This window comes from Cetorhinus maximus, chromosome 1 (genome assembly GCF_964194155.1).
Source record: "Cetorhinus maximus chromosome 1, sCetMax3.hap1.1, whole genome shotgun sequence".
Classification (NCBI taxonomy): Eukaryota; Metazoa; Chordata; class Chondrichthyes; order Lamniformes; family Cetorhinidae; genus Cetorhinus; species Cetorhinus maximus.
The window spans coordinates 28,576,475-28,648,563 of record NC_135879.1 but is presented as its reverse complement, the minus strand read 5'-3'; the positions used below and the strand labels follow the sequence as shown (position 1 = coordinate 28,648,563).

The 72,089-nt window shown below is 42.0% G+C and overlaps 2 protein-coding genes across 2 annotated transcripts; one reads left to right on the top strand and one right to left on the bottom strand.

The window, feature by feature from the left end:
* The first annotated feature begins 20,273 nt into the window (after positions 1-20,273).
* On the top strand, positions 20,274-27,874 carry ucp1 (uncoupling protein 1). The gene is made up of 7 exons (XM_078539110.1): positions 20,274-20,528; positions 21,336-21,485; positions 21,703-21,919; positions 22,251-22,448; positions 22,537-22,638; positions 24,589-24,769; positions 27,141-27,874. The coding sequence occupies exons 2-7, from the start codon at positions 21,360-21,362 to the stop codon at positions 27,253-27,255; spliced, it is 939 nt and encodes a 312-aa protein (XP_078395236.1). The 5' UTR covers positions 20,274-20,528; positions 21,336-21,359; the 3' UTR covers positions 27,256-27,874.
* An 8,632-nt stretch (positions 27,875-36,506) lies between these two features.
* elmod2 (ELMO/CED-12 domain containing 2) lies at positions 36,507-59,576 on the bottom strand. The gene is made up of 9 exons (XM_078539098.1): positions 59,464-59,576; positions 55,217-55,364; positions 53,759-53,787; positions 52,605-52,702; positions 46,824-46,953; positions 45,885-46,018; positions 44,218-44,286; positions 42,102-42,235; positions 36,507-38,675 (listed from the first exon to the last, which is right to left on the bottom strand). The coding sequence occupies exons 2-9, from the start codon at positions 55,359-55,361 to the stop codon at positions 38,524-38,526; spliced, it is 891 nt and encodes a 296-aa protein (XP_078395224.1). The 5' UTR covers positions 55,362-55,364; positions 59,464-59,576; the 3' UTR covers positions 36,507-38,523.
* Between the last annotated feature and the right edge of the window lie 12,513 nt (positions 59,577-72,089).

Sequence of the window (72,089 nt, the reverse complement as noted above, 5' to 3'; positions counted from 1 at the left end):
GCAACAACACTTCCCTATTTTTATTCTCTATTCCTTTAGCAATTAATGCCAAAATTCCATTTGCCTTCCTTATTACCTGCTGTACCTGCATTCTAGCTTTCAGCGATTCACGCACGAGGACACCCAGATCACTCTGCACTGAAGCATTCTGAAGTTTCCCTCCATTTAAATAATAAGCTGCCTTTTTATTCTTCTGACCAAAATGAATAACCTCACACTTATCCACGTTAAACTCCATCTGCCAAATTTTGGCCCGTTCACCTAACCTGTCCATATCCATTTGTACATTTCTTATTTCTTCATTGCAACTTACTTTCCCACCCATTTTGGTGTCATCTGCAAATTTAGCTATAGTACCTTCTATCCCTGAATCCAAATCATTAATATAGATTGTAAATAGTTGGGGCCCAAGGACTGAACCTTGCGGCACCCCACTAGTTACAGCTTGCCATCCAGAAAAAGACTCATTTATCCCGACTCTCTGCTTTCTGTCGGTTAGCCAATCCTGTATCCAAGCTAATATATTACCCCTAACTCCATGTGATCCTATCTTGTGTATTAATCTTTTGTGCGGCACCTTACCAAGGGCCTTCTGGAAGTCCAGATATACTACAGCTACAGGATCCTCATTATCCACTTTGTTTGTCACATCTCCAAAGAGCTCTAGCAAATTAGTCAAGCACGATTTACTCTTCATAAAACCATGCTGACTCTGATGGATTGCATCTTGACTTTCCAAATGCCCCATTACTACTTCCTTAACAATGGATTCCAACAATTTCCCAACGACAGAAGTTAAAATAACTGGTCTATAGTTTCCTACTTTCTGCCTCCCCGCCTTTTTGAATAAGGGTGTTATATTAGCATTTTTCCAATCCACTGGAACCTTTCCAGAATCCAGGGAATTTTGGAATATTATAGCCAATGCATCCACTATCTCCGCTGCCACTTCCTTTAAGATCCTGGGATGTAGGCCATCAGGTCCTGGGGACTCATCACCCTTTAATCCCAATAGTTTGCTCAGTGCTTTTCCTCTAGTGATGGTGATTGTTCTAAGTTCCTCCTTCTCTATATTCTCTGCACTACCTGTTACTACTGGGGTGGTACTAGTGTCCTCCACTGTGAAAACTGAGGCAAAATATTGATTAAGCGTCTCTGCCATTTCTGTGTTCCCCACTATTAACTCCCCAGTCTTGTTCTCCAAGGGACCAAAATTCACTTTAGTTATTCTCTTTCTTTTTATATACTTGTAGAAGCTTTTGCTATCAGTTCTTACATTTTGCGCTAGTTTTCTTTCATAATTTATCTTTGCTCTTTTTATTATTTTCTTAGTAACCCTTTGTTGATCTTTAAAAGTTTCCCAATCTTCCAGCCTGCCACTGACCTTTGCAATTTGGTGTGCCTTAGTTTTTGCCTTTAGGTTATCTTTAACTTCCTTGCCTAGCCATGGATGCTTTTTCCCCCTCTTACCATCTTTCTTCCTCATTGGGATATATTTTACTTGGGAGGAGTTGAATATCTCCTGAAATATCTGCCACTGTTCATCAACTGACCTACCTTGTAGTCTTCCTGCCCAGTCCACTAGGGCCAAATCTGACCTCATACCTATTTAGTTACCTTTATTTAACTCCAGAACGCTAGTATGGGACTCAAGTTTCTCACTCTCAAACTGAACTTGAAATTCCATCATGCTATGATCACTCTTCCCTAGAGGATCCTTTACTATGAGATCATTAATTAATCCCATCTCATTACACAAAAACAAATCCAGAATAGCCTGCTCCCTGGTTGGTTCCACAACATATTGCTCCAAGAAACAATCTCTAATACACTCTATGAACTCTCCCTCAAGGCTACCCTTGCCAATTTGATTAGTCCAGTCTATATGCATATTAAAATCACCCATAATTATTGCCATGCCTTTCTTACATGCTCCCGATATTTCCTGGCTTATACTGTGCCCTACTGCTGAACTACTGTTTGGGGACCTATAGATTACTCCCATCAGGGACTTCTTTCCCTTGCTATTTCTTATTTTTACCCAGACTGATTCCATGTCTTGCTCTCCAGTGCCTATATCATTCCTCACTATAGCACTGATCCCTTCCTTTACTAACAAAACTACACCACCTCCTTTTCTTTTCTGCCTATCCTTCCGAAACACTGAGTACCCTTGGATATTAAATTCCTAAACCTGTTCTCCCTGTAACCACGTCTCAGTAATCACCACAAAATCATACCTATTTATCTCTATTTGCGCTGTTAACTCATTAGTTTTATTCAGAATGCTACATGCATTCAGATACAAAGCCTTTAAGTTTGCCCTATTGTCAATTTTCCCTACACTTATATGATTCTTTGGTGCAATATGGCATTCACACACTCTGTCCCTTCCTTTCACTTTTTGATAACAATCAGCCTCGTCACTAACCTGCACTCTTACCCTCTCCTTAAACTTTGATTTTTTACATTTCCATGCAACTGAACCCTCCCCCCACTATTTATTTAAAGCCCTATCTACAACCCTAGTTATGTGATTCGCCAGGACACTGGTCCCAGCATGATTCAAGTGGAGCCCGTCCGAATGGAATAGCTCCCTCTTTCCCCAGTACTGGTGCCATGAATTCAAACCCATTTCTTCCACACCAACCTTTGAGCCATGCATTTACCTCTTTAATCTTATTGACCCTGTGCCAATTAGCTCATGGCTCAGGTAGTAATCCAGAGATTATTACCTTTTCACCTTTTATCTTTGGCTTCACTGATGACTTCACAATGTTCAGCACCATCTGTGACTCCTCAGATACTGAAGCAGTCCATGTCAATATGCAGCAAGACCTGGGAAACATTCAGGCTTGGGCTGATAAGTAGTAAGCAACATTCATGCCACACAAGTGCCAGGCAATGATGATCTCTAACATGAGAGAGATTTACCATTGCCCCTTGACATTCAATGGCATTACCATCACTGAATCCCCCACTATTAACATGCTGGGAGTTACCACTGACCAGAAACTGAACTGGGCCAGCCATATAAACATTGTGGCTACAAGAAAAGGCCAGAGGCCAGGAATTCTGCAGCAAGTAACTCACCTGACTCCCCAAAGCCTGTCCACCATCTACCAGAAACAAGTAGGTAATGTGATGGAATACTCTCCACCTGCCTGGATGAGTGCAGCTCCAACAACATTCAAGAAGCTCAACACTATCAAAGACAAATCAGCCTGCTTGACTGACATCCCATCCAGTACCTTAAACATTCACTCGCTCCACCACCCATGTACAGTGGCAGCAGTGTGTACCATCTACAAGATGCATTGCAGCAGTTCACCAAGGCTCCTTCGACCTCTCCTTCCCAGCTGGCGACCTCTACAACCTAGAAGGACAAGGACAGCAGATGTATGGGAACACTACAAGCTGCAAGTTCCCCTTCAAGCCGCACACCATTCTGTGGAACTATATCACAGTTCCTCCACTGTCTCTGGATCAAAATCCTGGAACTCCCTTCCTCATAGCATTGTGGGTATAGCTACACCATATGGGCTGCAGCTGTTCAAGAACGCAGCTCACGACCATCTTCTCAAGGACAACAAATGCTGACCTAGCCAGCGGCAGCCACATCCTGTGAAAAAAATTTAAAGACCTGTTTTTCCTGTGTGCTTCTGACCTGAAGCTGAAATTGGCCAGCACTTTCTAATTTGCATTGTTACATTACCAAATAACAATTAAACTTTGAGTGAACCAAGTCTGAGCTTACTCAACAAAATTTATGAATTTTTGGAGAGAGGAACCAGAATTCATTGTACTAGTAGTTAAATGAGGCATTTTGAATTCATGTACATGATTAATTAGTGAGCAGTTAATGTTCATGGTAGCTTTACATTGACTGGACACTTTCAGAAAACAGTCAACAATCCTACACAAATGTTCCCTCCTTTCAACCTTCCAACTGAATCTCACTTGTTGCTCATGTTGGGTCCCTATGACATGAAAAGAAATCCAAAACTTTATTCTTTTGCCATTTTGAAAAAATGGACTTTCTGCTGGACCAAGGAAAAGATGATGGCTGCTACAAGTCACCGGATTGGCCCTTTGTTCTGGGAGCTACCACCAGCAGTTACAAGAGCAAAATAATTCCTCTCTCAGCATGTGGAATCTCACACCTCATTCTACAGACCCCTTGTAATCAATGAAAGCAGGGGAAGGGCAGGCGAACTGGCTCCCCAACCTGAACTATCACAGAAAAGAGAGATTGACACTCATTACACTAGAAGAGATGCTAATGGCCACCTCTCCTCCCAAGCGGGGAGCAATGGAATTCTGGTCAGAAGCACAGAAAATGATTGTTAAGCTACAATTAACCATTAATGGGCCATGTCACATGATCAAAGCCTCTGGCCTTTTGGACAGTTTTAACATTACAATTTTGGCCTCACAGGAAGACTGCTGTTTTAACCTCTACTGGCAAGAACTCCAGCAGCCCGACTGAGCAAGCAGCCGATTACCATCTCTCAACTCCACAAAGCCTGCCTGATTTTAAACGTCTCTGATCGATGCCTGCCAAGCGGTCTAAGCACAGAAAGCCCAATGTGTTGTAGCGTCATTTGTTTCAAAGATTTTTGTGCTGTCATCCACAACCAGATAGCTCATCCACATGATTCAATGAACGTTTAATTTGAGCTGATTTTAGAATGGGGATTTTCTTAAAAAGCACTCCTACTCAACAATCAGTACAATACGATTTTATTTAAATCCAATTACATACTTATATTTTACCCAGTAACTGAAACCAATATAACACCATCCTCTGGTATCAAAGTGTTCTTGGTAAGTGGAAAATATCTATTCTGAAGTTTTATTTTTATTATATACATTGAATGATTAAAAAATACAGAACTGGTAACTAGGTATTAATAGATTGTTGCGTGCGTTAAGCAGCAGCTGTTTTGGAATCAGAGTTTTTAATTGTTTTCACAACATCAAAGTTCTTACAGGATATTTCCACTCCAACTATAGTTGAGACCAATCTTTGATAATGGCCAACTGGAGAAACCGTTTAGAACTAAAAACTACAATCAGTGGTCAGTCCTCCTGCATATTTGGTGTCAATAATGAATTCCCAGCCTCTGAACAGCTCTTGTTGCCATAGTATTTATATGGTTAGTCCTATTACCTTTCTGGTCAATGATAGCCACCAGGGTGTCGCTGGTGGGGATTGAGTGATGGTAATGTTGTTGAATGTCATGGGAGGAGATGGTTAGATTCTCTCTTAATGGAGACAGTCATTGCCTGACATTTGTGTGGTGCAAATGTTACTTGCCTCTAATCAGCCCAAGCCTGAATACTCTCCAGGTCTTGCTACATGCGGACATGGGCCGCTTCAGTATCTGAGGACTTGCTGTGCATTCATCAGCGAACACCCCTACTTCTGATCTGTTAATGGAAGGAAGGTCATTGATGAAGCAGCTGAAGATGGTTGGGCCTAGGATACTGCTCTGGGGGACTCCTGCAGCAATATCCTAGGGCTGAGAAGATTAGCTTCCAACAAACACAACCATTTTCTTTTGCAGTACATTTTTTCCATAATTCCCACTGTCTTCAAATTTACTAGGGCTCCTTAATGCCACACTCAGTCAAATGTTGTCTCGATATCAAGGTTAGTCATTTTCATTTCACCTCTGGAATTCAGCTCTTATGTCCACGTTGAACCAAAGCTGTAATCTGAGTGGATCTGAGTGATCCTGACGAAATATGAACTGTGCATTGGTGAGCAGGTTATTGTTGGTTAAGTGGCACTTGATATCATTGTTGACGACACATTCCATTACTTTGCTGGTGATTGAGAGTAGACTGAGGGGTAATAATTGGCCAAATTAAATTTGTCTTGCTTTTTGAGAACAGGACATACCTGGGCAATTTTTAAGACTTTTGGGTAAATACCAACGTTGTAGCTGTACTGGGACAGCATGGCTAGGCACAAGGTTAGTCCTGGAGCACAGATCTTTTGCACTACAGCCAGGTTGTTATAAGGCCCATAGCCTTTGCTGTGTCCAATGGGCTCAGCCATTTCTTGATATCACATAGAGTGAATGGAATTGGCTGAAGACTGGAATCTGAGGTAGGGACCTCAGGAAGAAGCCAAGATTGATCATTGACAAAGCACTTCTGGCTGAAGATGGTTGCAAATGCTTCAGCCTTGTGTTACAAAACAATGCTTTATAAAAATGACTTTATGAATTTACTGGCTGGAAACCACTGATTGTACTTCAAAAAGACTGAAGCCACATTCTAATGACTTGAAATCACAGCTTCTAAGATGGCTGAAAATTTGCATTACTGTACACAATAAATTCCAAAGCCATTAAGTGGAGCCAACCTGCCTGTAAGAGCCTAACAAAGCCAATTCCTTAGGAGAATGTGAGTGAACTACATCTCCTGTCACCATTCATTGGCTAACCAGACTCAACTGGGTGGGGAACCAGCACTGGTTCAGACAAAGGTCTCTGTCTGAGATAAGAATTCCCTGCCAAATTTTAATCAAGTTACAACTGGAATCCACTAGCCTTGACCATATTTGGGTCACTGGTGAGTTGGAGAAAGAGGATCATGTGTCAAGTTAGCTAACTTTTTTTGCTTTTAAGAAGCTGTTTTCTCCAGACCATAGACAGAAAGCAGAAAAGACGCCAAAGTGGCAAGGTCCCTGTGTGGATCTCGTTCTCTTTTTCCACCCATCCTGCAAGCTAAAACCCCATCTGCTTTTTGATTATCTATTTGTCACAGATAGAGATTTTAAAGAACTCAATCCAGCAGCTTCTGTCTTCAAAAGAACAAATAAATAATCCACCTGCATCTTTAACCCACCTCAACACTGAAACTAGAAGAACCACCGAGCCCAGTGTAGATCCTTTCAATTCAACTCACGATAACCATATCATTTTAATCTTTATCAGACTTTAAACTATCACTTAATCTATCCTCCCACTCTGTAACTTCTTGTTGTGCGTGTGAACTATGAGTGCGTATACGTAGGAAAGTTGAAGCATTTTATTGTTTTTACTTAGGCTGGGCTAAGTACAATAAATATAACCTTCTGTTCTTTTTAAACAATTCAAGGAAACATAACTATTTGTGTCTTTTACAGTTGCAGCACTTAAACAGTTATGCCTGAATTGACAAGCACATTCTTTTTAAAAAAACACGCTGCAGTCAAATGAGGTGTGGGGAAAGAGGGGAGCCATTTGACCCCTCGTTACTTGATCATAACACTTGCCTTTAACACTGATGCTGAGATCTGGCATCATTCAGGTTGGGGATGCTTGAGGATCCTCCTCCTCTCATTCATTCTTTAATTGTCCACCACCATTCACAACTAGATTTGGCAGGATGGCAGAGTTTTGATTTGATCTATTGGTGTGGGATGGCTTAGCTCAGCCTGTAACATGGTGTTTCCAATGTTTAGCATTATTCTTTTACGGGATGTGAGAATCACAGGCAAAGTCAGCATTTATTGCCCATCTCGAATTGCCCTTGAGAAGGTGGTGGTGAGCTGTCTTCTTGAACCACCGCACTCCATCTGGTGTACGTACACCCACAGTGCTGTTAGGGAGGGAGTTTCAGGTTTTTTGACCTCGCAACATAGACATTGCTATATAGTTCCAAATCGGGGTGTGTGTGGCTTGGCGAAGAACTTGCAGGTGGTCGTGCTCATATGTGCCTGCTGTCATTTTCCCCAGCATCACAGATGTCCATCTTCAATCAATTCAATTCACTCTGCATGATAACAAGAAATGGCTGAAGGCACTGGATACAACAAAGGTTATGGGGCTGACAGCATCCCAGCTGGGGCACTGGAAACTCGCGCTCTAGAACTAACCATGCCCCTAGCCAGGTTACTGCAGTACAGCTGCAACATTGTCATCTACCCAACAATGTGAAAAATTGCCTAAGTATATCCTGTCCATGAAAAGCAGAACAATTCAATCCAACTAATTACAGCCCCATCAGTCTATTTTCAATTATCAGCAAAGTAATGGAAAGTGTCTTGACAGTTCTATCAAGCATCACTTACTCAACCTGCTCACCAATGCTCAGTTTGGGTTCCACCAGGGCCACTCAGCTTCAGAACTCATTACAGCCTTGGTCCAAACATGGATAAAAGAACTGAATTCCAGAAGCAAGTTGAGAGTGACTGTTTTTTAGATGTTGGTGCAGTGAGTGAATGTTTAAGGAACTGGATGGGGTGCCAGTCAAGCTGGCTGCTTTGTCCTAGACGGTGTCAAGCTGCTTGAGTGTTATTGGAGCTGCACTCATCCAGGCAAGTGGAGAGTATTCCATCACACTCCTGAATTGTGCCTTGTAAAAGGTGGTCAGGGTTTGGGGAGTCAAGAGGTCAGTTCCTCATGCAGAATTCCCAAATTCTGAACTGATCTTGTAGCCACAATATTTATGTGGTTGGTTCAGTTAAGTTTCTGCTCAATGATAATTCCCAGGATGGGATGATGGATGATTCACTGATGGCAAGGCTGCTGAACCTCAAGGGGAGATGGCTAGATTCTCTCTTGTTGGAGATGGTCTTTGCCTGTCACTTGTGTGATGTGAATGTTACCTACCACTTAGCAAACAGACCTTTAGTGTTGTCCCGCCATTGCTGCATGTGGGCACGGACTGCTTCAGTATCTGAGGGTTCTCGAATGGTATGAACACTGTGTAATCTTCAGCAAACATCCCTGCTTCTGACCTTAGGATGTAAGAAAGGTCACTGATGGAGCAGCTGTACGTAGTTAGGCCTAGGGCACTAGCCTGAGGAACTCCTGCAGCGATAGGGATGATTGACCTTCAACAAGCACAACCATCTTTCTTTGTGCTGGGTATATCTCCAACCAGTGAAGAGTTTTCCCCAGATTCCCATTGGCTACTACAGCTGGGATGTTGTCAGACCCATGGCCTTTGTCGTATCCACTGCCTTTAGCCAGCCTGGTAATCATGTGGAGTGAATCAAATTGACTGAAGGCTAGAATCTGTGATGCTGGAGGCCTTAGGAGGAACTGAGATGTATCATCCATTGGATAGCCCCAGCTGAAGATGTAACAAAACAAAAGTTTTTTGAAGTCGGCACCCCCTCCACCACCGTGCCAAGCTGTCAAGGGAAATCACTCGCACCTCAACTCTGGAATTCAGCTCTTTCAAGGTTGGAATGAAGGCAGGAGCCGAGTTCCCCACCGAGAGTTCATTCTGTGCCCTTGCTCCTACCATGCTCTCCTACACTCTTCTTTGAACCAGTGTTGATCCCTTAGTTTGATGGTAATGGTAGAGTGAGGGTTATGCTAGTCCATGAGGTTAGAGATTTTGGTGGGATACAATTATGCTGCTACTGATGGCCCACAGCGCTTTATGGATGTGCAGTTTTGATCTGCTAGATCTGATCTGAATCTATCCCATTTAGTATGGTGGCAGTGTCACACAACACGATAGAGGGTGTCCTTAGTGTGAAGATGGGTCTTTGTTTCCACAAGGACTGTGTGGTGGTCATTTCTACTAATATGGTCATGGATAGATGCATCTGTGACATAGATGGATACAGCTAACCTCAAGTGGCAGCTGTGGCTCAGCTGGTAGCATACTTGCCTCTGAATCACAAGGCTCTGGGTTTAAGTCCCACTCCAGTGCTTTAGTACAAAAATCAGGGCTGATGCTCCAGTGCAATACTGAGGGTGCATTGTACTGTTGGTGGTTCCATCTTGCAGACGAGGTGTTGAATTGAGGCCCCATCTGCCTGCTTGGGTGGATGTAAACAATCACAGAATTGTTATAGTGCAGAAGGAGGCCATTTGGCCCATTGTATCTGCACCAATTCACCTAGAGCTATTCCCCTGCCTTATCCCTGTAATCCTGCACATTCTTCCTTCTCAGATAAGAGCCTAATTCCCTTTTGAATGTTTCAGTTGAAGCTGCCTCCACCACAATCTCAGTCAGTGCGTTCCAGGCCCAAACCACTTGCTGCGTAAAAATAAGTTTCTCCTTATATCACTTTTTTTAACTAATTATTTTAAATCTGTGCCCCCTCATTCTCAATCATTTCACGAGTGGGAACAGTGGGGAGGCAGTGGCATAGTGGTATTGTCACCATAGCGGTATTGTCACTATAGTGGTATTGTCACCATAGCGGTATTGTCACTGGACTGGTATTCCAGCTCTGGGGACCTGGGTTTGAATCCCACCATGGCAGATGGTGAAATTTGAATTCGATAAAAAAAATCTGGAATTAAAAGTCTGATGATGGCCATTGTCGATTGTCATAAAAACCCATCTGGTTCACTAATGCCCTTTAGGGAAGGAAATCTGCTCTCCTCACCTAGTCTACTCTGCACGTGACTCCAGACCCATAGCAGTGTGGTTGACTCTTAAATGCCCTCTGAACAAGGGTATTTAGGAATGAGTAATAAATGCTGACTTAGCCAGTGATGCCCACATCCTATGAACAAATAAATTTTTAAAAACCCTATCTACTCTGTCCAGAGCCCTCCTAACTTCTCCAATCTATCTTCATAACTGAAGTTCCTCATCCCTGGAATGATTCTCATGATTCTGAAACGCAAACTGGGCGACCGCTTTGCAGAACACCTGCGGTCTGTCCGCAAGAAAGACCCAAACCTCCCTGTCGCTTGCCATTTTAACACTCCACCCTGCTCTCTTGCCCACATGTCTGTCCTTGGCTTGCTGCATTGTTCCAGTGAAGCCCAACGCAAACTGGAGGAACAGCACCTCACCTTCCGACTAGGCACTTTACAGGGCTGAATATTGAATTCAACAACTTTAGATCTTAAACTCCCTCTCCAATCCCCACCTCCTTCCTGTTTCTTCCCCCTCCCTTTTGTATTTTCCAATAATTTATATAGATTTTTCTTTTCCCACCTATTTCCATTATTTTTAAATCTATAACTGTGATACCCTGTCAGTCTTTCCACCCCACCCCCACTAGAGCTGTACCTTGAGTGTCCTGCCATCCATTCTTAATTAGCACATTTTCTTAGATAATATCACCACCTTCAACACCTCTTTGATCCTTTTGTCTGTGACATCTTTTGATTATCTGCTCCTATCACTGCGTGCTTGTCCCTACAATCCCCCCCACCCCCCGCCCACAACTTCTCTCCCCCCACCCCCCCCAACCTTAAATCAGCTTATATTTCACCCCTCTCCTAACTTCACTCAGTTCTGCTGAGGGGTCATGAGGACTTGAAATGTCAACTCTTTTCTTCTCCGCCGATGCTGCCAGACCTGCTGAGTTTTTCCAGGTAATTCTGTTTTTGTTTTGGATTTCCAGCATCCACAGTAGTTTTTTGTTTTTATCTACTGGCTGCAATACGCTGGCTGAGGCCAAACTAATGGCTTGTACAAATCCTTGCTCTTGTATCCAAGTCCTTATTCATAAAGCTTAGGATACTGTATGCTTTATTAACTGCTTTCTCAACCTGCCCTACCACCTTCAATGACTTATGCACATATGCACCCAGGTCCTTCTGCTCCTCCACCCACTTTAGAATTGTGCCCTTTATTTTATATTGTCTCCCCATGGGCAGAATTTCGCCTTCATCAGGCGGGCTCGACAGGGGTGAGCAGGAGTGGTCGCAAAGCTAATTAAGACCCGCCCAGCGTGAACGCCGGTTGCCGAATGCCTGAGAAGGGGCAGGCGGGGGCAGGGGCCTGTTGGCCACCAGGTCCAGTGGCAACCCGGCAGCAGGTTCAAAAAGGGCACAGGCAGCCCCAGGGAGGCTGACAACTTCAGAGTTGCAGCAGCGACATGGCTGCGAACTGAAGGTGCAGAGACCAGGCGGGAGGTGATGTCAGCTGGGCACTCAGCACCCCCCTGTTTTTCCGATGAATGCCTCGCTGCCCTCCAGGAGGTGGTGGTTGCCAGAAGGGACACCCTTGTCCCCAGAGATGGGAGGAGGTGGCAGCCCGGGTGAGAAGCCACAATGTGGTGCGGCGCACATGGATGCAGGGCCAGAAGTGTTCCAATGACCCGCTGTGCTCAGGAAGGATGAGTACCATGTTGGCATGGGTTAGTGTGTTGAATTGTTTTGGGCAAGCCATCCACCCCGTGGAGCACAGGGTGTTAGAGACTGAGTGCCAACCGTCAATGATGATGGAGATGGTCAAGGGGGTGAGCCCTGGCTGCTTGGACTGAGTGCCTTGCACCTTGAGGGCCACAACTCGGATATGCCCTGCAAGGTGCTCCTCAGCTGGGGTTGGCCAGGCTGCAATGGCGCTGCAGGTAGAGAGTAGACTATTCAATGCTCCTCTGTCCTTTCAGGGGCAGAATCAGGGGTTCCTGGGGTTGCGCTCCGACCTGTAAGCCCACACACAGGCAATTACATCAGCTGGTCAGTGTCCTTTCGTGAGATGGATTGGGTACCCAATATCCCAGCTAAGTGCACATCCATCAGTGGCGAGCAGGGAGGTCCACAGTGACCACACATTGGTGCACGAGCTGCTTGTTGTCTCTGCTGGCTCCTCTCAGGGTGCTCCGGATGATGGCAGCAGCTCCTCCGCCCCTCTGCCAGAGATTGTGGTATCTGATGAGGCTGCGATGACTGGGGAGATGCCAGCTGTGGCACTGGATGCTCCCTCCCAGGCAGGGCCAGCACAGGCTCCACTGGCCAAACGACGACCACCAAGGTCATCAAGGCCATCAAGACAGCAGAGTCAGCAGGCTGTCTCCAATGCCAGTGCCAGCGAGGAGGGAGCACCTACACGTAGCACCCATAAATGTAAGTTTAAAGCACCTTATGCACAAGAGAGACTGGTCATGGGTGATCTTTGTTCCCCTACTTTGTTTTACATTTTTTAATGGTGTGACCAACACCGGATATGGTTCTCTTCAATAATATGTGAGTTCCAACACTAAATTACATTTGCTTTTGTGTTATTAGCCTGAGCATGCTTCCTTTGTTTTGTAGGTGCAGTGTAGGCCAGTATGTAATACTGGACATGGGTGGATCAAAATTTTATTGCATAGGCACTGAGTGTATCCTGAGGGCAAAGGAAATGGTCATTTCTGCCGTGCAGGATGGTGGCAGCAGCCTGGCATGAGGTGGTAGCTCTTATTTGGCAGCCTAGTTGAAGGACCGTTGGATCAAGGTGTCCCTGGTGTCCCTGCCTCCCATGAGGTTACTAAGGTCTGGCTTCACGCCCTCAGTGTTCTCCTCACTGGGCTCCTCTTCTGACTCACTATTGGACTCATCACCTGTGGCCTGTGCAGCTGCATCAAGATCTCCTTCCTCCAGTGGGTCCGCCCTCGCCAGTGCCAGATTGTGGAAAGCGCAACATGCAACCACTATCAGTGACAGCCGCTCTGGGGAGTATTGTAGTGCTCCCACTGAACGGTCCAGGCATTGGAAACACATCATGAGAAGACCTATTGTCCTCTCTACCACCGCCCTTGTGGAGGCGTGGCTCCTGTTGTACCGCTGCTTGGCCTCTGTTCTTGGGTGACAGAGAGGCGTCATGAGCCATCTTTTCAAGGGATCGTCTTTGTCACCCAGCAGCCATCCATCCAGCCTCAGCACTTGGGAGTGTCTCAGGATGTACGTGTCATGGGAGCTGCCAGGGTACCTTGCACAGACTTGCAGAATCTGCATCCTGTGGTCACACACTATCTGCACGTTCATGGAGTGGAAGCCCTTCCTGTTAACGAAGGCACCCGGCTGACCCGCTGGTGCCTTGATGGCCACATGTGTGCAGTCGATGGCACCCTGGACGCAGGGGAACACAGCAATCGCTGTGAAGCCTCTGGCTCGCTCAGCTTGGCTGGCCTTGTGCACACGGAAATGAATGAAAGTCAGTACCCGCCTGAACAGAGTTTCTGTCACCAGCTTGACACAACAGTGCACAGCTGATTGAGAGGCTCCACAAAGATCCCCCGCTGACCCCTGGAAAGAGCCGGAGGCATAGAATTTGAGGGCCACTGTGACCTTCAGAGCCACTGACATGGGGTGTCCACCCACACAGTCAGAGCTGATCTCAGGCCCAATCATAAGAGCATAAGAAATAGGAACAGGATTAGGCCATTCAGCCCCTCAAGCCTGCTCAATAAGATTATGGCTGATCTTCTTGTGTTTCGATTTCCACATTCCCACCTAACCTTGATAATCTTTACTTCCTTTCCCTAAGAAGAATCTATCTACCTCTGCCTTAAAAATATTCAATGACCCCACTTCCACCTCCTTCTGAGGCAGAGGATTCCAACGTCGCACAACCCTCTGAGAGAAAAAATTTCTCCTCATCTCTGTCCTAAAAGGGCGATCCCTAATTTTAAAACATTGCCCCCTACTTCTGAACTCACCCACAAGAGGAAACATCCTTTCGATGTCCACCTTGTCAAGGTCGTTCAGGATCTTGTATATTTCAATCAAATCACCCCTCACTCTTCTAAACTCCAGTGGAAACAAGCCCAATCTGTCCAACCTTTCCTCATAAGGCAGCCCACTCATCCCAGATATCAATCCAGTAAACCTCCTTTGAACCGCCTCCAATGCATTTACATCCTTCCTTAAATAAGGAGACCAAAACTGCACACAGTATTCGAGGTGCGATCTCACCAATGCCCTGTATAACTGAAGCATAACATCCTTACTTTTATGTTCAATCCTTCTCATAATAAAGGATAGCATTCCATTAGCCTTCTTAATTACTTGCTGTACGTGCATACTAACTTTTTGTGACTCATGTACTAGAATATCTAGATCCCTCTGCACCTCAGAATTATGCAGTCGTTCTCCATTTAAGTAATACTTTGCTTTTTTGTTCTTCCTGCTAAAGTGAACAACTTCACATTTTCCCACTTTAAACTCCATTTGCCAGATCTTTGTCCACTCACTCACCCTACCTATATCCTCATGTCCTCTTCACAACATACTTTCCGACCTATCTTTGTGTCATCTGCAAATTTAGCTACCATGTCTTCATTCCCCTCATCTAAGTCATTGATGTAAATCGTAAAAAGTTGAGGCCCTAGTACAGAGCCCTGTGGAACTCCACTTATCACATCCTGCCAATCAGAAAAAAACCAAAGAAAAATGGAGGTCACGGTCTCCCTGGAGAGGTGGAGCCTCCTTCGGCATTGCACCTCGGTCATATTGAGGTAGCTGCATCTCTACCTGTAAACCCTGGCTGCAGGATAGTGGCATCTTCTGCGGCCCTTTCCGCCTTGGACTACCTGCTGGCCCTGCACCCCTTGCGCCTGCACCACTCCTCCCACAGGTCCCTCACCTGGAAGCTCCATTGGGACATCTGGTCTCCTCTCCCTTCTGCCCCTCTCTTCCTCCACAGAGAGATGAGGGTAATGGAAGGCTGTCTGACACCTGGAAGGATCCACATGATCCGAATCCTCAGGGGGCCTTGAAGACATAATGAGTCCTGAAATGACGCGTGGAAATGCCCAGAATGGAGCCCCGATCAGAGATGAAGCTGACAAGTACCAATAAGCAGCCAGCAGCAAACTATCTCCAAAACTCCTCGCTACTCACACTGACAATGCTGCTGGCCCTTTTTACCCTGCCCTTGGATGAGGTTTTGCAAATTGTGGGCTGCCCGTCTGCCCGTTTTCCCTGTGCGACGAGCAAAAAATTGCACGGGCAACGTTAAATCGCCATCAATTGGGTTGTCAAGGGCCTTAGCTGGCCTCTTATTTAATGGCGGGTGCGGTTCCGACTCCCGCACACGCCCGCCGATCAAAATATTGCACGAGTGCACAATGACATCGGGATGCTCGCCTGACATCATCGTGCATCATTTTACACTCATTTGGGTTCTTCCTACCAAAATGAATCACTTCACATTTCTCTGCATTGAACTTCATCTGCCACCTGTCTGCCCATTCCACCAACTTGTCTATGTCCTTTTGAAGTTCTACAATATCCCATGGCACTATTTTGAAGAAGAGCAGGGGAGATATTCCTAACCAATATTTATCCCTCAATCAACTTCACAATAAACAGATTTTCTGATCTTCATCACATTGCTTGTTTGTTGGAGTTTGCTGAGTGCAAATTAGCTGCTGTGTTTCTTACAGTACATCAGTGACAACACTTCAAAAAAAAGTACTACATTTGAGATGTCCGGTGGTCATGATAAGTTCTACATAAATCCACATCTTTCTTTCTTTAAGCAGTTTCTTTTGCCGTTGTGCTGGTTCTCTCACCAGCTGCCTCAAGCCTAGTCTGTCAGCTATGTCCTTCAGGACTCGCCCAGCTCAGTCAGTAGTGGTATTACCGAGCCACTCTTGGTAATGGATATTGAAGTCCCCCACCCAAAGTACATTCTGTTCCCTTGCTACCCTCAGTGCCTCTTCCAAGTGGTGTTCAACATGGAGGAGCACTGAAGAGTTGAGGGAGGGCGGAAGGAGGTAATCAGCAGGAGGTTTCCTTGCTCATATTTGACTTGATGTCTTGAGACTTCATGGGATCTGGAGTAAATGTTGCTGATCTCAGAGCCACTCCCTCCCAACTTGTTGCCACCACTAGTCAGCCTGTCCTGCAAATGGAACAGGGCATACCCAGGGGTGGTGATGGAGAAGTCTGGGACATTGGCTGGATGGTATGATTCTGTGGGTTGTTATGACCAGGTGAGGAGGAGTGAACTGGCTCCCCTATATTCAGCCTTCCTCAGTTGGTCGCAGCAAAGGTTTTTAAATTCATTTTCCCCATCCATGCCTTTTCAAAATCCTAAATCTATTTTTTACTATCTTTGCAGTGAACAATAAGGAGCCAATCATGAGGTTTTCTTGAGGCAAAGAAGTGCAAGTTTATTAGCCACTAAACCCAAGGCAAAATAATAAAAGACGCAACGTCACAAACACACACACGCACACATGCACACGCACACATGCGCACACACGCACACACACACACATGCACACATACACACACACACACACACACAGGTATAAGGAAAAGGGAAAGTTAAGAGTCCAATAAAAGTTAAAAGAATATACAGTGAGAAGTCCTTTGCTTATCTTTATGGTGTGGATTGTTAAATGTTGTGGCTGATTGAAGTTATCTGGTTCCTTGGAGCAGGTAGATGTAGAAGATGTTGCAATTCTTACAAGATCTCGGTTCATTTATAGGTCTTAGGTACACTGATTTCTTGAACTGAGTGCGACACTTATTCCCAGGAAGAGATAGAGAGCGAGAGATTCCTTACTGCTCCATTAGCAGCTTCTCCAGACTCCTCTGCTTGGCAAACCCCAGTTCTTAAAGTCCTGCATGATGTACATTCCAAAGGAATCTAATTACCATGTCTGCTGTTGTCAATGTTGTAGAACAAATAATTATGTTTTTATATTTCATCTCAGAAACTTTTGACACATTACAAGATAATAGAAACCAGCAGGAAATGGGGCTCTTTCATCTTCCACAAGGGGGTTGAGTATCTGTTGGCTGTATATCCTGGCTGGCTAGCAGTTCCCCAATGTTTTGATGGACTCTCGGTCTCCACTGGAGAGGTAACCTCATAAAGATACAAATGACATGTCCATTTCTTTCAATAGTCCTTTTTGAAGTGGATCTTGACACCCTCAGGTGTGAAATTCCATGATCAACATGTCACAGCATGTCTGCAGTGTAATCCATATGGTAACTATTTAGAAGTGGTCGACTTACAATTCCAGACATCAGTTGACTTGTGGCAGCCATCTTTGGTCAGTGTCTTTTCCTGTATTAAAAAAAAAGGTGCTCTTTAAACAGTTCAGTATGATTTTGCTCAGTTGGTGAAGTTACAGGTAGACATCACACACAATTTTCCATTGCCGTGACAGAGTATAACTATATCAGGCTGCTGCTTGACTTGTCTGTGGCACAACTCTGACAATTTGACACAGGTCCAGATGTTAGTCAAGAGGGCTTTGCAGAGTCGATTGGACAGAGTGTACATTTGTCATTTCCTAGGTTTGTCCTGTTTTATTCTTACTCTCTTTATTTTCTTTGATTTTTCGATCACGGTTTGGCAGAACTGATTGATTTGCTAAGTCATTTCAAAGGCCGGTTAAGAGTCAAGCGTATTGCTGTGGGTTTGGAGTTGCATGTAGGCCAAACTGGGTAAGGGCACTCATGAACCAGATGGGTTTTACAACATTCCAGTAGCTTCATGGTCAAACTTACTGAGACTAACTTTATTCCAGACATACTTAATTAATTGAATTTAAATTCCCCTGGCTGCTGTGGTAGGATTTGAACTCTGCAGCATCAGTCCAAGCATCTGGATTACTCACCCCGTAACATTACTGCCAGTCCCTTTTTACAGCTTTGCCGGGGATGCCCACAGACCGTGATTGAATCAAAACGACATTCGCCTCACCCCGCTTCCCTAGCCGGACTCCTAAGATTGAGTTCTGATAAAAGGCCACAGACCTGAAACGTTAACCCTTTCTCTCTCTCTACAGACGTTGCCAGACTTGCTGAGCATTTCCAACATTTTCTGTTTTTATTTCAGATTTCCAGCATCCGCAGAACTTCAATCTTTCTCTAAGAACGGTGTGAATTCCCAAAAAGTGTAACTTAAATCCATCCCTAATGAGGAAACGTGGCAGTAAATGCTTCAGTTTTAAGTAAAATAAAACGAAGATATTGAGATTAATCACGAGTTCTGAAGAAGGGTCAACAAATTTCCAGCACTTGCAGTTTTAAAAAAAATTTTATTTTGAATTCCATGCACCTTTAATTAGAAACTAGATTTTTTTTAAATTTCTGGTGGTTAGTATGGAGCACTTCCCTTTGATGGTGCCGCATTTTGAACTTTTTAAAGCACCTTATGTCGAATAATGTAGCTACAGGAAAAAAATTCGTTTTGATCAGCTAGGTGTAGGGGTAATAAGAGGCGCTTTGTTCTCCGGTATTCGGCCACTGTCATGCACGGTAATAAAACTGAAGTTTGACCTGTGGTTAGGTAATTTCACTGAGTAAAGCGGTAAAATAAAAAAAATCGGTGCTAAGGGTTATGAATGCCAAGTGACTCAACAATCTTACACTTATCTATGACTGTCAGTCAGGGCAAAATGAGACAGGCTTAACACATGAGATTTGTCGTCTGCTTGTTGCATATACTTCCACATAGACGTTGCGATTCGGGGCTACCCACAATATTTCACCAATGTTGGCAGGCGCTGCTTTGGCTATTCTCGCCGCTAGAAGGCTTTACTTTTATTGCGCAATCGTACACTGCAAGTGCAGACACTGCATCTAACCCTTTGACTGAACTCAGCTCCCTGGAAGCCCTTGACCAGCTGTAACCCAGGGTTCACTGTGTCAAAGCTTTGCACTCAGCCGTTTGAACCTTCAGGGGAGTAGCTTCAACGCGTCCCCTCCTGTCCTGGACCAGGCCTCCCGGGGCCGCCCCTTGGCTATTGGCAGTCCTGGAGCTGGCCTCACGGAACACTGCTCTGCTATTGGTTCTGCCGGTACGAGCCCCCCACCACCCTCACCCCACCCCCTTTCCGAATGGCAACTCGGGCTGGAGACGCAGAGGGAGCAGAGCGGGCGTCACCAGAGGGGTTAACCCGTCAATCTCATTGGCCTGAAGCCAATGCACCGCCCCAGGGCAGAAAACAGCTCCCCCAGGTGCACAAAATGCCACACTGTGAAACGTTGGCTCCATATTTCGTTGTTTTGCTTTGCATCTTTTCTTATTCATGACTCCCTCTTTGTCTTTTTCTCTCTCTCTCTCGTTGCAACTTGATTATGCAGCGGGGACAATTCCAGTTTGAGAAAATTCAGGACTTTGACAACTTGCACGTTTTATTGCACAGCAATACCTGACTATCAGAAAAAAACAGGCAGGCCATAAGCATGCTTAAAATAACACATCGTACCATAATTAGTGCCATATGAAGATTATTTATTGTTGAGCAATCAAAGCTGCGGTTTTTCCTTGGCTGCAGTCAACCAGGTATCCGTCTTTGTGTAAATCTACGAAAAAAGGTTTAAAACCCATTGCACCTTTCGCAAAATGTTGACCGATTGCCAAGTCCTCCCATCTTAACTTGCTTTGGATTCTCGTTCTCAGTAACAGTGCTCGCAGTAGATGTTTACTGGTAATAAAAGACAAAAGATCATATCATCTCCGTACGTCATCCAGCAGCTCCAAAACGCCCCACACTCTTATCTTTCTGCTTCAGATCTGTTCTTTCTGGGAGCCATATCCTGGGGAACTTAGATAAACGTTCTACGAGTTAAAGGTTAAAATTATAAATTGTAGCCAAGCTTCTCGTTAGTTTATTTGGTGGAACAACGCCATAACACTGAAACTGAGGCAAACAGGGCTGGTAAAGGTAATCTGTCCACACCTCCCATTTAGGAACGCCCAACCGGTTGAACTTTGGTTGCATCATTTGGTTATAAAAGGACAGAATACCCTGAGCTGTTACACCGAGTCCTGGTCATTCCAATAAAAGAACATTTGAAGGGCATGGGAGAAGAATTCCTCAGAGGATTACTCTTTACTGAACAGTGCAAGAACGTACATAGCCACTGAAGGTATGTACCAGTCAGACATTTCTCATTGTAGCTTCCACTGGGATAGGAACAATTGTACAATGTACTAGCTGAATTTTTTGTTACGGGCCAACATGTTTTCCAAACTCCAGGAATGTTTTTACCAATGACTAAGTAGCTTGTGCGTGAAAATGCCCTCACAGACATGGAATTGGTTCCATAAGATTGGGAAGCTAATAATAAACACCGTTATGATTCAATGAGCAAGTGCATCACCATGTATCGTCTGGATTGCAAGCTTCCAGGCTGGATCCCCATCCTCTGCTGATCTAAGCCAGTGTTGCATTTGAGGCCCATACAGAGGGTCCTGCCTTCTGATCCCTATCCAATCAGTGGCTCTAACTACTAAGTTTACACGTGGGGATGTTAGCAAAGACCAGATTAGGCTTTGGCTAATGATGCCCTTGTTTGAATAGCTTCACTGTGTGAAGGAGGTGGCTGAGCCTGTGGAACCAGACTCCAGCACATATCTAGGCTTTCAGGGAAAGAGAAGGGTTTGGGAATAGGCTGGTGGAGAGGCTAATAGCTCAGAAAACGTGATGCCGGAGAATTCCATGGGCTTATGGACAGGTTTGTGCATTTGTGATAAATTTCATTAGGATCAATGGAAGGACAAAATGGTTAGGTACAATGCGAAATGGGAAGGAGTCTTTCAAATTAAATGTCATGAATGATTTTTTAAAAAATAAGTTGTAGCAAACAATGGACAAAAAACCCGGATCATCTAAATGAAGCGGATTGTAACCTGGGCAGCACCATCCACAATGTGATTGCATTATTTCTTTCTAGTACTTTGCAAAGCCTGTATTCAAGATGGTAGGGTTGAAACCTTCAAGCATGCCCCCAACGCCTGGCGTGCGGTTCCTGAGCGCTGGTACAGCAGCCTGCATCGCTGACCTCATCACCTTCCCACTAGACACGGCTAAAGTCAGGTTACAGGTAATTAGCTCTATTCTCTCCAAGATATATCATGAAACTCGGTTTTCGACCAATTGTATGTGTTTAGTTAAAAGCTGCACGTGATTAATTATTTTGCCGGGAAACCAAAGTTAGGAATTTCACATTGACCAGAGTTAGAAAGAGTCAAAACATCGTCAGTTCTGCTCACTTGAAACATTCTCATGGTACCCAAGATTAACTCAGGTCTGTGGTTTAGATTCAAGGAGAAACTGCAGGATCCTCTGGGGCCAGACTTGCCAAAAGTATCAAATACCACGGCGTTTGGGGGACAGTCGCCACAATGGTCAAAACAGAAGGACCGAGGAGTTTGTATAATGGACTAGTGGCCGGCCTCCAGAGACAGATGAGTTTCGCTTCAATAAGAATCGGTCTCTATGACTCTGTAAAACAATTTTACACCAGAGGGAATGAGCGTAAGTACCAATTGACCGGCGGGAACATTATTTAAACAAATATTTGCGGGTGGAAGATAGTTAATGCAATGAGTGTGCTCTATGAAACAAGGACAGTTGTAGACGTTGGTTTAGCAGTCGGTGTGCGGTAATGTAAGGAATGCCGTTATTGTTTTCAGTTTTGTTTTAGCAAGAAATTCCAATTTAATGATGTTTAAAATAGTGTATGGATCACAGACAACTGGAAATTATATCTCCTGTTGAATGACACAACTTAAAGAAAGATGTTTTCGTACATAGTATGAATTTGGTGCAATATGTGACATACTGATGAATCCTGCCTCTCCGTTAGATGCCAGTATGGGAATCCGCCTCCTAGCAGGGAGTACCACAGGAGGACTTGCAGTACTACTGGCTCAACCGACCGATGTGGTTAAAGTTCGCTTTCAGGCACAAAGGAACCTCCGCGGTGTTCCGAAACGATATAATGGCACAATTCAGGCCTATAAATCAATAGCGAAAGAAGAAGGAGTTCGAGGACTTTGGAAAGGTGTGTGTAACATTGAGCTATCTGACTCATCATGAATTTGGTAGCATTTCAATCGTGTTAATCACACCCTGTTTGTCGTTGCTTATAGGAACTTTGCCCAACGTTACTCGAAATGCCATTGTCAACTGTTCGGAGCTTGTAACCTACGACCTCATTAAAGAGGCCATTCTGAGGAACAAACTGTTGACAGGTGGGCTGACAGTCAACATGTCATTTTAGATCCCCTTCTCGCTGCGTTCTACATAAAGACCAGAAAGTGCGCTCTTTGTGTCGCATTGTAATTGGCTCGGCCTCATTAGCAAACTGAATCAAGGTGGAAATGTTGGGCTACATTTTGTGAGTTGGCTAATTTTATAATGGGCATAATGTTGGGGAGGAAGGCCCCTTGTACCTACCTACTCCTCTTGTCACAATGAACTCACTTTAATGCAAAAAGAAGAAACCGGGTGTAATTATTGTTCTGGTCATTGAGAAACGCCTATGGTATTCTGCCACTACGTAATTAAATCAAAAAGATGAATCTACATTTTGGATTTGAATTGAAGGGGGAGATGTGGAAGCAGTGACAGAAATGAAGAGTGTAAGTCTGCACAAGTTTTAGCCAGAGAGGAAATGTCAGGAAAGAGGGATAAGGCAGACTCACCTTTTAATTTCTCTCATAATTAGTGTCAATTCACGGTCTACATCAACCTTACACTGTGTTTTGCACATGTGCAAGGAAATCTCACCATAATTTGACTGATCCTGGGATGGTAGGGGGTCGGGTAGGGGGTTAACCTATGATCTTGAGAGGTTATCTTATTGAAACGTATGAGATCCTGAGGGGACTTGACAGGATGGATGCTGAAAGGATCTTTCCCCTTGTGGGTGACACAGTTTGAAAATAATGGGTCTCCTATTTAAGACGGAGATGAGGAATTTTTTTTCTCTCAGAAGGTCGTGAATCTTTGGAACTCCCTTCCCTGAGAGAGCAGTGGAGGCAGGGTCAATGAATATTTTTAAGGCAGAGGTAGATAGATTCTTGGCTAACAAGGGAGTCAAAGGTTATTGGGGGTAGGTGGTATGTGGGGTTGAGGTTACAATCAGATCAGCCATGATCTTATTGAAAGGCGGAGCAAGCTCGAAGGGCCAAATAGCCTACTCCTGCTCCTAATTTGCAGGGCTGTACTTAGGTACCTGGGGAGGATATGAATTTTTGGCGGAAAAGCCAGGAGAAGGTGTGTATTTAACAGACTGTAAAAAGACACAGGAAAGGCAAGTCTCTGCTGCTACATAACATAATAGATTAGAGAATGTTATCATAGGTGGCACCCAGTGCAAACAACTAACTCCCTATTTATTGCTACCTACGTCACTTGTATTTGACACTTAACCCATTTCCACACTGCTGTAATTAAACATTTTATCCAGTATTTAGGTTTGTTTCAAAATTGATATGATATCAATATTACCAGCCCAATTTACTTTCAGATCCCAGCCCATCCCCACTACCCCATTCCAAATGTACCAGCTGGAGCAAAACAGATAATATTTAGTATGAAGCAACAAAAAAAAACATGCTTGCCTGACTTGTGACTATAAATCTCACATTAGGATATGTCTGTTATTGATTGACATGGCTTTTAGGGAATTATCTTGCAGGCAAAGAACTTGTATTTAGTAGCATGTACATCACTGCTCTTTTAAGCATACATTATCTCTGGAGTTTTAGCATAATAATGAACCTTGATTCATAGTGAGACTACAAGAACAAAGAATGGATCGAAAGAGCTTTTATCCCATCGTGGTGTTTTGCAGTATTAATAAGGTTATCCTTATTATTTGAAATCAGTGAATTAAGTTGCTCAGGTGTCAAATAATTCAAATCTTCATTTCGTAAAGTTTCTGCAACAAAACATAGAAGTTAGCTGACTATGTTTTAGCCAGAACTTTTGATAATGTGCTTTCACAAAGACACTAATTTTCTATATTTCAAATTAAATCCAGAAAGCTTGATACCCAATCCCTATTAACAATGCCCTAAAACCTTCATTAAGGGCTTTAATTCCTTACATAGAAGGTACTAGTTGAAAATAATTTCATGCCTTCACTTGAAAAGATGCAAACTCTGAAATTGATAAGAATTTGTCCCAATTTGCAGATAACCTTCCGTGCCACCTCCTCTCGGCCTTTGGTGCAGGGTTTTGTGCGACAGTAGCAGCTTCTCCTGTTGATGTAGTGAAGACAAGATACATGAACTCTGCTCCTGGGCACTACAAGAGTGCATTAAATTGTGCTTGGACCATGCTGGTTAAGGAAGGACCAACAGCTTTTTACAAAGGGTAACTTCATTTGGTTCAACCTAATTGACAGTAAAGGATTGTTCGTTTCTTCTTCCTTTATCTGCTGATTTTCTTCCCTCCCCTCCTTATTGGGGTCAGTTGTACAGCATCATGTGAATGTAACCCCTGAATGTCAGTAGGCGATTCAAACAGGGGGGCATTGCAGCTGAACCTGATCTTGTCCATACCAGAACACCATTCCTGGTTCTAGCAGGGACTGCTGGACAGGTTCATGAACAGGAACCCTGGCTATTTTTTCTCTCCCTGGTCTAGGGGCACCGAGGTCCAGTTGCACTAGCGTTCCTGTTGGCCTGGCTGAGATCAACAAATTTAGCACAGGCTAGGGATCGAAACCAGGGAAATCCCGCTTTCTGACTCAACTACTGGCCAACTTAACCAGCTGAGAAATCAGAAGCATATTTACATATTAAATATTCACCCTGGTTTTATGCAAAGCAAAACACATTTCAAATCCAGATAACGTCATTTAGCTTTGCCAAGTCTGAAGATGAGAATTTCAACATGATATATGGATGAGATCTCCCTATAGGCACCCCCCCCCCCACCCCACCCCCACCTCACCCCATCTGATATTACATGTCTAAGTACTCTTTCTTTTCTATCTTCTAAGAGATTTCTTATCTCATTCCATATTATCTCTTAGATCACTGTGGGTTTTAGTTTAATTAGAAGGCTTTCATGTGGAACTTGGTCAACACTCCCTGAAGGTTTAAATAAATGATATTGTGGGCTATCTAGTTAATTTTATAATATTCAAAGGGAAGCAAAGGAGGTTCAGTTGGTAGGATTGTCCTCTTTTAAATCTATTCTGGTTGTTTCTTAAGTTTTGTTGTACAGGCATTTCTCCAGCCTGGCCCTTACAATTATTCTACCTTTCATTGGTTATAGGATAATGGGCCTGTTCTATTTGTCGGTTCTGTTTTCCTTCTAAAATATCAATCATTTGCCTGTTTCCAATCCTGCAAAATCTGAAAAATGCTCACTAATTCTCCTGTAATAACCACCTAATCTTCTTACCCTAGTATCCATCAGTACCCTAGAAGATATTCTATCTGACCCAGGGGATTTAATAGTCTTGAGACTCTCAATGTTTCAAGTATCTCTGCCTATTCAGCTTTGAAAATCCTCAAGGATGCTGGGTGTACAAGAATTAGATAACATATTAGTATGACTAATAAGTAATTCTAGTGAATAATTCTAAAAACAAATGCATTTATATTAACTATTTACCTTTTTAATTTCTGACATTTTTAACATGTAACTTTTCTAATTGATCATTTACAACAATATGAACATAGGAACAGAAGTAGGCCATTTAAATCATGGCTGCTCTATAACTTACCTGCCATAGTTCTGTTACCCTTAATACCCTTGCCTGTGCAAAAAAGATTCACAAGGATGATACTGGAACTGAGAGCTTAGAACTATTAAGAAAGAGCTGAGATCTTGTTCAGCCTATCTAGAAAAGGGAAAGCTGAGGAGTTGACTTATTAGAGATAATTAAAAGGAGTTTAAGGTAGATGTGGAAAAGATGTTTCCACTTGTGGGGAGTTCAAAACCAGGGGAAATAAATATGATAGTCACTAATAAATCCAGTAAGAAATTCAGGAGAAACTTCTTTACCATGTAAGCCATTAGAATGGGGAACTTGCATCCACATGGAGTAGTTGAAGCGACTGGCATAGATGCATTTAAGGGGGAGCAAGCTAAGTACAGGAGAGAGAGAGGAATAGAAGGATATGCTGAAAGGATCAGATGAAGTAGGGTGGGAGGAGTATAAACACCAACATAAACCAGTTGAGCTGAATGGCATGTTTCTGTGCTGTAATTTCTAAGTAACAAAAATCTAGCAATCTTAATTTTGAAATTTTCAATTGACCTAGTCATAGCAGCTTTTTGGGGAGAGAGTTTCAGATTTCCAGATACAAGACTTGAAAAAAGTCATGTTTAACATTTTTATCTGAGCTCATTTCTACGTTCCCCTTTATATATCTACTATCCTTTCTAATCCATCGTAGCAATTTCCTCCCAGCATTGTCTCATTTCTATTTGCCTGCAAGCTTTGTATAATTTGTTACTTTTCCCATCTTTATTGCCTTACCCATTCATTTTAGAGGACCCTTACTTAGCTTGCCTGTATTTTTCTTGGCTATATAATTTTGAATATTCAACATTATTGTTTCTAAAGCATCCTATTTTCCCTTATGAAAATAATACCAACATGTTATCTTTATCCTTATCCTGCTTGGGGGATGAGTGACCTATGGCAGTCATGTATTACTAATCCTCTTTTCCTCTCCCACTACATGCTAAATACCCTGGATTCACTATCAATGTTCATTCCTTCTAGGTTTCTTCCTTCTTATCTGCGCCTTGGGAGCTGGAACGTGATAATGTTTGTGACTTATGAGCAGCTGAAAAGGGCAGTGATGATGGCCAAACAAAGCCAGGATTGTGCCATATGATTCCCTGGAGCGCACAATGTTGTATCTGGATCATAGAACTACTTCCCTGCACTGCCAAGTCTGCATTATGGATATGAGGACTTATATTATGAATGTGATCATTTTCAATATTGGATTATTTTGTATGAAATGAGACTCCATGAACAGCATGCCAGTGGTTTAATTCTATTGCGTTTCAAAATCTGGTGATATTCATTACATCTTATAAAACACATTTAGGGTAAATGTTTTTAACCAGCATATGAACAGTCAAAAAAAAGCACTTTATTTTCATAGCATATGCTATGTAAAACTACTAATACCGTCTGATGGAGTTTGTATTGTTTTTTAAAATATACAACTGAGCAACATGCACTTTATTGATGAGATTTAACGTTTTCAAACCTAGGGAAAAACTATTGTTCAAATAGTTTGCTTTGAAAAGTTAATTTCAATCCTGTCTCTTGGCAAATGCCATGAGTTTGCATTGAACCTTAGGTAGCCACAATTCAGTAAATATTGTATTTGTCAGTATTTTTATAAAATCAGTTTTAATGGAAGCATAATTTACAACATACCATATGTATCTTTCATGTAACATTTAGTGAGATGGAATAAATTATAACATAAGTCCCCGTAACTGTTGTTGGCACAGCCCATTACTGTATTATTACATGACTATAGACTGGGAAAAAGGCTTATCCAGTTAAATGGCCACATTTTAAACTGGAAACCTGAGCCCAACTGTCTGCAAGACATATCCAAGTCGATTGATTCTTGAACTTTGGCTGGGGTGCTTACTAAGTTGTACTTGGCTGAAGTAATAACTATCTTAGATGACGTGACCTCATCAATCATTCTATGTAATTGCTCAATCCATTGTGTCTTTGATCTTTGTGATTGGTAACTCTGGCTCCTGAGAACCTTTAGTCTGAAGTATATGCTGGAGATATTTCTTAATATCTTTAGTTCAGCTTGGTGGATAGAGATAGGAATGTCACTGGCATGCAGGTACCCCCTTGTCAGATTCTTGAAAGTCTATGAAAAACAGTTTCTTCCATAAATGTTGTGGCTTGACAAATTGTGAAAGAAATACATATGAGAATACGTTTGTGAAAGGGAAATCATGTTTAACCAACTTATTGGAGCTCTTTGAAGGCCTTGCATATGCTGTGAATAAAGGGGTGGATGTGCTGTATTTAGATTTCCAGAAGGCATTTGGTAAGGTGCCATATCAAAGGTTATTGCAGAAAATAAAAGCTCATGGTGTAGGGGTTAACATATTGACATGGCTGGAAGATTGGCTAGCTAACAGGTTACAGAGAGTATGGGTCTTTTTCTGGTTGACAGGATGTAACAAGTGGTATGCTACAGGGATGAGTGCTGAGGTCTCAACTTTTTACAATTTATATAAATGACTTTGATGAAGGGACCAAAGGTATGGTTGCTAAATTTGCTGATGACATAAAGATAGAAAGTAAGTTGTGAAGAGGACATGAGGCTACAAAGGAACATAGATAGGTTTAGCGTGTGGGCAAAGATCTGGAAAATGGAGTACATATAATGTGGGCAAATGTGAAATTGTCCATTTTGGCAGGAAGAATTAAAAAGAAGCATATTATCTAAATGGTGAGAGATTGCAGAGCTCTGAAATTCAGAGGGATCTGTGTCCTAGCGCATGAATCACAAAAGGCGAGTACAGCAAGTAAATAGGAAAGCTAATAGAATGTTATTGTTTATTGCGATGGGAATTGAATACAAAAGTAAGGTTATTCTTTAGTTGTACAGGGCACTGGTAAGACCAGACCTGGAGTCCTTTGTACAGTACTGGTCTCCTTATTTAAGAAAAGATGTAAATGCATTAGAAGCAGTTCAGAGAAGGTTTTCTAGACTAATACCAGGAATGAGCAGATTGTCTTATGAGGAAAATTTGGACAGGTTAGGCTTGTATCCGCTGGAGTTTAGAAGAGTAAGAAGTGACTTGATTGAAACCTTTAAGATCCTGAGGGGTCTTTACAAGGTGGATGTAGAGAGGATGCTTCCTCTTGTGGGAGAATCTAGAGGGGTCGTTTTTTAAAAATAAGGGGTCACTCATTTAAAACAGATGAGGAGAAATTTTTTCTCTCAGAGGGTTGTGCGTCTTTGGAACTCTCTTTCTCAAAAGGCAGTGGAAGCAGTCTTTGAATATTTTTAAGGCAGAGGTAGATAGATTCTTGATAAGCAAGGGAGTGAAAAGTTATCGGGGAAATGCAGGAGTTTACAATCAGATCAGCCATGATCTTATTGAGTGGCGAAGCAGGCTCAAAGGGTTGAGTGGACTACTCCTGCTCCTAATTTGTATGTTTGTATGAGAAAAAAACTACTGTATTTCTGTCCAATGCAAGCCATAGCACTAAGCATCATACTTTTAGTTTCTTGCTGCCTTACTGTTTTGGTATATTATCTCACCCATAACTCAGTATTATTTGTTTAATCTGCATGGTTTGAACTGAAAGCAGAGAAAGCACAATAACTTAATAGGCAGCTTACACACTGACGGGGTTCTACACATTTACCGGGTGATGGCTGGTTTTGTGGAACATCATCATGCGCTCAGCATACATACAGGTACTGGTTACAGTTGACAATGGCCTTGGCTGGCTTATGGAAATTATTCTTCAGTCATTAAATGCATGTTAAGGTGCTGGGAGAAAGCCTGAGTGATGACAAAAGGAAATAATAGGAATCAGCTATTTCATTCTTAAACAATGTCCAAAGCGACACTGACCTAGAAATTTGATTCCACTGCACCTGTTTTACAGAGACATTTCCGATCAGTGTGCGGGGGCGGGCCCGACACGCTGATGGTAAAATGATGCGGGATTACAACAGACGTGCGTTCCGATGTCATCGGGATATTTTGTTCAGCAGGCGTGCACCGGAGTCGATGTGCACCTGCTGAAATGTCAACGGCCTATTGAGGCCATTAAGAAATTAATTAAAGCACTTCAGAAAGCTGCCTGTCCAACCCTACGGTTGGTGGGCAGGTGGAGAGCCCAAGCGGCCTTCACATTTTTCAGGAAACCTCATCCACAGGCAGGATGAGATTTCCTGACGCTTTTACTAAATAAATGGACATAAATTTACAAACATATCACATGAGGGGACATGTTTAAACACATTTTTACATCATTTATTCAATTGTTGTATTATTCAATCAATCTCCCCAAGGCAGCTCTGTGCCTCAGGGAGATTGGCCCCGATTCTCCCTCCTCCCCCCTGCCGCCTGTACAGGTAGTGCTGAGCACTACCGGATGCATATTACGCTGGACGGGCCTTAATTGGCTTGCCTGCGTAAAATGGCGGCTCCGCGCCCACCATAGGAAAAATCCTGGCCATAATGAACATCAAAGGGTCCAAAATAGCTGATGGTGTGCATGGATCACTCTTTGCTGGATATATGTTGCATCCCCCTGTTGGAATAAGTTGCTCACTATGCATTCAGGACATATGCTGGAAAGATTCAAAAGCCTCATTATATTATTTAAATAAGGTTCGTATAGTTGCTATAGGACTATTTGGTGAAATTGGTTTGCTCCAGTGCCTGGCGTAATAAACATAGAACTAACAGGCAGCAAGGACCCTGCTGTAGCACCATTAAAAGGGCTGAGCTACTCCTTACAGGTTTATTGTTGGTTTGTCTTCTTAACTCGCAAGGTTAACTTCCAAGCCCTTTTCCCCCCAGTTATTTTCTCCATTCCACAAGTTAATCCTGATGTCTTGCAACAACTTTGTGTGGGTGCTGGACTGCTTTGCAATTAGCTTTAATTGTAGCAATGAGTGGTCTGCCTTTGTGCCTTGAGGGAGTACATCGTTGAAGAGCAGGAGGCCATACCCACAGTTGGTCTTCAGTGACCACACCTCGTACCTTAACTTACGGGTGAGGTCCCAGCGGACTGGAAAATGGCCAATGTTGTTCCGTTGTTTAAGAAGGGTGGCAGGGATAATCCAGGAAATTACAGGCCTGTGAGCCTTATGTCAGTGGTAGAGAAATTATTGGAGAAGATTCTTCGTGACAGGATTTACTACCATTTGGAAGCAAATGGGCGTATTAGTGAGACGCAGCATGGTTTTGTTAAGGGGAGGTCGTGTCTCACTAACTTGATTGAGTTTTTCGAGGAAGTGACAAAGATGATCGACGATGGAAGGGCAGTGGATGTTACATACATGGATTTCAGTAAGGCCTTTGACAAGGTCCCTCATGGCAGACTGGTACAGAAGGTAAAGTCGCACGGGACCAGAGGTGAGCTGGCAAGATGGATACAGAATTGGCTTGGTCATAGAAGACAGAGGGTAGCAGTGGAAGGGTGCTTTTCTGAATGGAGAGCTGCGACTAGTAGAGTTCCGCTGGGACCTTTGCTGTTTGTAGTATACATAAATGATTTGGAGGAAAATGTAACTGGGCTAATTAGTAAGTTTGCAGACGACACTAAGGTTGGAGGAGTTGCAGATAGTGAAGAGGATTGTCAAAGGATACAACGGGATATAGATCGGTTGGAGGCTTGGGCGGAGAAATGGCAGATGGAGTTTAATCCGGACAAATGCGAGGTAATGCATTTTGGAAGGTCTAATACAGGCAGGAATTATACAGTAAATGGCAGAACCCTCAAGTGCATTGACGGGCAGAGGGATCTGGGTGTACAGGTCCACAGGTCACTGAAAGTGGCAACGCAGGTGGATAAGGTAGTCAGGAAGGCATATGGCATGCTTGCCTTCATTGGCAAGGGTATTGAGTATAAAAGCTGGGAAGTCATGCTGCAGCTGTATAGAACCTTGGTTAGGCCACATTTGGAATATTGCGTGCAATTCTGGTCGCCACATTACCAGAAGGATATGCAGGCATTGGAGAGGGTGCAGAGGAGGTTTACCAGGATGCTGCCTGGTCTGGAGGTTATTAGCTATGAGGAGAGGTTGGAGAAACTCGGATTGTTCTCACTAGAGCGACGGAGATTGAGGGGCGACTTGATAGAAGTTTACAAAATTATGAGTGGCATGGACAGAGTAGATAGTCAGAAGCTTTTTCCCAGGGTGGAAGAGTCAATTACTAGGGCACATAGATTTAAGGTGAGAGGAGAAAACTATGGGGGAGATGTGCGGGGCAAGTTTTTTACGCAGATGGTAGTGAGTGTCTGGAATTTGCTGCCAGAGGTGGTGGTGGAAGCAGGTACGATAGTGGTGTTTAAGAGGCAGCTTGACAAATACATGAATAGGATGGGAACAGAGGGATACGGACCCCGGAAGTGCAAAATGTTTTAGTTGACGGGCAATATGATCGGCGCAGGCTTGGAGGGCCGAAGGGCCTGTTCCTGTGCTGTACTTTTCTTTGTTCTTTGTTCACTAAGCAGTAATATTTCAGATGGCTTCACTTCACCAAGGAGGCTGTCACTGAACTATGTTCCTGGCTGCAGCTAAACTGGAACTGGAATTGGAACTCTCTTCCTGAAAAGGTGATGGGAGCAGAGTCGTTGAATATTTTTAAGGCAGAGCTAGATAGATTCTTGATAAGTAAGGGGTTGCAAAGTTATTGGGGGTAGGGGGCAAATGCAGTGTTGAGGTTAAAATCAGATCAGCCATGATCTTACTGAATGGCGGAGCAAGCTCAAGGAGCTGAGTGGCCTACTCCCGATTCGTATATTCGTAAGGACTGAATGCTGTACTCCACATGGAGTCCTAACCGGACTTCTGTACAGTTGTAACATAACTTCCAATTCTTGTATTCCAGTCTCCTTGCAACAAAGGCCAAGATTTAATTAACTTTTTAAAAATTACATTTTGTGTTTTCGGTAGTAGGACCCCTAAATCTCTCCACTCCTCCACAGTTTCTAGCTTTCCACCAAACAAAATACTCTGATCCATTTTCTTGGTGCAATGTATGGTTTCACACTCCTTAGGTTGAACTCCATTTGCCAGTTTTACCTGCTCACGTAATCAATGCCTTGTTGCAACTTTCTGCTCCATCATACACCATTTACTATGTCTTCGGCAAACTTAGATAAAAGAATAGAGATCCATGTATCCAAGTCATTTATAACTACAGTAAAAAGCTGCAGCTCCAGTACAATTTCCTGGGGACACACTAGTCACATCCTGCCAATTTGAATATCTGTCCATTATCTGTACTCCCTTCCCCCTCCTTCTAGCCAACTTTCTACCCATGTCAAAAGGTTGCTTCCATGTGGTCTGACTTTTGTTAAGTATCTTATGTGAAGCTTTATCAAATGCGGTTTGGATGTCCACAAACAACATTAGACACACTCTGATCTCCCACATTAATTACTGCCTTAAAATTTTCAACTAGATTTGTTAGATGACTTTCCTTCTACAAACTTGAACTGATCAGAGTGACCAGTCTAAGGGCTCAGTCACTCTGTCCCTAAACAACAGATTCCATTAATGTCCCCCATTACAGACATTTGAATGAATGCCCTAGTTTAACAACTTTCATTTAAATAGCACCTTTAATGTGGAGGAATGTTGTCAAAGAAAATTTGACACCGAGTCACAGAGAGATTTTTGTATAGGTGACCTAAAACTAAATCAGATTGATGGTTTTAAGCAGCATATTAAAAGGGGTGTGGTAGAAAGGGGGTGGCAAGGTTTAGCAAGGGATTTCCAGAGTTTAAAGGCCAGACAGCAACCAACAGTGTTGCAATTAAAATTGGGAATGTGCAAGAGGCCAGAATTGGTAAAGAGATTTCAGAGGTATTAGAGCTGGAGGAGATTAGATTAAATACAGTAAATTCCTCCTCCTTGAATTACTTTTAGATTTCTCTTATCTCTGGTCCTTTATACTCACCCTCTATGAAAATTGACAAGAATTTAGCAATATGTTATTTCCCAATTTTCAATTACAATATTGCTCATGTCAGAGCAATGTCCTCTTAAGACTTTCTCTTAATATATCTATATAAACCTTTAGTGTTATCCTTGATATCCCTTCAAAGTTTTTGTTGCATTTCCTTTTTGCAGCTCTTACTACATTCTCTGCTGTTCTTTATATCTCACCCAACGTGTGGACTCTCCAATGTTCTTTGCATTTGTTTAAGCCCATTGCTAGTTATATACGATCCCTCACTTTCCTTGTTGACCAAGGTTGCACAATTATACAAGTAGATAGCTCACCCTTTAGGCATACGTACAGGCCTTGCATTCTACCAAGTACTTCTCTGAACACTTCCCACTATTCATCTGTATTTTTTTTGTCTTAATAGTTCTGCCCAATCTAGTGTGGTAAATTTCTGTCTCATCCCTCCAAAGTCCACCTTACGTAAATTTAAACCAAAAGTTCATGATTCACCCTTATCCAATTCAATTATGTCATTAGCTAGGTGTTCCCATACATTTAGATTGTTGACCAATTCAGATGCATTACTTATTAAATAAAATGGCTTGCTCTCTTTTTGGTTCACGAGCATGTTCCAGAAACCTGTCTTGAATACACAATAAATGTCTTTTTGCATCTCCCAGTTAATGTGAAAATTAAGATTGGCCATTATATGATGGAGGTGGTGATAGAATGAAGTGTGCTGCAGTGATCGGGGAGTGTAAAGGGAAATGGGTGGTTGAGAGTAGGGAGGATCTTTTCTTTTGACAAATCTGGTGATGTCACTGAATTTTCCTAACATTGAACGCTTGGAACTAAGCTCGATTTCCTCAGCAACCACCCAATAATACAGACTCATAAGGCTGAATTTTGCCATGGGGGCAGTCCAGGCCTGCCACGGGGGATGAAAGCACAAGCTGAACCTGGACTGGTGAGTGGCAGGACCCTGGGGCAGCACCTTGCAGCCTCAAGGGCACCGGTCCAATCAAGGATGGCAGCTTGCCCCCTCAAGCTGCCGGCCCAATCAGAGGGCTGATGGCACAGCAGGCTCAGCAACGTCACTGTTAGCAGTAGCCGTTGCTGAACTGCATCACCAGGCTGAGACACCCTCAAGGGCAGGTAGGTTATGTTTGAACAGTCATTGCCAGGCAGGCATAGGGGGATGGGATGGGAGGGGCAGCTATGGGACACAAGCAGCACCTTAGCATGGAAGTGGCCATCGGCACAGGGGGCCCATCCATGAACCATGGAGTGCCCATTAAGGAGGGCCCCCTCTCAGGGAACCCAATGGGAGACCACCAGGGTTTACCAAGCAGTCTCTCCGCAAGGTGACATACCCTCCTGATGTGGGCATAATAACCAGGGTGGGGAGCAAGCTGCAGAAAGTATCCCTTAATTGGATCAAGATGTGGTTCAATTAGCTGCCCAGTCACAAAAGTTCTTAGTACCATTGCAGCAGGATGACATCAACTCTGCTTCCAACACATTCCCCTGCCATATGCCAGCCCTCCTGCCTCCCAGCCCAACTCCAATGGGACAGGAAAATTCAGCCCATCGCCTTAAACAATTGAAAAACTGTTAAATTCAATGACAGTGAGAGTACGAGAGCGGACCAAAGGTCAGGAAGGTATCCAGACATAAAACATCATACCATTAAAAATCTTAAAGAACGTTCCACTTCGTTACATGACTCCTCTGCATCCGAGGGGATCACATGAATGAGTTGAAATAACTTGCATGCAACATTTATAAAATGTCCATTATAAATTCTATTTGATATAGATGGAATTATTTGGCAATCAAGTATTTTAGACACAGTTAGTCATTTAAGCCTTTTTTTAGCAGCGGTATACTGATTGAGATTTAGTTTGAGAATGAATGAGTGATGCAGCAATGAGACACCATGCTCCTGTGGTAGTCCCAATGGCAGTCACATGTTGCAGCTCATCTGTCAAGTAACTTAATATGGGCATTGTTCCCCCTGGAAAATTCATCAGAAATATCAACTTGATTTGGCCTTCTGAGCTGCATTAGGCCAACAACTCAGTGGTCATCCTCTAATAGACTCAATCTCTGTTAATTCCTTCAATTGCAGAAGTGGTGCAAACTCTAGTAATTAGAAAGGAGATGTGGTGGATTCTGAAAGGTGCAACATTATAGAGAAATCTGAAAACTTCTCATTTCCATAATATTAGCAAGCTGTAGACAGCAATCAGGCAAAAAATTACAGAAATGGTGCCTGGGTCTTCAGGCAGACAGCTTTCCAGACAGACTTTGAGCCAGCAACCAGTGCCTCCCTTATGGTATTTAGTGCCTTTAAAGCAGCAACAACCCTTTGTTTAGGTGTACAACAGACATACAATGGTTAAAAAAACACAACTGAGTCAAAATACATATAAGATACACTTAGTTGTTGCAGTTATACTATTTATTTCAGCAAAGTTCATAAAATAAAGCATCATCTCCCCCCACCCCTCTCGCCCCCATTCTTAAATGGAAAGCCAACCAGTAGAAATCTATATAAACTTCAAATATCATAGCATATTTTTTTGAAAAAAATTCCATCCAACAAACTTATCAACGTTCAGCTATGAATGTTTTATCCAAAATAATCACCAGCAATAAATATAAAACTTTCCACTGCCGATCATACAATAAGGGATCCTCTGTAAAAAGCAGGAACGGTGCACGGGAAAACATGACCTCCTCTGCTTTCCTGAGTGAGATGAGGCTCATTTTTCCTTACGCCTCTTCAAATACTGCACTGACCATAACACTAATTTTGGAATTTTTCAATAATCTTTCTTTAAAAAATATTTTTCATTTTTTGGTAGAATTAATTTTACATTATGGAAAATGATGGGAGACATTAAATGTTAATGTGCCAGTTAATATACATTTCACACAGTTTAAACAAAAGCACTCAAAAATTAAGGGTGCATACCTCAAAAGGGTCTCAGCTCAATTGTACCAGCAAGATTGTCAACAATTTGAACTTACTAATAAGCTCCATGTGATTCATAGACTGTGGTGTTTTTGTGGGAAGATTGTTTTGTAATGTAATCACTAAAAAATAACAGTGATAAAATCAATAATATATTTGCATAATACACTACAAGGGTTTTTTTGAAAACAAGTCAGACTATTAAATACATCAATTGCTACTTTAGAACTTTTTGGTATTTACTGTAGTCAGATTAAAACAAATCAGTGCTGGAAAATTTAGCTTTGCATCACACACAGGCATTAACTTATCAACAATGTTAAATGCATGGAATGCCCTGGTGAAATTTGCTGAGCCACCTGTCACTCTCCAACACCATGATGTATATCATCATGAATTATAGACTTATGAAAGTAGGCTCCACAACAGTAATCTCAAAGTTCAAATGACATTCAGATGTAGCTAAGCCACTGAAACTTTGCTCTCACAATTGGTGACATTACAGTCTTGTAATAACTCCTATGTAAGCCCAATTTGCTATTTGACTGCAGTAAATTAAAAAAGGCAGAATGACCATGCAACGCAAACACTACTTTAAAATTTCATAATGTTCATGAAACTGCATGGCCTAAGTTTTTCGCTCGTCGGGCACACGATCGATGAGCCCGGGGGCGGACAGGAAACAGGGCCCCGACCATGATTTCACGCTAGCTGGCCAATTAATGGTCAGCCAGCATGAAACATGTGCTGAGAAAGGCTCAGCACTGCTGGTGCGGGCGGGAAGAGGGCGGGCGCCAACGTCACCGCGGGTGCTGGTGAGCACTTCCAGTGAGCTCCCTGAAAGCAGACAGCTGCCTCAGGGAACTGCAGATCTCTACAGAATAAACAAAACAAAAATGCCGCAAAATATGTCCATGCAGCACGATCAAGCACCTGAAAGCATACCTCATTCAAAAACCAGTCCCCAGATATCTTTTTATTTTTTATTACCCCGCGGAAGTTTCATCCTGCTCTGGATCGAGGTTTGAGCAAAAATGGAAAGACCGCCTAGCTGATGGGCCCATCCGCCAACCGTAAAATTAGCAGCAGCAATAACAAAGACAAACTAAAAAAGTTTTTGAAGGAATAAATTCAAGTTATGTTTCATGTGTGCTCCAAAGGGAAAACTGAAAATCTCTCAAATCAAATTTATGTACATTTCAAATGGTTCCTCCATAATGAAGTACCATTTCAATTACTGCTTTATGGATATCACTCTAAATAAATGATCCATATCTATGCTATCAAACACAAGGCAACCTGAAACAATTTGATGGTATATTTATGTTGAAAAATGAATCCATCCTGAATTTCAGTCACAATGTTATTAATAGGTTCCAATTTACAAGTAAAAACTCAATTGAAAATCATGGATCCACTGCATAAACTCACATCTTCCAATTAATTCCAAGTGCGACATCATAGGTTTCATGCAGTTTATTGTCTATTTATTGAAGTTCAGTTTAAGCACTGTTTTGGGATCTTGTAATAGCTGTTTTATCTTTTCATGAAATTGTTCTCTGTAGTGGTTGAATTCCATGATGCTGGATGGTCCCTCCTTGAACCAGAATTGATCAAACTCATACATTAGGTAACCTAAAGCAAGATGGAAACTATTATTCACAAAGTCTGGCTGCATCATATAATGCTTCTCTTCCACCTGAACATTTACTACAACTTAAAAATCTGTATGTTCTAACTAATCGTCTGTAGTAATCTGCCTAGAAATCTGTACAAATCTCTGTTGCTATATTAAAATGTGTTACCTGCATTCAGCATTTGAAATACAAGAGGACAGATTAAGTGAAACAATGGTTTAAGAAACCCTGTGCAGGCATTAAAGGGAATTCAAGCTTTAAACAAGATTTATCACTGGGAATGGAGGAAGAATGCAATTTTGAGTCAGTTACCAGATTACAACAGCAACTTGCATTTATATAGTCTCTATGATGCAAAATGTCCTTAAGCACTACATACTAGAAAGTGTCATAAGCAAACAGTGTTTTAAACTACTACAGTGTTGGTATCATTTTTGGAATACATACAAATCAACCTGTACATACTATGTTCAAATAAAATCTCTGATCCAAGAGGATCTCCAAAATAGTTGGAGCAATAATATTGTAATGTATATTCCTAAATAATTAGGTTACTTTTTTTTCCACATTTAAAAGATACAAAACTGCACATCAATTTCAGTTAGGAATGCGCTAATGACTCCCAAATAATGTTTATGCAAATACTGAACATATTTCATAATAAATAATGAACACAATCCATTAAATTAATAGCAATGCTCAAACTGCATAGACAGCTAAACAAAAGTGGGAAAAAAACTTTACTTTATGACAATGCTAAAGTTGGTGATTAATCTGCAATGTTGCTTCTGCTGTAATTTTTTTACTAATAGATGCTCACTTCAGCTGTAGTGAAGGACTGAAGAATGACAGGTGGACTGAAGGGAAGTATTTCATTAATTTGCCAACCCAAGTTCTTTAGTATAGAATGTATTTTAATCTTTGAGACTTCTTTTTAAAAAAATATTCGTTCTTGGAAGAGTGCCAGTGGCAAGGCCAGCATTTATTGCCCATTCCTTATTGCCCTTGAGAAGGTGGTGGTAGACAACCTTCTTGAACCTCTGCAGTCCATGTGGTATAGGTACTCACGGTGCTTCTATTTTCCCTGTAGGAGGTTGATACAGTTGAGTGGCTTCTTATGCTATTTCAGAGGATAGTTGCTGTGGATCTGGAGTCACATGTAGGCCAGACAGGGTAAGGGCGGGAGATTTCCTCCCCTAAAAGGTCTTTCATGAATTAGATGAGCTTTTATGACAATTTTGTAATTTCTTGATCATTCTTAAATGAGACTAGCATTTTATTCCAGATTTATTCATTAATTGAATTTAGATCCCCAGTTGCTGTGAAGAGGTTTGAACTCATGTTTCTGAAGCATTAGGGCCTCTGGAGTCCAATAACATTACCACTATGCTACCAACCTATGATGTTATTGCAATATTATAGACTCCAAAAATGATGAAACATCCATTTTTATGTACAAACAGTCTAAGTTTAGTTAACTTGAAGTTTCTGTGATGTCAAAATGCATGTTCAGAATGAGACAATGCATTTCCTGTGCTTTGCCAGAAAGATGGCTTCAATCACATCTGGAAATATAGCCACTTAAAAGTGCTGCATTTCACAAAGAAATAAAAGAGCATAATCTGCAGATATTTTTTCAATTTATTCAGTCTCCCAAATATTGGCAAAATAAGAGCGAGTCAATTTTTCAAAATTGCATGATGGTTAATTTAAGCCTGCCGAGTTCAAGGCTATTCCTAGGATTTCTGTCTGCAATTTCCTATGCAGTAATTTACCAGTCTCAGTGATTTGATTTCATGAAAATGATCCAGATCAGGGTTAGGGTGAATTGACTATTATTCTGCTAATGGAGAAAAACCAAAGTATAATGTGCAAACTACAAGGAATTTGGAAACAAAAATATTCAGTTATGCACCTTCCACTACGGTGCGTAGTGAGGTATCAAAAGCATAGATTCTCAATACACTTGTCAAATGCACTAAGAAAGGAATATACTGCAGACACATGCTTTACAATAGGGATAGAGAGGTGTTGCAACAGTCAGTCATGATACATTACCATAGGAATAAAGATATTCTGTAACAGGCAGTCAGATATATTACTACAGCGTATAGGGATATGCTGTGTCATGACTCACTGGGGATAGTGCGCTGCAACATAAAGCCCCACTGCTCCTCGAGCTGCGACAAACGTGAAAGAGATTGATCAACCCACCTAATTGTTTAATTTAGGTTAACAGAATAAAATAGTAAACTTAAGTAAATAACTGTTTACTGAACAAATTGCCTTTAATCGTGGCAAAAGAAAGAAATATAAACTGCTAATTTCTAACTCTATAACCTAAACACTACCCCTTCTTAAATCGCTATACACAAACACAAGACACAGAAGACACACAAAAACATGGATTTTAAGGGTGGGATAGAACAGTTCAATAACACCAATCCCAGAGTACAGGATTCAATGGGTTGATTTTGATTGATGTCTTCCAAATTCCTTTCAGCTCTTTGTTGATGACACGAGGTGGTGGTCTTCCAGCACTTTCAGTCTTTAGTTCACTGGTTGAGCACTTGCCTTTCGATGTCTCTAACAGTGATTTTCTCCTTTGTCTCTTGACACTCCTCCTACCTTACTCTTACTGTCTCTGTCATCCTCCATTAATCCTAACACCTGGCATACTTGATCTTTACCATCATCTTCCCTGTGATGATATTGCTTCAGCATGTTTATGTGATATAACTGTTTCTTCTTTCTACACTCAGGAGTATCTATCAGACAAGTCACTTTAATAACTCTCCACCTTCGAGTTTCACCTCGACCCTCAGTACCTTCCTTGACAGGAGTTTTCAGAGAGATATGAGGAGAAAAAGCCAGCTAGCTATTATTGCAGAATTACTGGAATCTGACACACAGGAGCAAAAGCTTTCAAGTCGTTTTCCTTTTCAGGCTAGGAGCTATTCTGCTGCACTGTTCTCACACAAACCCTGGTCAGCAGCCAATTAAAACACTGTTGCCAGGCGGTTCCCCAGTAGACCAGACTCCTCCTCGGCACCATCCTGTCTTTCATGGCACATTCTGTTCTAGGACAGCAACATTGTATATATCCCTCACACTGTTCCAGTAGACATGCCCTTCAAACTGCAGCCATTGTAATTTTAATCCACAGTCCGACAGAAATAACAAGATATGTTCTTTACAGCTGCAACTGTCAGATATGTTACTATTGCTAGAAATTAACTTTTTATGCGCCTGACTTAGATTGACAACAGGGAATAATTTAATTTCAAGCAGTTCGTACCAAACTAGAGATGTGACATTGATAACTATGAAAATAATCACAGTAACTTTTCAGCAAAAGCAATATATTCTGCACTACTGAGGAGCAAGCATTAAACTGTGTAAAGAAACATCTTAAAACACTTACAATAAAACTGATGAAAATGATGCAACTGTGGAACTCCAGGAACCAGGTTGCAAAAATGAGCCTTTAGTAAGCCACTCTTCATCATACTGTAAGCCATTTCAGTGAGATTTATTCCAACTATAGCATAGGAATATCTGAAATCGGGAACACAACATAACATAGCTTTTGCTGTCAAACTGATTGAAATATCATGACTATGTTCTAAAACTAAAAATAATTTTAATTTTTGAAACAATTTATTGCAGATGCAATATACAATAAAACAAACCACATTCTGCACAAAAAGAATCGAATAGGGCTATTTTCTATCTAACCATTAAGAGATTTTTGATGTTCTGATAAAAAGGTCATCAGCCTGAGACCTTAACTGTTTTTCTCTCCACAGATGCTGCCAGGGCAGCTGAGCACTTTCAGCAATTTGTTTTTATTTTATATTATAAAATAGATTTTTAATCTTAGTTTTACTAGCATATTTCCTTGTTTTGGGGACTTTATATCAATTTTCCACTCTCATCCTGAGTGTCTCTGTTTGCACATATTGGCACACACTGGTTAATAAAATAATTTAAGATCTATTTTTCTCTCCCAAGTTCTTTACAGTTGAATCATTCTGCTTTTTTGGTTTATTTAATTAAAACAGTTAAATCACAATAAATGGAAATGCCTATTGCTTGACACCTTGAATGTGACTTAATCACACCCAATGTCCAAATTGAATGATAAATTTAAGGCAAGGATCCACACCCAAAATGTGATGACTATCCAATGACTAGAAGCAAGTTGTAATTGCAAGGTCTCATTCTTTTCCTTTAAAATTATAGTGTCCATTCTGGTTTTCGCTTAAAATACATACTAAAAAGGACTTCATAAAATCATACTTACTTTTAAAAGTGAGGTTGTTAAAAAATTTGCTTACAGCTCAGTTAAAGTTTTGTAAGAAAACAGTGCTGCTAGTTTTCATTTAAGATTTGTCCCGGAGCCAAGATCTCTCACTATACTTTTATGAAATATATATACGGCTACTTCCTAAAATTTTAAAAACTGGACAAAGACTTTAAAAAGGCTGAAGCTATGTCTGCCTGTAACCCCGAACAAAGGGAATGTTCGACAATATCGGAGCTTTTGATGCCTCGTTTTCTCTGAAGAGATGCTAATGACTCCTGTGGTTGCAGAGATCAAATTCAAAGGGAATTATGCAAAGGCCATCTACAATTCCTAAGCCAGGCCCAGCCAACAGAGATGACCAGTCTGCTAGGACAAAGAACCCTGCAACTTTCAAATTATTAATTGTTGAACATTAACAACCTCAAGAATCTAGATAAAGGAATGTACATCCTTTGTCAAAGCCAAAGTGGGGAGAGTGGGAAAACCAGTTATCCTGTCTTGCTGTACTGCCACTCAATCTACCATCTTCCATCCAGCAAGCAGCAGCTCAGAACCAGAGCTTCGTTCAGGTTTAAATGCCTGGCCCATCTACACTGTTTCTACTGGAACTTATGTACTAGCGTTTACATGACTAATTCATTTCAATGTGCCTATCTCATCATGGAAGTCATATTTACTGGAAAAGTTAATTAACCAGCATCAGTCTTCAACCTGCAGACCCCTGTGAAAGAATACACCATTGGATTTTGATTCTGGACTCACATGGAACAATCAGTCTTGGCTCTGTGGTCTTTAACTTGTAATGCTTTCTTTCTCTTTTCCTCTTTTATTGTGTGAACGCACCGGGGGCTAGCTCCTCCTCCTACGTCTTGAGTAAGAGAATAAACTACCTGAGTTTAACCAATCGCAAGTTTGCTGTGGGGTTATTAACAAAACTCAGGTCACACCAAACTGAGGGGTTGGGAAATACGCCACTGCTTATAAAAGGGGGGAATTCAAAATTAAAACCTCTTTCTATTTAGGGGTGGAGAGAGGAGAAATCAGGGCTGTTTAAATTAAACCCCCTCCTGTCTGTAACACATAATGTTTAGACTGAACTTCCTTTGAAAGTGAAACTTTCAACAGGTCTTAAAAGGTGCTATCATGCCCAACTAAAGAGTCAACACATTTTTGATAGCCTTTCCCTTGTAAAATGATTGAGATGGTGTAAAAACAACATGCATTCACTTACCCTATTTTGGGGTGATTTGAATGTGAAAGAACCTTGCGAGCTGTTTCTGTGTAGTGATCCCCAAAGTACCTAAAAATTTTAACGATAACAAATTAAAAATTACACATGCCATTCACAATCAAGTTTAGCTTCTCTTCTTTCTTCTATGAAGCAAAGCACCTTGTATCTCCTAAGAGTTAGCACAAGGAAAAATCAATTTTAATTCCTTTTTGATGCAGAACAAATCTGATGAAGCTTTGCTTTCCCAGGTTTATCAAAGGCAATCAATGTACCAGAACTTTTTAATAACACTGTAGATGTACAGGAAGTTAAATAATTCTAACAATAAGAATGCTACCCCTTGCCTCTCATGAATGAAATATTTGCCTTGCCATTTGTCAGCTCAGCAGGAGCTTTGCTTGGAGCACCCGTCCACGCAAAAAGAAAATCCAACCAATTAAGTCTTTTGCCATTAAATAAAATTGATTAAGAGATCAATAAATGTACTCTAAATTAACATATCAATTCACTGCACCAGCCTTACACAATGTGATATTTAGAAACACATATGCCTCAACTTTTACAAGGTCCTCATCTGTGGTCTCATGCCTCCCAAAACCCCAGGATTAAAATAGTGGCTTGTGCGAGTGCAGCACCAATGGGAGAGCCTGTACCCGGTCCCATTTTAACCTCACCCATACTCAGCTCGTCATGTACAGAAGTCTAACATTAGGGCTATAATGATTGTTTAATTATTAAAGGAAAAATTAAGGGTTTTAAACAGAAGAGATTTCTAGATAAAAATAATCAGATCAGGTGACTGTTGAAACGGACAGACTATCAGTCTTCCTGTTCACCAGGTTCCAAGATCTCCATAGCAGACCAATTTTTTCAATAGGTGTTAAAACATAAATTACAGATCAGCATGTTAAGGTGGAAGGGGCTACTTTTTTTAAAAAATTCATTCATGGGATGTGAGCATCACTATGTAGGTCAGCATTTATTGCCCATCCCTAATTGCCCTTGAGAAGGCGGTGGTGAGCTGCCTTCGAGAACTGCTGCTGTCCATGTAGTGTAGGTACACCCACAGTGCTGTTAGGAGGGAGTTCCAGGATTTTGACTTAGCGACAGCGAAGGAACGGCAATGTGCTTCCAAGTCAAGATGGCAAGTGGTTGGAGGGGAACTTCCAAGTGGTGGCGTTCCCATGTATCTGCTGCCCTTGTTCTTCTAGATAGTAGTGGCTTTGGAAGGTGCTATCTAAGGAGGCTTGGTGAGTTCCTGCAATGCATCTTGTGGATGGTACACACTGCTGCCACTGTTCATCGGTGCGGAGGAACTGAATGTTTGTGGATGGGGTGTGAATTAAGCCTTCTGCTTTGCCTTGGATGGTTAGATTGTCTGACACTTATGTGGCATGAATGTTACTTGCCACTTGTCAGCCCAAGCCTGGATATTGCACAGGTCTTGCTGCATTTGGACATGGACTGCTTCAGTATCGGAGGAGTCGTGAATGGTGCTGAACATTGTGCGATCAGACAACATCTCCACTTCTGACCTTATGATGGAAGGAAGGTCATTGATGAAACAGCTAAAGATGGTTTGGCCTAGGACACTACCCTGAGGAACTCCCGCAGTGTTTAAATTATTTGGGGTTACTTATATACTATACAAAGATACAAGAACTTACACTAGATTGTGTAACCCCAGCATTCCCATGCCTCTGAAGTCAGTTTTAGGATCATCACCTTGAAACCCAATGTCACCCCATTGTTTGGTGATTCTTGACTCCAGGCGTACATGAGGCATCAACAAACTCCACAGCTAAAAGTCACAGAAGAAATAAATAAACAGTAAATGTGACAATACACTGAACAAGAAAACTATAAGTGAAAAAATTCTTAGCACAAATTTTAATTATTGAAGAAAAAAATGGAGGGATCCATAAAGAATTGCTTCTGTTTCAAGGCTTATTACTTATGGCTGACAACAGAACAGTTCCAGAGAGACACTTATTTGCTCAATCACACCTGGCTACAACCAAGTTTTGTTTACACTCGTTAACGTTTAACACTTCAGTTAAATAAAATTACCACTTTTCATCCAAGCTGATTCTTTATGCTCACAAGGGGAAAAAAAAGATTGCGAAGATAAAAAGTCACTCACTGATAAGAACATGCTCACAAAATAAAGGAGGCATGCTTCTCTTAAACTGGTTTCTAATGGGTACTTTATATCAATGCACTGCCAGCAAAAAAACATGGGAAATGATTCCATCCTTTACTTTGCACCCAGTGGAATAATTTTTGGAGCAGTGCACAATATAGCCTTTGCACATAAAATGTCCCCCTCAGCAGGCGAAATGCAGGTTCTTTCAATTCAGCAAAACAGGAGAGAAATAGGTAGCAGCTCACAATGGACAGACCACAACTTCAGGATTTCTGCATTAACCTCACTTGCACTAAATCCTGAAGTTGTGGTCAGATTCAGAGGAGTTATGTTATTCAGAGATGTTATAAAAAGATCAATGCAACTGATTTTATCCATTACCTTCACAAAAGAAATCCCTAAGTATTGTAGTCTTGCAAGGTCCGGGTAAATGGTGGGACTAAAAATACGATAAACATACCTTCATTAGCATATTTTCATGTTGCTTGTTTGAAGAATCAAATGGCTGCTTCCGTAGGTTTTCTACTTCGGCAAAGAGCTTTTTAAACCCAGAGATTTGAAGCAAGCAAGCCTGTAAATCTGACTTGAACCTAAGGAAAAATATACATCCATAAAGGAATTGTCAGCCTTTTTTTAAATGCCATTTTCCATAAGATCTTGTGTAATTTCAAGTAATCCAAGTAATTTCACAACTGGAATTGAAAGAGAAACAAAATCAGATAAATTAATCTTTTTATAGCAGACTGGAATTTGCAGGCTTTTTGATGGTAAACTGTCTATGTTCACTGTTATTATCCTTCTATGCCTGACTGCAGCTTCAGGATTTAGCACAAGATTAACAATGGAAAGTCTGAAGTTGGGGTTTGTCATTCACTGCACCGCCATAGCAGTGAAAGCCCCCCGGCTTCCCTCCCTCCCAAACCAACCAAAAGAACTGGCATCAGCGAAATCAATTGATCTGGCAAGAATTTCTCTTTTTCTGCTCTCATTGCTTTTTTAGAAGCACCGTGAAAAGTCAAGCCTTGTTCAATGAGTTTTTAAACAGTAATTTTAAAATATATACACATTCTCACGGGGTGTGGGTATCACTGGCTAGGCCAGCATTTATTGCCTATCCCTAATTGCCCTTGAGAAGGTGGTGGTGAGTTGCTTTCTTGAACCACTGCTGTCCATGTGGTGTAGGTACACCCACAGTGCTGTTTGGAAGGGAATTGCAGGGTTTTGACCCAGTGACAGTGAAGGAACAGCGATATAGTTCCAAGTCAGGATGGTGTGTGGTTTGGAGGGGAAATTGCAGGTGGTGGTGCTCCCATGCATCTGCTGCCTTTGTCCTTCTAGGTGGCTGAGTTTGTGGGTTTGGAAGGTGTTGTCAAAGGAGCTTTGGTGAACTCCTGCAGTGCATCTTGTAGATGGTACACACTGCTGCCACTGTGTATCGTTGTGAAGGGACTGAATGTTGAAGGTGGTGGTTGGGGTTCAAATCAAGCAGGCTGTTTTTCCTGGATGCTGTCAAGCTTGAGCGTTGTTGGAGCTGCACTCATCCCGGCAAATGGAGAATATTCCATCGCACTCCTCATTTGTGCCATGTAAACGGCGGACATGCTTTGGGGAGTCAGGTGGTGAGTTACTCACTGCAGAATTCTCAGCCTCTAACCTGATCTTTTAGCCACAGTATTTATACGGCTAGTCCAGTTGAGTTTCTGTTCAATGGTAACTCCCAGGATGTTGATAGTGGGGGGATTCAGTGATGGTAATACAACTGAATGTCAAGGGGAGATGGCTAAATTCTCTCTTGTTGGAGATGGTCATTGCCTGGCACTTGTGTGGTGCAAATGTAACTTGTCACTTATCAGCCCAAGCCTGAATGTTGTCCAGATCTTGCTGCATTTAGGCACAGACTCTTCAGTATCTGAGGAGTTGCGAATGGTACTGAACACTACGCAATCATCAGCGAACATCCCCACTTCTGACCTTATGGTGCTGGTAAGGTCATTGATGAAACAGTTGAATATGGCTGGGCCTAGGACATACCCTGAGGAACTCCTGTAGTGATGTCCTGGGACTGAAGTGATTGACTTCCAACATCCACAGCCATCTCCCATTGTGTTAGGTATGGCTCCAACCAACAGAGAGTTTTGCCCCAATTCCCACTGTCTCTAGTTTTGGTAGGGCTCCTTGATGCCACACTCAGTCAAACGTTGCCTTGATGTCAAGAACAGTCACTCTCAGCTCTTTTGCCCATGTTTAGACCAAGACTGTAATGAGGTCAACAGCTGAGTGGCCCTGGCTGAACCCAAACTGAGCATCAGCGAGCAAGTTATTTCTGACTAAGTGCTGCTTCCATCACTTTGCCGATGATAGAGTGTAGGCTGATGGGCCGGTAATTGGCTTGGTTGGAATTGCCCTGCTTTTTATATACAGGACATACCTGGGCAATTTTCCATATTGTTGGGTAGATGCCAGAGTTGTTGCTGTATTGGAATAGCTTGACTAGGGGCACAGCTACTTCTGGAACACAAGTCTTCATTATCATTGCCAGAATGTTGTCAGGGCCCATAGCCTTTGCAGTATCCAGCGCCTTCAGCCGTTTCTTGATATCACGTGGAGTGAATCGAATTAGCTGAAGACTGGCATCTGGGAACCTCCAGAGGAGGAAGCGATGGATCATCCACTTGGCACTTCTGGCTGAAGATTGTTGCAAATGCTTCAGTCTTCTCTTTTGCACTTATGTGCTGCACTCCTTCATCATTGGGGATGGGGATATTTGTGGAGCCTCCTCCTTCAGCGAGTTGTTTAATTGTTCACCAGCATTCACTGAATATGGCAGGACTGCAGAGCTTAGATCTGATCAGTTGGTTCAGGGATCATTTAGCTCTGTGTATTACATGCTGCTTACGCTGTTTGGCACGCAAGTAGGCCTGTGCAGTAGCTTCAGCAAGTTGACACCTCATTTTTAGGTATGCCTGGTTCTGCGCCTGGCATGCACTCCTGCACTCTTCATTGAACCAGGGTTGAACCCCGGCTTGATGGAATGCTAGAGTGGGATTATGCTGGGTCACGAGCTTACAGGTTGTGGTTGCATACAGTTCTGCTGCTGATGGCTCATAACACCTCATGGATTCCCAGTTTTGAGTTGCTAGATTTGCTCAAAATCTATCCCATTTAATATGGTGGTAGTGGCACACAACACAAATGGAGGGTATCCTCAATGTGAAGATGGGACTTTGCCTCCACAAGGACTGTGCTGTGGTCACTCCAATCAATACTGTCATGGACAGATGTAACTTCAACAGGTAAATTGGTGAGGGTGGGATCAAGTAGGTTATTCCCTTTTATTGGCTCCCTAACCAACCTCCGAAGGCCCAGTCTAGCAGCTGTGTCCTTTAGGATGTGAGTAATAACTACTGCTGAACAACCAATCTAGCCCTGAATAATATGTGGACTGTTGTTAAAAGTCTCCATTACATTTAATCGCCATATCTTTTTGAATTAAATTTTAAGCAATTATGAAAATTTAAGGGTTTTCATATTTCAACTTCTACCTTCACACTATACATATGCACCAATCTTAATTTTTCTGTGTAAAATTTCTAAAGTGTGATTTGATTTTAGTGCTTTTAATTTCCTGGTTGGCTGTCTGCAAGAATTCTTTAATTTGATTGGCTGTTTGGACAGTTTGATGACATCACTACCGCTTGACTCTGGGAATCCCCATTAAACACTACAATCAATTGCACGTTGAGATGGGCAAAGTTCTCACCACAGAGATTATTAGATCTTTCAGCATGGATTTCTTCAAGGTCAGCGGTGAGTGTCCATACTTGGGCCCAGTATCTAGTCATCATTCTAATGAATCTGCACTCCAAGGCCAGTATATGCTTCCTGAAGTGTAATGCCCTGAACTGAACTCAGTGCTACAGATGGAATCTAACCAGAGCTATATGTAACTGTAACATAACCTCTACTCCATTATTTTCAGCCCACTCAAGATAAAAGTCAACATGGTATTCACCTTTTTAATTATATTTTAGACCTGCAAACCTGCTAAAAATCTTTATTCCTCCATGGTTTCTAGCTTCTCGCTATTTAGTTAATAGGCTGATCTATATTTCTTAGGTCCCAACTGGATGACCTCACATTTCCCTACATTAAACTCCATCACTACAGTTTTTCCGAATTACTTAATCTATCAATATCCCATTGCAACTTTCTGCTCCCATCTACACTACTTACTGTGCCCACTAACTCAGTGCTATCAGCAAACTTGAATATTTATGCTCTCTTCATTCTAAGTCATGTACAAATATAGTGAAGAGCTGAAGCCCCAGTACAGATCCCTGGGAAGCACTGATAGCAACATTTCATCAATTTGAGTGCAAACTCATTATCCTTATCCTCAGTCTCCCACTTGATAAGTAATTTCCTACTCATGGCAATAGGTTAACTTCTAGTCCATACACTCTCAATTTTGTTAACAATCAATGATGTGGAACCTTTTCGAGTGGCTTCTGGAAGTCCATATCAATGGCACCCATAAATGTTCCATATCTGCAACGTTACCTCCTCAAATAAAATTTAACTAGGTTTGTTAGACATGACTTTCCCTTTACAAGTCCATGTTGTCTCTCTTCAATCAGTTCATACTTGTCCAAGTACTCGGTCACCCTGTCCCTAATTACAGATTCCAGTAACTTTCCCACAACAGATGTTAGACTAATAGGCCTTTAATTTCCCAGTGACTCACCCTCTAATTGTATCTCTATGTGGAGAAGTCCTTGAACCTCCTGAAAAAGCTACGGTTAGGTCAATAACTCAGCATTGTTCATGAGTATTCCAAGATACCATATGCCTGCCCACATTTTTCCCCGTCAAATGCTATAAATAGAGATGATCCCGAAGAACTGGTGCTCTTTGTTCTCCACCCAGCTGACAATGAAGAAAGTTACCAGGCAGTACAGGAACCACCACACTCCATTATGTTCATCTGTATTGTCTAAAATTAAGAGTCTGAATTCAAAGTGTGTTTGAACATATTGGAGCTCATTAGCTGCAACAATAGCTGGTTACCACACTAACATTAACTTTCTTCACAGTTAAATGAAGACACACTGGCGGAGCACTGATTTTAAAACATCTGAAATTGAAATGGTGGTGGTGAAACTCCTCAGAAAGCAACATGATTCAGGTAAGTAGACATATTATTAACATTTTCAGCCCATTGTTATTTTTAGCTTAGGTATGTCAGGGTTCATTAGAATAAGGTTTACTTCATAATGGGTTTCATAATAAAATTTGAGTGTCAAAGTTTACTTCATTCTAATTCAGGTTTTAATCTGAAGTATCATCTTTTCAGGTCTGTGGTAATGGTAGGAGCACTATAATTGTCTCTGGTGCCTCTGTGTTGGAGAGGGAAGACTGGTCACATTTCTCATTGCTATCCAGTGACACGTGCAGTGTTAGGATGTAAGGCAAGCTGCTCTGTAATGCTCCCATGATCAAATGAACTACTAGTAGTCACCAACTAGGTTCATATAATGAACAGCCACTTTGTTAAGATACAGAGGGTGATCAGCGTCCATGGGTCTGTACCTCAAAGAATCCATTCCTTTTATAAAAAGAAGAGATGGCTAGTAGGAAACTGGTAGAAAAAGGAGAGCGATAAAGCTTTGGGAGTAAATGCAACATATGCTCTGTTGCTGAGCTACATGTTTTGTGTTAAGTTAGTCAACCTTTAGTGAGGGGACTGCAATGCAGCAATTCAGAAAATCAAGGACAGACATGATTCCCACTCCTGATTCCCAGCCAGTGACTACTGCTGGAAAATATGCATATCGATACTGTCTAGACTCATGTATGAAACAAATGCTGGGAAAAGTCAGGTCAGGTAGCAACTGTGAGGAGAGAAACACTGTTAACGCTGCTCTCAAAAAGGTCACCAACGTGAAACCTTAACTCTCTCTCCACAGATGCAGCCTGAGCTGCTGAGTACTACAGAAGTTTCTGATTATGTTTCAGATTTCCAGCATCCGCCGTATTTGTATGAAGATTGTTCACTTGGTTCAGGCACTGAAGGAAATTTTAAAAAGATACATACGTCAGTACGATTAGTAGACATTTAAAATGTTTTTCGAACATTTACATGTACAACGAACCACAGGAGACAATGAAGAGGTTAAATGGGCAGTCAATGAATTTTGAGCACATGATTTCAAACTAATTTAAGAATACCAACACAACTTACTTTGGATCTTTCTGAATGGAAACCTTTTTTATCTCCATTATGTCATGAACTCTGCTCGCCACATTCATTTCACTGACAGTCACTGATGTCTTTAAAACCTAAAACAAGAAACAATTAATGAAGACAAACATTAGTCTGCACAAAGTTAGTATAATAAGCATTGTGAATGTCTTTGGGAAAGAAATATTAAAAACATAAAAAAGTGTGAATGTGAGCAGTCGAAACATGTTCCTGTACCTGCTTTCTTATTCAATTATCTATCCCTCCCAAAAAAGGGAATGGTAAAACCCAGCAGAAAAACATTCCTCAAAGGGCAAAAGTACCAGTAAGTGCAAAGCTGTAATAGAAAATTTACTCAAATATTTTGCTCCCAGCTTCATCTTATGAATTGCTTAAAGCTAACTGATTAAATGCACTGGCCTACTGACAGGACTGCTCCAGCCTCAGTGCCTGGGTAGCTAAATTTTACTAAGGGATTATGATTACATATCCGAGTAAACATTTTTTCCTAAACGTTATCTACTTCATGACATATTGAAGTCATTAACTTTCTTATATTCAGGAGACATAGATTCTGCCCATGCTCTTCTCCCCTAACCCTTCCACGACACTCTACTGCCGTGATTGTGATTTCCGTGCTCAGAATGCATCTGTGTGTAATTTAGTGGACTGGATTACTTAGAACTTTATTTCATCTTTGACACTGGGTTTTATCTTTCTTCCTTCTGCCTACTAACACAAGTTACTCAGTTAGTAGGATTGGTCCCCCTAGTTAAGCAGGTCTTTAAGTGTGTTTCTTTAATGAAGCACATTTAGTCTTCACACTGATCATATTTTACCATCAGTGTTTCAGCTACCACATTCCAGTGTGAAGAAAAACCTTACAAAGTTTAACTTTTGAATTAAATCTAAGAGATTAGGGGGAGAGGAGAGCTGAAACCACTTACTGTTCAGATAACTATAAAGCAAAATCAATGTTCTCGTGATCCAGGCCCAGTTCGACTTGAAGTATGTTAATTCTACATTAGACCATAAGATGTAGGAGCAGAAGTAGGCCATTTGGCCCATCGAGTCTGCTCCGCCATTAGTAATTAAGAACATTGACCTGTTTTATCAAGCAGATAAAGACACACAAACAAACAAATCTCACTTACTTCAATTCTGGAGGATTCCAAAGAATGTTCTATTTAAGAAAAATGTTAAATTTAGTATTTTAAGTATTTTGACATCATTCATAGATTAAAAAAAATACTTTCAGGAAATATGTTTAAAATCAAGTGTGAATGCCAAAGAAGCATATTAAGACAAATACCAAAATTTACAGAGGCAAATTCTAATTGTTTCAAAAGATTAAAATACTTTTCATTTGAAGTTTATGGTCTTGCTTTTAGCATTAATAGCTACAAATATAGTCCCATGTATTATTTAAAAAGGGATCAGCTAATGATCTGGATAACTATGCTCCAGTCTTGCATTAACACCAGATAAAATACTATAATTATCAATAACAAGATGGTGTAGTATTAAGTGAGCTTTAAGTTAACATGTGGCTGTGGTTAAAAGGATGTTCAGTTGCACAAAGTGAAAAATAGAGTGAAGATCAGTGAAAATAATCTTTTCATTATATACAGCACTGATCATACCCAACCTAATGAATAATGTGCAGTTCTGGAATTCACAGTTGAAAAAGGTACAGAAAAAGTTCACTAAGATGAGAAGGCAGCTAAAGAACGAACTGGAACTCGGCACATGATAAAGGAGAAAACAAATGAGAAATGTCTGTTGGGTTTTTCAAATAAAAAAGGTTTGGGAATGTGGATCAGTCAGTCTATTTGTATTGGCATAAGATAAAAAAGCAAAGGGATGAGTATCAATTAAGAGGAAGTAGATTCACTGAGGATGCAATACTTTAAGAGGATTATCAATTTTCAGAATAGCTTACTGAACAAAGTTAGAGTTTACATAAAATTGAACAATGATCTTGGAAAAATATATTATTTTACTTGAATATAGGACAACATGAACCTAAATGGACCTACGGCTTCTCAGATTTTCTGTGTTTCTATTTCTTTCTCAAAATTAAATATATTTAGTCAAGAAAACTATAAAGTTAAGTTGTGTACAAAACAAGTATTGGTTAGACTTTATGGAATATTTTGTATTCTAGCTACAGCAGATGGTAAATAACATACAATTATTCACACAGCTTCTTTGTAGGAGTGACAGCATTGGAGAATGAAGCCTTTAGCAACAATAACTCAAGCCAAAATATTGCTTCATAAATGCGTAGCATCTGGCATCGACTTAACCCAATTCACATATTAAATTTAAAATGTCTGAAAACAGATTCAACACAGTTTTTCTGTTACCGATAGCCACACTCAATTCTACTCCCACTGAAAATGAGGGAAAATTATCTATTTTGATCTTATACACAACTGGTCTCTAACTATTTCAAATGTCACTCAAAAATCAAAGGAGTACAAACAGTTAGCAAGTCTCTGGATGCAAATAGTGAGCCTGGAACATCCAGGTACCATATTACTATAGGAAGTGTGCATCAGTAGATGCTTCTGCCCTACTCACAAGGAATAGCTTGCCCCGCTGCTCACCTATTTTCATAGCTCGCTCTGCTCCTTGAACAGTACTGGCACAAATACGTTGTAGTTCACATTTTCCAGTAAGCTTCCTTAAAATCCACTTCATCCAAGACCTCAAGAGAGAGCTGTACAGGTAATGCCAAATTAAACCAATCATATTCTGGTGAGACAAAAAATAAAGATGATTTCACTAAATATGATTCACGGCAGAATGGTTAACCTACTTTGAGCCTTAGAACCTTCAATGTAAAAACTATCCAGGCCTATCCGAAAAACAATTCTGCATATTACAAAACACTGCCTCCCAGTTACAGCATCTTAATCACAAACAATATCGCTAAGCAAAAATGGTGGGAATGGATATGAACTCAAATCCCAGGTGTAAAAAGATATGATACTTAGAATGCCAATTAATTGTCCTACTAATCCTTTTCACATTTAAAATTTCCATTTCATTTTATTTTTGGCTAAATTATAATCCCTACTGCAATTTTTTTTCATGAAAACAAAGAATGAAGTAACAAATTACCAGGAAATCACTACCACCCAGCTAAATGGAATTTTCTTAATTTGAACATGATCTATCTTATGTTTTCCAATTGCACAAGGTTCAGCACCATTCACGACTCCTCAGAGACTGAGGCGGTCCATGTCTAAAAGTAGCAAGACCTGGACAATATCCAGGCTTGGGCTAAGAAGTGACAAGTAACATTTGCGCCACATAAGTGCCAGGCAATAACCATATCCAACAAGAGAGAATCTAACCATCGTCCCTTGACATTCAATGGTATTACCATCACTGAATCCCCCACTATCAACATCCTGGGGGTTACCATTGACCAGAAACTGAATTGGACTAGCCATATAAGTACTGTGGCTACAAGAGCAGGTCAGAGGCTAGGAATCCTGTGACGAGTAACTCACCTCCTGACTCCCCAAAGACTATCCACCATCTACAAGGCACAAGTCAGGAGTGTGATGGAATACTCTTCACTTGCGTGGATGAGTGCAGCTCCCACAACACTCAAGAAGCTTGACACAATACAGGACAAAGCAGCCCGCTTGATTGGCACGTCATCCACAAACATTTACTCCCTCTACCACCAACGAACAGTGGCAGCAGTGTGTACCATCTACACGATGCACTGCAGGAACTCACCAAGGCTCCTTAGGCAGCATCTTCCAAACACACGACTGCTACCATCGAGAAGGACAAGGGCAGTAGATAGATGGGAACACCGCCACCTGGAAGTTCCTCTCCAATCCACTCACCATCCTGACTTGGAAATACATCGCCACTCCTTCACTGTTGCGTGGTCAAAATCCCTGGAACTCCCTCCCTAACAGCAATGTGGGTGTACCTACACCACATGGACTGCAGGAGTTCAAGGCAGCAGCTCAAGGACAATTAGGGATGGGCAATAAATGCTGGCCTAGCCAGCAAAGTCCACACCCCATGAACAAATATTAAAAAACCCCATAAATTTAAAGCAGCCCACCTTATTGGCAACGAGCATCCACAAGACTACTGAAGTCATTCAAATCTTGGATGATAATAGCAGGAAGGATGAAAGATGATACAGAAAGTTGGTTAACACACAATCCTTTTGATACCCAGCATGTAATGCTGTTATATGTTCCAACTTGTCCAATTACTAAAATTAGCTTCACTGCTCTTCAGGTGGTGAAAAAGAAAATAAATCCAAATGTATTCTCACTCCTGACCATTCTTTTATGATTGCTACTGTAAAGTACATGTTTGTCAGATAAGGCCATTTCTGATCACTTCCTTGTATCTCTCATCACTCAACGCCTTGCCAATCACTTTTTACATCTGCTTTTGAAAAGCATTCACCCCTCAAGCCACCTATAACTGCACTTTTAAACTCCGAATTATCCAGGCTCCATACTTCTGCAACTACTGAACTGTTCAATGATACACTCACCTCCACCTTAATGCATTTGTTCCTAGTAAAACCTTTGCTCTCTCCTACCCTGGTCGCCTACCCCTGGTATGGGTCTCCCAACTTCACCCCCTCAAGTCCAAGATATGCAGATTTGGCCATATATAGGGATGTAATCAATAGCACGTTGATGCTGCTTAAAAAAAAAGGTTGTGAGGAAGCTATCAGGAAAAGTTAGATAAGCAGACTCTTCAACCTCAAAAACAAATGCCTCAGACACTCAGTATAAAATAAACCCAGAACAATGCCTTCAGATGTGGCAGAGCAGTTACTTAAGGGAATACACAATTTGAACTAATGAACAGCAAATTTTGGACACATGTCAGGTGGGACCACCATAGAATGCTATTAAAGCTCAAGCAGCTTCTGTCGTTGAAGCCAGAAGACCTGACTGTAAATCTTATAATGCATGGAGCTGCAAGGGTCCCTACACATATACTAGCCAGTGAAGGTAGGCTAGTGGTAGACCGTGGTAGAGAACCCCCAGCAGTTTTCTCAACTAGGAAAGGGAGTTCATTTGACTGCACCGTTTAAAAGGTGAATTTGAGCACAGGATGAAGCCCATTAAGACATGTAAGGAAATTGTTACATGCAGCTGAGGATTTAAAAATACTGAAGGTATCATCCACATATTGGAAATATGCGAGGGATAGGAGGTTGGGTGTCACTCCATTGAAGACACATTTCTCACGGAACCCAACAAAGATGTTTGCGAGAGCTGGGCCTAGAGGGAATCCCATGGCAATGCCATCTATTTGGGCACATGTGGTGTCATTAAAGCTGAACTCAACTGTGCAAGTTGCTGAGTTCATAAGCTCAATGAACACTGATTCACACAATGATGGGGGGTGTATATCACCATGATATAGTGCTGCAACGCAAATATCTACAGCTAAAGTGGAACATTAACGAATAGGCTAGCAATGTCAAATGACATACAGTATAAAAATATTGCTTCCCCTGACAGGTATGTTCTTGCGAATTGTCCTAATGAGTGCAAGACAAAAAACTTCAACAAAAAATGTCTTTTTTTTTCCAGCAATACTCAGGACCTGACTAATTTAAGAAACACTAGATGCTGTAACAGGCAGATAGTAGGATGAGCATTCCAGATAGAAATCAAGTAGCCCGAAGGACCTTCTTCATCCAAAATTATTTCAGTCTTCAGTTAGCACCTCCACAAAATGGGAACAAACATTAGAGCGAATAAAACATTGCAATAAAGATACCTGTATGTAATCTTTAATCCACCACGTTGGCATAAAATTCCTGAGGTCTCAGCTTTTACATAAATTTACACTGAAATTCCAATATTAAAAAGGCCATTAGGGCCAACCAGTCCATGATGTTTATATATGAGCTGTCATCCTTTATTAACATGGAGTGAAAAGACCAAGCAGGGGCTGTGTTGGTCCTTCAGTCCTATATTAATAGCTTCATTTGGTGAATTACTATTTAATCATTTTAGCCAGTAACAACTTACAATGCATATCGCCATAAGGGGGAAAGCTGAGTGAAGCAAAAGTAACAACACTGAAGAACCATGTGATGATGGAGCAGCATATCCTCTGCCGCTGACTCAGCCCCACACACACTTGTAATAGCAGCAAAAGAGGAGAACGGTTTTGCTCCCATTTGCTTTGCACCATTCAAATCATATTAAATCTCTCCGGTTTAAAAGTAAACTCTTTGAAGATCTGCAACACACTCCTTGGGAGTCATACTGTCACCCGAGAGAGATGTTTGCCTATTGAACGACTGAGTCACTATTATAAAAGTTGAGGAGTCAAGTCAGCTCCTCGACCTGCCTGACCATCGTTCTGTCGCATAAACCTGCAGTGGAAGTGAACTTAGGTTCGCTTTTTTTAAAATCTGATTTAATGAACGAAACTCGGGAATAGGCTGAGGGTCAAAAAAAAAATACATTAAGAAACAAACTTTTAGCGGGAAAAGGTTTTGAAAAACAAAATGATGCAAAGTGGGTTTGGGGGTTACTCAGTGCCCAACACCCCGCCCCCCCCATCTCCATCCCGTCTGTGCAGCATGCAACCGCTGCAGGGAGAAAAGGACGAAGCCAATTGACCTGAGACCGAGTGGTCTTGGGGAAGAGTCCCATAATGGGGCAAACAGAGCGGGGATTAACCTAGCAGGTTCGGCAACAAGTGGCCGGCCGCGGCTCGGCTCCTAAATAAACTCCGGTGGCCTGATGTCAGACCCACTACCCCACACCGGCGACAGCAGCAAGCCGAAAGCCTCTAGTCCCCTACTGTGCCGAAGAGCAGGCTCTTTACTCACAGAGTGACCGCTCCAGACAAACTTCACCCGTGATGATTCACTGTCACCAGGCCAACAGCCACCGGAAACGCGTCACCACCACGCGTCCTCTGCGCGAGGGGGGGAGGGGGCGGGGCCGGGCGGGGAAATAGCTGAGGGAGGCGGGGCAGGTGGAGAGGTGGGACGGGGCAATTAGGAGGGAGGCGGGGCTGGAGGAGAGGCCGGGGCGGGCCGGGGCGGGGCAGGGGGAGCGCCGGGGGCGGGGCAAGAGGAGCGCCGGGGCAGGAGGAGACGAGGCAGTTTCGACGGGGCAGGAGGAGCGAGGGGGCGGGGCAAGAGGAGAGCTGGGGGGCGGGTCAGGAGGAGAGCGGTGGACGGGACAGGAGGGGTGGGGGAAGGAAGAGCTGGTGCGGAGTCGCAGGACCGGCGGGGCGGGGCGGGGCAGGAACAGCGAGTGGGCGGGGCATGAGGAAAGCCCCGGGGGGGCGGGGCGCGGCGTGAAATTGATTTTCCCCAAGCGGTTGCGAAAGGGACGGTTTTTCGCTTCCCTGATTGGTTCGTCCTCCATTGTCTTGATTGGCCATTCTGTCAGAACACTCTGATTGGCTAATCAGGGACTCCCATGGACGTGCTCGTATAAGGACAGTTTGAAGAGACGTCAGTGTGTACTTGCGGCCTAATAGACTTCCTCTTTGGAAGAATTCGCTTGGTAAAAAGAAATCATCTTTTACCGAACTTTGTGAAAATCGCGCTCCGTTTGAATGTTTGGGGTTAAAAATGAGCCAACTGTTAGAATTTATTTTGGGGGGAAAAAATCGCCCTGAAGCGTCTTTGAATACGAACTGTGTGAAATAATCGGGGGTGATGGTACTGGGGGTAATTTTTGGAGGCACTGGGGTTAATCTATAAGAGGTGCAGAAGTTAATCTATAGAAGGCACTTTTTAACCTATAGGAAACACTGGGATTAATATATGGGAGGCCATGTGGTTAATTTGTAGGAGGTACTGGGGTTAATCTATAGGAAACACGGATTAATATATAGGAGGTACTTGGATTAATCTATAGGAGATACTGGGGTTCATCTATAGGAACATAATACAAAGGAATACAATACAAAGTTAATTTATAGGAGTAAACTGGTAGATTTGCAAAATCCTGGGAATTGAGGAAAATCTAAGACCAATGGGACTGATCTTCCAATACCAACAGTAATGTATATTGAGGTGTAAATCCTGGGGTTTTAAAAGAAGTATCTAGTGCGATAGCTGGTGCATTGGTTTTAATTTTCCAAAATTTGGGGAAGGTCCTATTAGATTTGAAGATAGCAAATGTAACTCCGTTATTCAAAAAGGGCGGGAGACAGAAAACGAAACTACAGGCCAGTTAGCTTAATATCTGTCATAGGGAAAATGTTAGAAGCTATTATTAAAGAAGTTATAGCAGGGCACTTGGATAAGCTCAAGGTCATAAGGCAGAGTCAACACAATTTTGTGAAAAGGAAATTGTGTTTAACCAACTTATTTGAGTTTGAAGAAGTAAGATGTGCTGTGGATAAAGAGGAACTGATGGATGTACTGTACTTAGATTTCCAGAAGACATTTGATAAAATGCTGCATCAAAGGTTATTGTGGAAAATAAAAGCTCATGGTATAGAGGTAACATATTGGCATGGATAGCTGGCTAACAGAAACCAGAGAGTAGGTCTTTTTCAGTTGGCAAGATGTAACAAATGTACCACAGGGATCAGTGCTGGGACCTCAAATGTTTACAATTTATATAAATGACTTGGATGAAGGGTTAGATTGGATGGGATGGCTGCCAAATTTGCTGATGACACAAAGTTAGGAAAGTAAGTTATGAAGAGGACATAAGGAGGCTACAAACATATAGATAGGTTAAGTGAGTGGGCAAAGATCTGGCAGATGGAGTATAATGTGGGAAAATGTAAAATTGTCAATTTTGACAGGAAGGATAAAAGAGAAGCTTATTACCTAAATGGTGAGAGATTGCAGAGCTCTGAGGTGCAGAGGGATCTGGGTGTCTTAGTGCATGAATCACAAAAGGCTAGTATGCAAGAACAGCAAGTAATTAGGAAAGCTAATAGAATGTTATCATTTATTGTGAGGGAAATTGAATACAAAAGTAGGGAGGTTATGCTTCAGTTGTACAGAGCACTAGTGAAGACCACATTTGGAGTACTGTGTACAGTATTGGTCACCTTATTTAAGGAAAGATGTAAATGTGTTGGAAACAGTTCAGAGAAGGTTTACCAAACTAATCCTCTGAATGGGTGGGTTGTCTTATGAGGAAAGGTTACGCATACAAGGCTTGTATCTGCTGGAGTTTAGAAGAATAAGAGGCGACTTGATTGAAATATAGAAGATCCTAAGAGGCCTTGACAGGGTGGATGTGGAGAGGATGTTTCCTCTTGTGGGAGAATCTAGAACTAGGGGTCACTGTTTAAAAATAAGGGGCTGCCCATTTAAAACAGAGATGAGGTGAAATTTTTTTCACTGAGTCTCGTGAGCCTTTGGAACTCTTCCTGAAAAGGTGGTGGAAGCAGAGTCTTTGAATATTTTTAAGGCAGAGGTGGGTAGATTATTGGTAAGCAAAGGGGTGATAGGCTATCGGCGGCAGATAGGATGCAGATTTCAGGTTACTATCAGATCAGCCATGATCTTATTAAATGTTGAAGCAGACTCAAGAGGCTAAATGGCCTACTCCTGTTCCTTGTGCTGTCCCTCACTGAGGCTCCAGGGAAGTCCTGATTCAGCATGCGTGCTAACTGCCCAGAAAGTTTAAACTTCCAATGGATATTTTTACGCACACTGGGCCCCTGCAAATCTCTCCAACACTGGACTTCATACCAGACATTTGGACCTGTTACGTGCTACTTACATGTGAAAAACTCTGGTATAGATCAGTAATTAATAGCAGAGCTCACACCACCAGCCCAGCTCCACACACACATGCACACCTCCACCCCGATTACCCCACGGACCAGACTGCCCACCTCTCTAATCACTCCCATTCCTACTAACATCACTAAAACCCTTCAGACCTTTAAATATTTACCAGAATATGGCAGCTCCAGTTGGAAAAGTTGGGAACGCGCCATGTCCTCACCTCTCCTGTATTCCATTCTCCTGCCTCTTGGGCAGCATCCTGGGATCCCTGCTCCACCTGGGACCGGAAGACTGCAATTACAATTAACAAATATGTTTGCCATTTACCTTTGCTTCTGGTCAGCAGCAATTGGAACTGCATTGCTGCTGACTGGAAGATCTGGCCCATTAAATGTCAATCTGGAATTTTTTCAAGACCGTTGAGAAATTCCAAAAACTTTGTAGAATTAGAATAATTCACATAATACTAATAGGAACTTTGAACATAACCTTTACTACGTTACTCAACAAAGATGCTTCATGCATACACGTGTAGAATTACAATAATTCATATTTGACTTATAGGAACATTGAACCAAACTTTTACAATATTATTCATTAACAAAGATGCTTTGCACATAGACTCTGCCTCGTGGCCTCCTCGCCCTGCATAGACCCTCCTCGCCATTACTCAACGATGTGTAACACACTTTCACAATTTCTTTTTGCTAGTTTCCATGATTTCCTTTTGAAATCTACTCCTGGCCCAATAACATTCTGCCACTTGCATGAGTGACTTTTTCTGAAATTCTCGTTGACAGATGTGACTCAGATTATGTGAAGCCCTTCTTGGCTGCTTCTTTGGAAGCAAGTTCACACATGCATTTTCTTTTGTCTGCTGCAGCTCCTCAGCTCTGCCCCAGCATTTTTCAATCCCCTTCTGCAATTTCCATCTTCAAAGTACTTCCTTCATGAGCACAATTCCCTCAGAAGGGCGAAAATGAACCAATTCTCTCAGAAGCTTCCAGCATTGAACGAGGAATCACATGGCTGAGTCATTGCTGTGCAAGGGGAGAGCCAATCAAAGTGCTGAGAAATGCCACGAAGAAACAGCCAATCATGCAAACTTTTATTATATTCAAGAAAATGCCATGAAGGGGAGGAACAGGGTCCCAGTGAAACAATTATTATTTTCAAAAGGAATGTAATACAAAGTAATATTTTGCAGATATAGCATTTTACACTGTCTAGTTCCATTTTTGGAATACTCATACTTCTATTTACTAAATATTAATTCTCTTTTACATTGATTATTCAAGTGTTTGGGATTTTAAACTTCCAGTTATGTTTCTGAAAGGCATTTTCAGTAAGTGAAAGTTGAGCTGTGCCAGTGCTAAGAACAAAATAAAGTTGCCCAAATGTAAAAAGGAACACACATTCTCAGAGGCCTCCATGTTTATAGGGGGCAATATGCAGCAGGGTACATGTGGCTGCCATATTTATAGGGGCAGTGTGCAGCAAGGCGCATGCGTGGCTGCCATATTTATAGGGGCAGTGTGCAGCAAGGCGCATGCATGGCTGCCATATTTATAGGGATAGTGTGCAGCAGGGCGCATGCGTGGCTGCAATATTTATATCGGCAGTGTGCAGCAGGGCGCATGCGTGGCTGCAATATTTATAGGGATAGTGTGCAGCAGGGCGCATGCGTGGCTGCAATATTTATATCGGCAGTGTGCAGCAAGGCGCATGCGTGGCTGCCATATTTATAGGGGCAGTGTGCAGCAGGGTGCATGCGTGGCTGCAATATTTATATCGGCAGTGTGCAGCAGGGTGCATGCGTGGCTGCAATATTTATAGGGGCAATGTGCAGCAGGGCGCATGCATGGCTGCAATATTTATAGGGATAGTGTGCAGCAGGACGCATGTGTGGCTGCAATATTTATAGGGGCAGTGTGCAGCAGGGTGCATGTGTGGCTGCAATATTTATAGGGGCCGTGTGCAGCAGGGCGCACGCGCAGCCACCATAGGCTAGGAAGCAGGAGGAGAGAAGTTGTGAATTTCTATCCTAGACTGACAGTGATAGTGTTTTTGTAAACTCACTCCTCTTACAGGGGGTTACTCGTTTCATCAGGACCTGAATATCATCAACCTTTGAATGTGGAACAAGAAATGTTTTAACTAATCACTCAGCCTGAAAAGACATTGCCCCAATCACAGCAGAGAGAAACCGTACACGTGTTCTCTATGTAGGCGAGGCTTCAACTGATTGCCCTTCCTGGAGTGAGACAAGACCCCCACCATGGAGAAACCATGGAAATGTGGATATTGTGGGAAAGGATTCAGCTACCCATCCCAGATAGAAAATCATCGACGCAGTCACACCGGGGAGAGACCTTTCAGCTGCTCCATTTGTGAGGAAGAATTTACTCAGAAATCCAGCCTTTTGACACACCAACGAATTCACACTGGGGAGAGACCATTCGTCTGCTCTGAATGTGGGAAAGGATTTACTCAATCAGCCAGCCTGCGGAGACACCAGCGAGTTCACACTGGGAAGAGACCGTACACCTGCTCCGTGTGTGGGAAGGGATTCACTCAGTCAGCCAACTTTCTGAGACATCAGCGAATTCACACTGGAGAGAAGCCATTCACCTGCTCCATGTGTGGGAAAGGATTTATTCAGTCATCTGAGCTTCTGACACACCAACGAGTTCACACTGAGGAGAGACCTTTTCAATGCTCTGACTGTCGGAAACGCTTTAAAAGTACAAAGCAGCTTCTTGCCCATCAGCGCACTCACACTGGGGAGAGGCCATTCACCTGCTCCGTTTGTGCAAAGGGATTCACTCGTTCATCCACCTTGCTGACACACCAGCAAGTTCACACTGGGGAGAAGACATTCATCTGCCCTCAGTGTGGGAAGGGATGCATTACTTCATCCCACCTACTGATACACCAGCGAGTTCACACTGGGGAGAGGCCGTTCACCTGTTCAGTGTGTGGAAAGGGATTCATTCAGTCATCACACCTCCAGAAACACCGGAGAGTTCACAAGTGATTGAAGGGGTTGGATGCTGCTCTTATTACTGCTGTTAATCACATCAGGACTATTCATTTTCACAGTTGGAATTTGTTTCTGCCGATGTTAAAAACCTCTATATCTTTAATTAAAAATTAATTTGATTAGTTAATTTGATGATTAATTAATGTAATAAAATTTAACTGGCTGTTCTTGGTGACTTTTTTGAATATAATAAAAAAATTCACCTGATTGGCTGTACCTTTGTGGCATTCTCCAGTGCTTCGATTTTTCTGTCCCCCCACACATCAGGGACTTGGTTATGTGAGTCCTCATTTGCTGCTGGAAGCTTCTGAGGAAATCCACTTGTTTTCACCCTTCTGAGGGAATCGTGCTTGTGAAGGAGGTACTTAGAAGATGCTTGTTGATAATATTATAGAGCTACTTTTAACATAGGAACAATTTTTCTCAGCATGAAGCTCCTACAGCAGGCTGTCTGGAGGTATTTGTGAGATGATAAGAACTGTATTAGTCATGAACGTCTGCCCCCTTTGTTGGGTTTGGTCAAAGATTTGCTGTATGCTCACACTAATGAGGATCTTCAGTGAAACTATGCCAAACTGAAAGGGGATCCCATAGCAGAGGCTGCACCAGCTACTTTCAAATATGCCACATGGTTGTACAACTGAAGACAACTCGGGACTGTCTGCCACAGACGGGACTTGCCTCACCATGGAAGCAACAGTACACATTATGCTGAGGCTGCAAAGCAAATCCTAAAAGACCAGATCTTCCAGTGTGTAAAGGGTGTGTAAAGTTGTTAAATTTCTTGCTGATGAGGATGGTGGGGTGTTATGAAAGGAGGATCATGGATTTGGCCAATGGGAAAATAAATGTAACCAGATAGAGGAGATACCTTTCCTGGGGGTGGCAAGATAACTGCGGAGATGGTGACACCATTGGAATCTGGCTTATTTGAGGTACAAAGTGCATCCACTGCTGACAAGTATCAAGAGGACATAGAGAATGGAATGTGCACATGGCTTTTTGGGTTCAAAGGCGCACTTTGTAAGCATCAGTATACCATAGTGAAACATTATAGGATTCATTCAACTTCCTCTCTATCAATGATGAGAGAATGCACCTAAAGCTGCTCTACCTGGCTACTGGAAATGAAAATATTCTGGAGGGTTGGTTTGTCCCCCTGCCTGCAGGTCCCCATAAAGCACAGCAGAGAGAAAAAGTCCCCACAGAGGTACGACGAGGCACACAAATCAAGGTACAACCAACTGCAGCTAGCAGGAGAATAAGTGCACTTGGTGGAAGATGCTGCCTTCAAACAAGAAGGAAACTGAAAATTGCTGGTGGGTACAGAGAAGCTGCAGCAGAAAAAATGAAAATGCATGCGTGAATTTACTTCCAAAGTGACAGCCAAGGAGGACAACACGTAACCTGAGTCATTGTGTGTCAGTCAGCAAGAATTTCAGAAAAAGTCACTCATTCAAATGCTAAAATGTTGTTGGTAGTAGAGGTTCGTTAACTTCCTGATTTAATTTTAAGAAAAGAAGTGTGTTACACATTGACTGGGAGTGGTGAGGGATGTCTATGAGCGATGAGGTGATCACGAGGCTGAATGTATGCAGGAAGTATATTTGATGATGAATAATATTATAAAAGTTATGTTCAAAATTTCTCCTGGTCTTATATGAATTATTGTAACGCTACACATGTATACGCAAAGCATCTTTCAGTAATATAGTAGAAGTTATGTTTAAAGTTCATATTAATATTAATTCTACACATGTACCGAAGCTTCTTTGTGGAGTAATGTAGTAAAGGTTATGTTCAAAGTTCCTATTAGTATTATGTGAATTATTCCAATTCTACACAGTTTTTGGTATTTCCCAACAGTCTTTTAAAAAAATTTGCAGGTTGAAATTTAATGGGCCAGATCTTCCAGTCAGCAGCAATGCTGTTGTGATTGCTGCTGACTGCAAGCAAAGATTACAAACTTATTTGTTCTTTGTAACTGCAACCGGGTCTTCCAGTCCCGGGTGCAGCAGGGATCCCAGGATGCAGCCTAAGGGGTAAAAGAACAGGGCGTGCAGGAGAGGTGAAGACACCCCCCCCCCCCAAAACCTTTCCTGACTCAAGCTGCTGCATTCTGGTAAATTTTAAAGGTCTTGAGGGTTTTCGTGAAGTTTTAAGGATTGAATGGAGAGGAATGGGTAATCGGGATGGTGGACATTGTGGTCAGGAGTAGGCTGGGGTGGGGTTTGGTAGTGGGTGAGCTCTTTTATTAATCACTGACCTATACCAGGACTTTTCAGTGAAACTGTACTCGTGTAAGTAGAGTGTAACAGGTCCAAATGTCCGCAATGAAGTTCAGTGTCAGACAATTCTTTGCAGGGGCCCGGGGTGTGCAAAACTGTCCATCGGAAGTTTAAACTTCCAGGGCAGTTAGCGCTCATGCCAGGTCAGGACTTCCATGGGGCCCCAATGCGCAACAGCATATGTACACCTCAAAGTATGTATTGGTATTGGTAAATCTGGCCCATTGCTCTTAAATTTTCATGATTACTTGGATTTTAAAACTCTACCAGTCCTATAAATTAACCCTAATACCCCCTGTAAATGAACCCCAGAATCTTCCACAGATTACCCCATGATCTCCTGTAAATTACACCATGACCTCCTATAGATTAACCCCAGTACCTCCTATACTCAGAGTAACTCCTATCGGTTACCCCATGACCTCCTATAAATTAACCTCAGTGCCTCCTACAAATTACCCCTGCGTGCGCTAAAAAAAATAACCCCAGTACCTCCAAAAATTACCACAGTACCATCAGCCCTGATTATTTCACAAACAGTTCATGTTCATGTTCGAAGTTGCTTGGGGATTTCTTCCCCATACAAGTTTGCTCTGTTTGCTGAATTTATCCCCAAACAGTTCAAACAAAGCATGATTTTCATACTGTCCGGTAAAAGGCCATTTCTTTTTAGCCAAGCAAATTCTTCCAAATGGTAACGCCATTAGGCCACGCATACATGCTGAAGCGTGTTCAAACTGTCTTCCTGTGAGCAAGTCCATGGAAGTCCCTGATTAACCAATCAGACTGTGCTGATGGAATCCCATTCAATCAATGGGAAATCAATGAATTAACAGAAACTTCCACTTTTAAATTGTTAATTTTGCATAAAATGTCTTGAAAAAGTTACATTTGTTAAGTGATATGTAACTGTTTTTTAATGGTGTACTACATTCCTAATTACTGCCAAACACCCTCCCTGGCTCTGAAAAGCTCATTTTAAATTTGCTGAATGTCAAATTTCTTCATTATAAAAAGAATTCTTCAGATTTTATTCATTTTTAAAGTTTGTTTCTGATATTTTAGCTTTATCTTAATTGAATCATAATTTATTTTGCTATCAAAAAATTTGAGTTAGAAGCAATGCTTTTAACTTCCCTGCTTTGCTACCTGTGAGAATACTTAAGCCCTCCCTTGATGACAACACATCTGAGGATATCTGGAGACCCCTTGACTGCCATCGGGAGAGGAGAAATCCATGCCACAGAGGTTGCTAGATGTTTGTAGGCAGCTTTCAAAGTCAGTGGTGAGTACTGCTACTTTGCCACTGATCATGAAATCCTAGGTGAGAAGTTGCTGTCCGGGTTGCCCTGTTATTCCATAAGCTGCAGTACATAGTAATCAGTATCACAGTGCAAGATGGGGCATTCTGTGCATGCAGTGGGGTGAAGTTGATGTACCTATCTACTAACACAACAGAAAAATTAAAGTTTACCTGTTCAAGTAGTGTAAGTAACTTTTTTAATGATGTGGTTGCTGTCAAACAACCTCCTATGGCACTGAAACGTTTATTTTACAAGTGTGGAATCTCAATCATCAAACTTTAACGATTGCTGGAGATATTTTCTAGTTTTTCTTTGTTTTTTATCTTGCCCTCTTAATCCTGTCTTTCTTTCTCCTCACTTCATTTTGCATTCTGTGCATGATTTTACATTGAGTTAAATATTCTAACATACACTTTGTTTGAACTAAGTAAGGATTCTTCAATGCAATTTTTTTAACTATTCGCTCGTGGGATGTGGACGTTGCTGGCTAGCATTTATTGCCCATCCCTAATTGCCCTTGTTCAGAGGGCATTTTTAAGGGTCAATCACATTGCTGATTCAATTGGTTGAGGAGATACACCATTGCCCTATTCACACAGATCTCAGCTCCCCTGTAGAGGGCGCTGCGCTGTTTTGGCTGTCTAATTACCACAAATGTCAGTGTAAAACCCCAAAGAGCATCTGGGCAAGTGGAAGTGTAATTAGCTGAAAGTAACCCATTCTCTGATCACAAAATGTGGACTTGTGGGGGTGTGTGTATATGTGTATATGTATATATATATATTATATATAGTGCATATATTATGTGGATTTATGTATTTGTGTATATATATTGTGTGTGTGTGTCAAGACAATATCTAACATTCCGGTTTGGCATTCTTTTGTAGCTACAGGTGGATCAGGGGAGGATTTGTGCCTAGAGGCTGCATCTTTAGGTTATGAGTCTGGATAACGGGATGGGTGATAGTTTGAATCACAACAGAGTTTTTAAAAAGGAACAGCCAAAAGGCTGTGGTCCTATATACCAGGGAGAGAGACATCAAGGTTTGGTAGGACTAAAAGATAATGAATTTTAAGTATCACCAATATAACCCTAATATTAACATGTGACACTATTATAAATCACCATTATGCCACCTCTCGCTGTGATCTCTGATTGATGTCTCTGATTTTGTTTCCCACTGTCCCAGCCCTATCTTTTTCACCTGATTTCTCTCCGGTTTCCATCCTCTCATTGATTTTTGTCCCTCTCAAATTGCTATTTCACACTTTTCTATCCACCTCATGTTTCTGCTTTCTTACCCCCTTCCCAAATGCTGATCTCTCCTGTTTTTAGTTCCATATTGTTCTTCCTCAGTGGGGCCTGTGAAGTTGATTTCTCCCTGTATTGCATCCCAGGGTCTATGTCTTTGACCGTCGCTGTATTTGTGGTCACAAAGTGCTGGAACATACAATATGGTAGGGAAAGCCTGTTGGCAGGCAGTGTTGGGGAACTAGAGTGCCCAATTTTGTAACTTACCACCCTGTCTTGGGTACAAAAGTGGCAGTCTTCAGGCCGGGCTGAGGGCAGAATGGAGGGGTGAGGAGACATCTGCTGGCCAGTGTGCATGAGCGGGAGAGAGGCTTTCCTCCATCTCCCTCTGTTGGCTGCCTTCTGTCACCTCAGAGAATAAGCAGTTTGAGAGAATTCACTCATTGCATGGTTCAGTTAGGGTGCACAGGTAACACCTTGCTTGCATGTAGATTAGGGCTGCCACCTCTTGAGGATTGTCATGGAGAATCCAAGAATTAAACATTAGGACAGCTGCAAGTAACCAGAAAGAGTGGCGGGGGGGGGGCATTAAAAATGGTGTACTCTTTATCATTTTCATTGAACAGTTTTGTTTATTAATTATAAAAATATCAGATGGGAAAAAGGCTGACTGACAGTCAAGGTTCATTCAGTTGGGTAATGAAGAGCCTAATTGCTTTCCAATTGGTATGGGAAAGCGAAACACTGAGGGTGAGCATGTCGGGTGTCCATTGACAGGACTATGGGGGCAGGGAAGTTGGATGTCGTGATGAAACCTCTAGGAACGTGTCCATTCAGGGTTGGCAACACTAACTTGATTTTGTTGCAGGAAATACAAATTAGAAAGAGTAATGCAGAGGCAGGTGATTTGATGAGAAAAATAGGCAAAAGATAGCAACTATGATATTGGGGCTGAGTCAGAGATTCAGCGGCTTGGAACACTCTTGCACTCTTCACACTGGCTTCTCTACATGTTCACTGCAACACTATGATTTGACCTTATTAACCTCAAAAATACAACAGTGTTGACTGGGTGGCGGGTTGGTAAAGGAAGTGGGATCATGAGAATGTATAGGTAAAATGAGTCGGGGAGACAACTGCTTAGAGGAACAGGAATACATTTGTGAAGTGAAAATTGTGAGGAGAGCAGCTGTTTAGAAAACCTTGGGGCAATTATGATCAGTTTTGTGTTTTGCATAAATGTATATCTCAAAGCATTGGAGAAATACCACCAGCAGTGTCTTTGCAAGATCCTCTAAATCTGGTGGCAAGAAAGGCAGTCCAACAATAGAGTCCTCTCCCAAGCCAAAATGCCCAGCATCGAAGTGCTAATAAAGCCAGCTCTGCTGGGCAGGATATGTCATTCATATGCCTGACACCAGACATCCAAAGCAGTTGCTCTACTCGGAGCTCAGAGGAGACTCCCAGGAGGACAGTTTGAAACACTTTAGTACTGTCCTCAAAGCATCCCTAAAGAGATCAAACATCCCTGCCGACTCATGGGGGTCCCTGACTTGTGACCGACCAAAATGGAGAAGATTCATTCGGAAACGCAGGAAGAGACTTCATTAGGAACATGCAGAGGCAAACTCTAGGCACTGGAGAGAGCGCACAAACTCATTTACCCGACCCTTCAAGTACCACCTGCCCTGCATGTGGCAGAATCTGCAGATTGTGCATTGGACTTATCAGCCATCTCAGAACCCATTAAACTAGTGTGTAAGCATGTCATCCTCAATCCCAAAGGACTGGCTAAGAAGAAGGATACGCAAATGTTGTTTAACTTTCAGATTTCCTTTTAGATTAAATCCAGT

Excerpts from the sequence above, each read along its gene's own strand:
- elmod2 (XM_078539098.1), bottom strand. The coding sequence starts at position 55,361 with ATGATTGGTTTAATTTGGCATTACCTGTACAGCTCTCTCTTGAGGTCT. Across the intron at positions 46,019-46,823 it reads ATGAAAATATGCTAATGAAG|CTGTGGAGTTTGTTGATGCC; the intron begins GTATGTTTATCG and ends TGTGACTTTTAG. Across the intron at positions 38,676-42,101 it reads TCATTTTCATCAGTTTTATT|GTTACCTAATGTATGAGTTT; the intron begins GTAAGTGTTTTA and ends ATCTTGCTTTAG.
- ucp1 (XM_078539110.1), top strand. The coding sequence starts at position 21,360 with ATGGTAGGGTTGAAACCTTCAAGCATGCCCCCAACGCCTGGCGTGCGG. Across the intron at positions 21,486-21,702 it reads CGGCTAAAGTCAGGTTACAG|ATTCAAGGAGAAACTGCAGG; the intron begins GTAATTAGCTCT and ends TCTGTGGTTTAG. Across the intron at positions 21,920-22,250 it reads TTACACCAGAGGGAATGAGC|ATGCCAGTATGGGAATCCGC; the intron begins GTAAGTACCAAT and ends CCTCTCCGTTAG.